The 72,089-nt window shown below is 37.6% G+C and overlaps 4 protein-coding genes across 7 annotated transcripts in view; all 4 read right to left on the bottom strand.

The window, feature by feature from the left end:
• The window catches only part of LOC145160732 (protein CNGC15b-like), a 3,566-nt gene extending 1,057 nt beyond the window's left edge, over nucleotides 1-2,509 (bottom strand). The window contains exons 1-5 of the mRNA XM_079080034.1: nucleotides 1,756-2,509; nucleotides 989-1,532; nucleotides 685-897; nucleotides 270-562; nucleotides 1-195 (exon numbers count right to left, since the gene is read on the bottom strand). The exon at nucleotides 1-195 is cut by the window's left edge and continues 154 nt beyond it. Of these exons, the coding sequence (XP_078936160.1) occupies nucleotides 1-195; nucleotides 270-562; nucleotides 685-897; nucleotides 989-1,532; nucleotides 1,756-1,784 (1,274 nt within the window). The 5' untranslated portion in view covers nucleotides 1,785-2,509. The remainder of the gene's footprint in view (nucleotides 196-269; nucleotides 563-684; nucleotides 898-988; nucleotides 1,533-1,755) is intronic.
• A 33,377-nt stretch (nucleotides 2,510-35,886) lies between these two features.
• RRP41L (3'-5'-exoribonuclease family protein) lies at nucleotides 35,887-38,476 on the bottom strand. 2 transcript variants are annotated; one of them, XM_079080032.1, is made up of 7 exons: nucleotides 38,231-38,476; nucleotides 37,608-37,686; nucleotides 37,021-37,123; nucleotides 36,756-36,879; nucleotides 36,586-36,674; nucleotides 36,363-36,512; nucleotides 35,887-36,263 (listed from the first exon to the last, which is right to left on the bottom strand). In XM_079080032.1, exons 1-7 carry the CDS (start codon nucleotides 38,367-38,369, stop codon nucleotides 36,162-36,164), a joined length of 786 nt encoding a protein of 261 aa, XP_078936158.1. In that variant the 5' UTR covers nucleotides 38,370-38,476; the 3' UTR covers nucleotides 35,887-36,161. The 2 variants fall into 2 exon arrangements, with proteins under 2 accessions (XP_078936158.1, XP_078936159.1); XM_079080033.1 differs by lacking the exon at nucleotides 38,231-38,476 and adding an exon at nucleotides 37,955-37,983.
• Nucleotides 38,477-40,151: 1,675 nt separating this feature from the next.
• Nucleotides 40,152-48,438, bottom strand: LOC145158393 (SH3 domain-containing protein 2-like). The gene is made up of 4 exons (XM_079077298.1): nucleotides 48,394-48,438; nucleotides 48,170-48,271; nucleotides 47,914-48,090; nucleotides 40,152-40,238 (listed from the first exon to the last, which is right to left on the bottom strand). Exons 1-4 carry the CDS (start codon nucleotides 48,436-48,438, stop codon nucleotides 40,152-40,154), a joined length of 411 nt encoding a protein of 136 aa, XP_078933424.1.
• An 18,982-nt stretch (nucleotides 48,439-67,420) lies between these two features.
• Nucleotides 67,421-72,022, bottom strand: NCRK (Protein kinase superfamily protein). 3 transcript variants are annotated; one of them, XM_079080029.1, is made up of 10 exons: nucleotides 71,650-72,022; nucleotides 71,484-71,556; nucleotides 70,081-70,164; nucleotides 69,863-69,979; nucleotides 69,666-69,773; nucleotides 69,061-69,587; nucleotides 68,680-68,982; nucleotides 68,354-68,590; nucleotides 67,990-68,217; nucleotides 67,421-67,913 (listed from the first exon to the last, which is right to left on the bottom strand). In XM_079080029.1, the coding sequence occupies exons 3-10, from the start codon at nucleotides 70,148-70,150 to the stop codon at nucleotides 67,701-67,703; spliced, it is 1,803 nt and encodes a 600-aa protein (XP_078936155.1). In that variant the 5' UTR covers nucleotides 70,151-70,164; nucleotides 71,484-71,556; nucleotides 71,650-72,022; the 3' UTR covers nucleotides 67,421-67,700. The 3 variants fall into 3 exon arrangements, with proteins under 3 accessions (XP_078936155.1, XP_078936157.1, XP_078936154.1); XM_079080031.1 differs by lacking the exons at nucleotides 71,484-71,556; nucleotides 71,650-72,022 and adding an exon at nucleotides 70,798-70,870; XM_079080028.1 differs by lacking the exons at nucleotides 71,484-71,556; nucleotides 71,650-72,022 and adding an exon at nucleotides 70,700-70,849.
• Nucleotides 72,023-72,089: the final 67 nt, after the last annotated feature.

Below are 72,089 nucleotides of genomic sequence, written 5' to 3'. Positions count from 1 at the left end.
TGCCGGTGACGCATCCATTGTTCTGTATCAGTTCGCCGGACCCTCCATTCTTCTAATCTAACTGTCGTCGATTGAAGATATGTCTGCATATTTCCGATCAACAACGCAAACAGAACTAGCCCCACAATCGCTATTATGATCGCAAAAATGATTTCCCCGACGTAAGTACTCGTTAACAAATTCTGCCCTAAAGAACTGCAGACGAAAAATCAGTGACAATTTAACGAATGATGATGTAATTCAGTATTTGTAATTCATATGATTGTTACCTAAGATTCTTTAAACCGAACCAAAGACAGTAGAAGTATTTGTTGAAAAACAACGCAGAAGTAACATTTGATGTTAAAGCTTCACCATAGATACCAAATTCATAAAACCCGCTTGTTGGAACACATTGTGTTGAGACGTTACTTGAATTGAACCAAATCTGTCTCTTAATGTCGCCAAATGTTTCACAGTCAAAGAATTTATCCCGACAATGTGGATCCTCAAGTAGGCATGCGTGTCTCCAACAAGCTTCTTGTCTCTCTATCGATAAAACATACCAAGAAGCCCCTAAAAACTGCAACAAAAAACAACAACAATTTTAGAACAAGATTCTTTCTTTCAAATCAACCTTTGTTACACAGGACATGACTATATGTCACGTAACAAACACAACATGAAGGTTGGTTAGATGATTACATGGCTTGCTAACATGTATAACATAAGATTATATGCAGCTCCAGCCCATGCAGTTTCAGTTATAACACCCGTAGCCCCAACAATTTCTGATGTTAAAGGGAATATAAGATAAAGTCTCGGGAGATATTGAAAGATGATGATGAACCGAAGAACGTTTTTCGTGTTAGCCATGGTTGAGCCACTTAAACTCGGTATAATGAGCCAGATTAACATCTACATTAGCCACAAAAACAAACAATCAAAACACGTTCTTATTTCATATTTCATTGTAAAAACAAGAACACAACCTTAAAATCATGTATACCTGAGGAAGAGGTAAGGCGGCGATGACATCGATCAAAAACCCACCTCGTATGTATTTTTTAGCGATCTTGGAAGAATCTATAACGAGTTCGCCTCTTCCAAAAACACGGGAAGATGGTGCAACATAGGCAGTAGAAAATCTAATGTAAATATGAATCATGTAAAAAACATCGGCTATTGATCGTACTATGGTGAGACTGATCTCCAGGTTTAATCCAATATGGATGCAAACGTTTTTTGTTCGAACAGATGGAAGGTAAAAGAACAAAGGGTCTACAAACAAAGAGATTAAACATGCGAACAAGAAAATATTGTTCCATTTTCGAATTGCTAAGCCTCGAGGATCAAAGATTTTCTTTTTAACTCTCTCGTAATCTTCGGAGAAAACTCTTGAAAGAACTTTTGATTTTAATGAAGACCCCCCACTTTCATTTTCCTCTGCTCTTTGATCAGAAACTTGCTTGCCGTCAAGATTGTATTTGATCTTAAATAAGTTGTCTTTGTTCGTGGATGGAAGTTTTGATAGCCCACCATCATCTTGAAATCTGAAGAATTTCATCAAAGCAAGAATTAAAAAACCCAATTTTTTAAAATTTGATCAACACTCAAAAACTACAAGAACTAGAGCATAATAATTGCCATTACACTAAACTAATTCAAGAGTTTGACCAAGTCAAAACGATTCATAATTGAGCATAAATTGAAGCAATAATTACCAAGTAAACAGCTGAAACCGAAACTGTTAAGAAGATTCGATAGGGAAAATACCTTACAGATCTTGAATTGGCATATGACATGGTGATAATGTCAAAAGACTGAATCTTGGAATTGAGTTTCAGTCTTTTAAGAGGAGGGTTTATGGTTTATGGTTATGGAGAAGAAAACTGAAAAGGGGGATGAATCACCGGAAAATTGACCGGTGATGAGTTGCAGACCACTATTGATGAATACCCATTAATGGGGTTGATTCAGAGATTATCAAGAATCATGTGAAGTAGGTAAAAATAACACAAGTTCAAATTCATTAACTTTAACACGAAACTTAAAGTAGTTCCCTTCCTTTTAAACCATGAAGTCCAGGTCAAACATGTGACCAGTTCTTCGAAAAAGAAAGATTAAAATTTTATGAGAAAAGTTTTCTTGTCAATATCTGAGCTTGACTGAAGTTGAAACAGAGTCATATTTGCTCAGTCAAAACATCAAAATTAATCGAAATTAAAAAGAAATATTCAACGGGAAATGAGATACCATAAAAATCGAGGCTTTCGTAAAGAAAACTTGAAAGCTAAGGTGTAGAAAACATCCGTGATTTTAAAGATGAAAAATCATATTTTATGCACGAGACAGCTTTGATGAATGATGAAGCTCTATGGCCCAAAATAAATTAGTTCATCCACGAGCAATGTTTATGTTGTGTCTTGTCTGTGTCTGTGAGGCTTTTCATCGAACAGATTGTGCGCAGAAAAACAGAGCACCTGATGCCAGTTTGAGTGCGTGTCAATTTAGCTCACAGGGATTCATGGTGATGGGAGAATAATGCTCCTAAACCAATATTAAAAATTTAAAATGTCAAATGTTGAAGAAAACCTATTATGTTATATCTTTTCCTTTTTATTAATGATTTTGGTAATCAATTTTGATAGAAGAAAAGGAGTTTGATAAAGAATGTTTATGATTAAACTTAAAAGTATATATTTAGTATTTACCTGCCGTCAATATTATTCGATAATTTAATAATACATATATTACTTTGAAAATATGAAACAAAAGACGAAGATCTTTGTGACCAAGGTGCGGCATACAATTTGTATATTATTTACAGCCGGTTTTGGCTCGTATGCCGGTGTTTGTCGCCCAAGAAAAGGATCGAAAATCTTTTTAAATGCATAAAAGGGTCGATGGTATAGAAGTAGTTTTAAATGAATAAAAGTAGTTTTTGTTTTATAGAGTTGTATAATATAATATTTTAAAACATAAATTGCTGTGGGTAAAGAAAAATTGTTATGTATGAATAACTTATTATATTTAATCATTAAAAAAATTATATTTGGTTTATCGTTGAATTTTTTATTGTGTTTTATAAAAATACAATTATAACCCAATATTGTATGTTTAGCCGTTTTTTGCTATGAGTTGTACTTTCGGTCATTTCTAAGACCAACATCTCTGATCATCTCCTTATATGTGATTTTTGTAGGCACATTTATGTAAATTGATTTTTGGAAATACAAGCTCATGAAGATAATCAGATCTTCATTGTGTTCTTCGTGAATAGAAGCTCATGAAGACTCCCCAGATCTTCATTGTGTTGATTTTCGGATCTTTTTTGTATTTGATTTTTGGATCTCTTTTTGTATTTGATTTGTGAGTTTCAAGTTTCAACTACATATTGGTTAAAATTTAACTAAGACATGCAGTAAACAAGATCCACTCTAACAATAGTCTCATCTAGTGACAATCCTACATCTAAAAACTTAATATTATTTTAGAGTACATGTTTCATGATTGAAAAACAGAAGTAAACAAAATGTATACAACATACGTTTTATGGTGAAAATAATATTATTAGATCCCTTAAAACTTACAATGGTAACAATTTTTATAGAAGACGGTTTCTATTTTTGGTATTTATACGAATAGAAATAGTTCAAAAGTCGGCATTTAAGATACTAAATGATTGAAAATCTTGACCTAAGATGCCACGTGATCAAGGAAAATCCCAGATTCCACATGATTAGCATAAAAAATGGAATAAAAACCAAAAATTCTTAAAGGTTTGGTGTAAATCGAGTTCGGGGTCACAGGATTTTGGCCCCGATGATTGTTCGTAATCGTAGGCCCATAACCAAAGTTGAACATCTTTTCCACTAGTTTCATGTGTTTCCACTCTATATATATTATCCGATCAGTTAAGTTATTTGTTTATTACCACTTATTGTTGTTAACAAGTTAATTTATATAGTTACTACTTTCAAGTTTCAACTATAAAAACATATTAGTATACATGCAACATGACGTCTTAATTAGCAAGCATATTATGAGAACGATGGAGATACATGCAGCATGCACCAAAAAGTCTCATTTAAACTCTATGTAAACAAATATTCAAGTTACTCGAAAGTCTTTAGACTCCTGAAACTTTGAGATTTTTCAAGTGATGTTAGAAGAAAGGATAATTTATAAACAACTTGCATTACATTGGTTTATGGTAGGTTTAATGTTTACAACAATTTTAAAATATGATTGATTTTATAATGATACGTTTTTAAACATAATAATCAGCTTTTAGCTTATCTTAAGACTCGTTTTAGTTGACAGCCTTGCATCTTTCCAATTTAATTATCAAAAATAAATCATAATTTTGTTTTTGCATTAAAAAAGAATGCATAATATAGAAAAAGTAATTTGACTAAAGGTGAAAAAAATGCAATTGATATGATTATAAGTTAAAGTATTGAAAGGATATATGATAGATATTCTTTTTTTTCTAAATATGGAATTAAAAATCTTAGAATAAATAAAATTTTATCTATTTTATATAATAAATTATTAGTAATAAAATTATCCACCGTCGTTGGGGAAAAGAATGTAGGTGAGATAGAGCTGGCATGACATTAAGGTCGTAATGCCGACTCCGGCAACAAACGTGGAAGATGTTTTTTAATTTATTGCAATATAAATAACTTTAAACGTTTTATCAAGAAATTATAATAACTTATAGAGTAAATTACCCACTGATTCATGTGTTTTTGGGTAATTGTAGGTTTGTCCATAACTTTTTTTTAGTAAATTACATGAATCTTCTCTCATGCAGGTGTTATAAAAAAACGTTTAATTCTTATTTTTAAAAATAAATTCAGACCGTTCCTCGTTTGGTTAAAAATTACACGTTTTATCTCTCATTGATTTAAATCTGTACATTTCATTCTTTATCAGACATAAAATGACTATATTGCCCTTACAATTTATTTTGAATTACTTATAAATTATTTTGTATTTATTGAAAAAGAAAAAATAAATTTACACCCCACCCCACCCACCCAAAAACAGGATATGTAGGTCACACCATGCACACATCCACCACTTATATTCCTCTCCCAATATGCTCTTCACCGCCTAAATCAGATCCTACTTCGGTCATCTTCTCCGACCACCCCGATTTGCACCCTTTTCACATCCGGTCTTAGAAATCAAAATTAAAATCTGAAACCTATGATCCAAATGATTTTAGAAATTGGAAATCATTTCAGAAATCTCAAAAATTGTTTCAAAAATCATACTCAAAATGAAAATCAACCTGAAATCCAAATAGTTCCAAAAATAAAAAATGATGGTTGATCTTTTTGAAAACCTGCAAAATTGGAGCTTTTTGAAAATGGTTCCAGAAAAAAAAACCCTTGAAAAATATGAAATCACTCATATCTTTCCTTCTCTCTTGCCTACTCTCTCAGAGCAAACACATAGAGACCAAAACATCACCACCGCCATTTATTCCCAAAAAAAGTGCATGAAGCAAGCAATCACGTTTTTTCCCCGGTAAGAGGGTAGCAGACTACCAATAACATTACCTATAAGAACAACATATGTCGAAAACCAAACCGTAGTCGCCTCTTGTTTTTCCGCCAAGAAGGCGTTACACCCCGACCATCGGCGGAAACGTCGGGGTTGCGACGCCAAGTTTAATCACAGTTAACAACACATATTTAATAATACAAGGACTTATGATACATTACATTCTTCCAAAAATCCAGTACGAGAAATTACATTGTTATCAAACTAAAAGACGATAATTACTAGAACATATTTTGCAAACGTAAGTCAAAATGAAACAAAAAGCCTAACAGATTAGCCAAACATTTAAACAAGGAAATGCATAATTCCAGGACACACATGGTGTGTCTTCCAGCTCCTAAGTTCCTGATACGTTTGAAAACAATACGTCAACAATAATGTTGGTGATTTTTACATGTTTTTCCTTTGTAAGTTTTAAAATCAAAAGTATGTTTAAACTAATGAGTTATAAAAGTAAAATGCAACATGTTTTACCCTTGTAAACCGATACAAGTATAAGAGATTTGTTTGTGGTTCTGACTTCGTGTATATTTATAATCAAAAGTGTATTTATACTAATGAATTATATAAGTGTAAAGTGCAACATGTTCTATCCTTGTAAACCTATACAAGTAAAAGAGATTTATTTATCGTTTTGACTCTTTATGTTTTTATAATCAAAAGTGTGGTAATGACTAAGAAGATGACTATTATTCCGACCCTGATGGTCATATCAAATTGAGTCCGACTAAGATAAGTATTGTATGTGGTTCAGAGAACCAAGTTCAATGTAGCATCCAACTTAAGCCAGAAGATTGAAGTGAAAGATAATCGAAGCGATCAATAGAAGTATCGTAATCACCGTGAAAGTAAGAAGCTTGTAGCTAGAAGTGTTGTATGCTAGAATGTGATTATACCATATCAAAACATGAAGGAAGGTATCTTCCATTCTGGTTTCTGACTCAAAAAGACCTGAGTCTAAGCGTTGTATCATACGACGAGAGATCATTAGAACATGACCCATCGATTTTGTTACGGTAATTGAAGTAAAGAACTTGTCTTACGTTAAGTCTGTTTAGGAAGGAGCAAGAGCCTGCAATAAAGATCGAGTTTGTAACTCGAAGTTTACGATTGAAAGTCCAACATAGTATGAAGAGCAAATGCAAGATTGAGCACCGTCAGCAGTCAAGAAGTCGAAGAGTTAGATGCTCATTTGAAAGGACATAAGAGTTACGGTTATTACCTAGGATGAAAACATAACGTGTGGATTCATTATACAAGCCCTGTTTTGTTGATGATTTCGGGACGTAATCATCTAAGGGGGAGATAATTGTAACGCCCGCAGATTCGGGCAAGACAATTTAGAGATAATAAGCGTTAAAAATGGCTTTTTGATATAAGATTATTTAGAATATATAATATTAACCAAATTTATAGTATATGTCACAAGGATTCCATACATATAAAGAGCGCTGAAATCCGACTTATAACGAAGAAGTTATGACCCGTCGAAGTTTCGCGATTAAACCGCCACAGCTCCCAGTATCGTAAAAAATAAACTTTTGATAAAATATTTTTTATCCTTAGCAATCTAAACAAAAGTCGTAGTAGACGTTAAACCGAGAACGTGCATATAGAAAACGTCCAAATCTGACTTCGTTAGAGGAAGTTATGATTTTTCTAAGATTTAGCGTAGCAGTATACAGCCCGGAAATTGAATTTTATATCGATCGATTTTTAACCGAGACAACCTAAACGAGAATTGAAGATGTCATTAATAGGATCTCAACGATATAAATAGAGTCAAAAACGGACGTAGGATGACAAAGTTATGAATTTTTAACGGACTTTAACTGTCTAAGCCTGTTAAAATATAACCTTAAAAATAAATTCAAAATTAACCGACGGAGTTTAAAAAAAAGTTGTATATCACGTCGCTACCTACGCGTGGATATAAAGAACGTCAAAAACGGAGCTCGTATTGTAACGACCCAATTTTTACGCCCAAAAATTTCGTTTAAATAAATGGTTTGCAAAACATTTGTAGCAAAACATCATCCGATCATATCATCTCATAAAATATATCTTATGTCTGAAACCAAATCATAAGATAATAATAATAATGTCAGAGTACAATCCCAGAACATCTCATAGTGCGGAAAACCAATGTGTGTGTGTATGATGTGCCGCTACCGCGCCAGCTCCTTCCCCTTCGCTGAAGAGGTACCTGAAACAAAACTGTAAACTGTAAGCACGAAGCTTAGTGAGTTCCCCCATCGTACCACATACCATACAATCACATATCATACAGATACTGTCAGGCATATCTGGGTGCCCGACCTACCCCTTCGGTCCTTTCGACCGGATACTGCCCAGCATATCTGGGTGCTGGCCTCCCCTTCGGTCCTTTCGACCGGATACTGCCTAGCATATCTGGGTGCTGGCCTCCTCTTCGGTCCTTTCGACCGGATACTGGGGACTATTTCACTCCTCTACTACTACCACATAACATATATCACATAACCATAATCTGTCTAACATGACTGGGTATGACTACCCCTTTCGGCCCTATCGACCGGAAATCCTGGGGACTATCTCCCCTACTGCTACTAGCATATAACATCATATCATACTAGCACATAACATATCAGGTAGTAGCAAACCTAGATGATATCACAAAGACAATCATCCAACATACAACTCCTACTGGTGGGCCGGCATTGTGGCCGTAGACCCACCGCTACTGGAAGGTAACTCACCTCGAAAAGTAGCTGCTGGAAGTCTGCTCGCTAGACGTCTGACTGCTGCACCGGTAATCCTCCGGCTATAAATCCGTAAACATCGATTAGTTACTCATAAATACCCTTAGGTCAAATGACTGACCTGCCCCTGGTCCAAGGTCAACTCCTTGGTCAAAGTCAACTTCCAGTTGACTGGACTCGCCGAGTCCTGGCACAGACTCGCCGAGTCCCTCTCCCACTATTCCCGTACTAACTCATCAAGTCCCTTTTTCCTACTCACTGAGTCACCCTAACTCACTACTTGGGACGATTAGACCGGCTCGCGATCCGACTCGCCGAGTCCGAGAACAACTCGCCGAGTCCCTACGAGCAGATCTCCTACTCGCTTCCAAATCCTCACCAGAGCATCCATCTTGAGGATTTGGGTTTCTGGGACTTTTGCTACTCGATAAATTGCTAATTCCGCGAGCAGTTACGAAGGGTTGGACCTTCTACACTTAAACCCCTCTTAACTCAGTAACTGTTCATATGACTCGTCGAGTTGGAAGAACAACTCGTCGAGTCCCAGGCAATCTTCATAGGACTCGCCGAGTGGTTCATCCAACTCGTCGAGTCTAAGACCATCTTCATAGAACTCGCCGAGTGCACTTTGGCACTCGCCGAGTCCCTTCAACCCTCCTTCCAAACAGACCAATTCTTAGGCATGCAACGGTTCCAAACCATAGATCTAAGCTCCTAGGGCATGCTTATCACGTAAAGTTGCAAACTTTACGTGCATGCATGGCCCTATGAGTTCCAAAAGGCAAATCCAAGCTCTTTATGAGGTCAAACACTCAATAGGGACCTCAATCACTTCAACCACAGAGACTTTACACTTCTAAGATGTCCATAAGGTCCAAATCTAAAGTCCTTTCAGAACATGGAGCATAAACACATGGAGTTTGAGGTTTTAGGGCTTGAAAACCACAAATTTGGGACAAAAAGGGAATCTAATGAACTAGTGATCAAGGTAGGAACTTTTCTACCTGAATGGAAGCTTCCCACAGTGTAGATTTCGGATCTACTTCCCCTCCTTGCACTCTTCAACCTTCTCCTTCTTCTTCTAAGCTCCAAACTTCCTTCACAATGCCAAAATCACTCACAAGAACATTATGGGGGCTAGGGTTTCGCTCTACAGCTCTTCTGGAAGTGTTAGGGACAAGGGAGGCCGAGTTAGAGTGTTTAAATAGGGTGCAAGCCCCTGGATTAGGGTTTTTGTCCAGACAGCGGCTACTCGCCGAGTCCGGGACCCGACTCGGCGAGTCCACAACTTAAACCCCGTGCCCCTTCCCGTTTCTACTCGGCGAGTCGAGCCTTTGACTCGCCGAGTCCAAGGCCAGAATGCAAAATACTCAAAGATTTAAATAAAAGAATACGTACCAAGAACCAGGTGCTACAAATCTCCCCCACTTATTTTAGACTTCGTCCTCAAAGTCTGCTGCTTGCTCCTGAAACAGCTCGGGGTAATGCTCCATCATCTCATCCATCGGCTCCCATGTCCATTCCGAACCCTTCCGGTGCTGCCATTGCACCTTTACCAGCTCAACCCTCTTGTTCCTCATATCCTTCGACTTCCGGTCGAGGATCGCCACAGGCCGCTCGATGTAATTTAGGCTGTCATCAACCTGAATGTCCTCCAAGGGTACCACTGCTGAGTCGTCCACCAGGCACTTCCGCAGCTGGGAGACGTGGAAAGTGTTGTGGATCTGACTGAGCTCGGCTGGCAGATCCAACCGGTACGCCACCTTGCCCACCCGGGCTACCACCCTGATGGGTCCAATGTATCTGGGGCCCAACTTGCCTCGCTTCCTGAATCGGATGACGCCCTTCCATGGCGACACCTTCAGGAGGACCATATCCCCGACCTGGAATTCCAGGTCTGACCGACGCTTATCGGCATAACTTTTCTGCCGACTCTGAGCAGTCTGAAGCCTGCTCCGGACCTGCTGAATCTTCTCTGTCGTCTTGAGCACTACTTCGGTGCTCCCCATGACTCTCTGGCCAACCTCACTCCAACATATCGGGGTCCTGCACCTCCTCCCGTATAACATCTCGAAGGGAGGACGGTCAATGCTCGCATGATAACTATTATTATACGAGAACTCCGCCAACGGGAGGTAGGTATCCCAACTACCTCCGAAATCTAAAACACATGCCCGCAGCATATCCTCCAGAGTCCGGATGGTCTGCTCGCTCTGGCCATCCGTCTGCGGGTGAAAAGCGGTTCTAAAATGCAGACGAGTACCCAACTCGTCATGAAACTTCTTCCAAAACCTGGAAGTAAACCGCACATCTCTGTCTGAAATCACCGAAACTGGCACTCCGTGCCGCGCCACCACCTCCCTGATATAGATATCGGCCAATTTCTCGGCCGAGATGCTCTCCTGAATCGGGATAAAGTGGGCGCTCTTGGTCAATCGGTCGACAATGACCCAGATTGAATCCATTCCCCGCGCGGTCCTGGGAAGCTTAGTGATAAAATCCATCGTGATGTCTTCCCATTTCCACAGCGGAATATCCAACGGTTGCATCTTGCCGTGTGGTCTCTGATGCTCGGCCTTGACCTTCCTGCAGGTCAAGCACCGCTCCACGTACCATGCTACATCCCGCTTCATGCAGGGCCACCAATAGTCCAGACGAAGATCCCTATACATCTTCGTCGCCCCGGGATGAATGGAGAACCGGGATGTGTGCGCCTCCTCCATCAGGACCTGGCGCACGCCTCCATGATAAGGGACCCACACCCTATGGTGAAGAGTCAATAACCCTCGGCTATCATAGTCAAAAGAGGAAACCTGTCCCACAATCCGCTCACTCTTCCGATGTTCCTCCTTCATAGCCTCCTGCTGAGCCTCCCGGATCCGTTCCAGAAGCGGAGTCACCACTGTCATCCTCAGACAGATATCCCTGATCGGCGCTGCCTTGCGGCTAAGCGCATCGGCCACGACATTGGCCTTCCCCGGATGGTAAAGGATCTCACAATCATAATCCTTTACCACATCAAGCCACCGACGCTGTCTCATATTCAGATTTGGCTTATCCATGAGATACCTCAAAGTCTTGTGGTCCGTGTAAATCGTACAACGAACCCCATAGAGGTAATGACGCCAAATCTTGAGGGCGAATACAACAGCCCCCAACTCCAAATCATGCGTCGGGTAATTCGCCTCGTGAGGCTTCAGCTGCCTCGACGCATAGGCGATGACATGCCCTCTCTGCATCAATACCGCGGCCAAACCTGCGATGGATGCATCGCAGTACACCACAAAATCCTCCATGCCCTCTGGCAGGGCTAAGATTGGCGCCTCGCACAATCTCTGTCTCAGTGCCTCGAACGCGGCCTGCTGCTCTGGCCCCCAGCAATACACTACCGACTTCTTAGTCAGTCGGGTGAGCGGAACTGCTATCTTGGAGAAGTCCTGAATGAATCTCCGATAGTAGCTTGCCAATCCCAGAAAGCTCCAAATCTCAGATGGAGACCTCGGAACTTCCCAACTCATCACGGCCTCCACTTTGGCCGGATCTACCGAAATCCCGTTCTAGTTGACAAGGTGCCCAAGAAACTGCACCTCGTGCAACTAGAACTCACACTTGGAGAACTTAGCATACAAGTTCTCCCTCCTCAAAGTCTCCAAAACCTCCCGCAGATGCTCCTCATGCTGCTCTCGCGTCTTGGAGTAAACCAAGATATCGTCGATAAACACTATCACAGACCGGTCTAACATCGGTCTACATACGCGGTTCATGAGGTCCATGAACGCGGCAGGAGCATTGGTGAGCCCGAAAGGCATCACCACAAACTCATAGTGGCCGTAACGCGTCCGAAACGCAGTCTTCTGCACATCCTCCTCTCTGACCCTCATCTGGTGATACCCTGAACGCAAATCAATCTTGGAGAACCAAGATGCTCCCTGTAGCTGGTCAAAGAGGTCATCAATCCTCGGGAATGGGTAGCGGTTCTTCACCGTTACCTTGTTCAGCTCCCGATAATCTATACACATCCGATGCGACCCGTCCTTCTTCTTTACGAACAGAATCGGGGCTCCCCAGGGTGAACTGCTCGGTCGAATGAAACCCTTGTCTAACAGCTCCTGCAGCTGCGTAGACAACTCCTGCATCTCGGGAGGAGCCAACCGATATGGTGCCTTGGCTATCGGAGCTGCACCAGGAACTAGGTCGATCCTGAACTCCACCTGTCGCTCCGGAGGTATCCCTGGCAACTCCTCGGGGAATACATCCGCGAACTCTCGTACTACGGGCACATCGCCCACCGTCGCCCTACCCGTCTCCTGGGTATCCATAAGATACGCGACATAACCTGTGCAACCCTGCTGGAGGTAACGCCTAGCTCTCACTGCTGAACATATAGCTGGTCCTCGCTGTGGCCTCTCGCCCTGAATCACCAGCTATCCCCCACTTGCGGTCCTGATCCGCACCAACTGCTGCGCGCAGTCGATCACTGCCCCATTAGGGCTGAGCCAATCCATGCCTATAATCACCTTGTTCCCACGCAATGGAATGGGAACCAAGTCTACCAAGTAGCGCTCCTCAAATAACCTCAGCACACAATCTCGGAAGACCTCAGATGCTCGCACTGACCGGTCGTCCGCAATCTCGACCTCTAGAGGGCAGTCCAACATGCCCGAAGACGCAGGAAACTTCTTGCTAAGCGCAAGAGAGACGAATGATCGAGTAGCGCCCGAATCAAACAACACCTGAACCGGGATGCCGTTCACATGGAACGATCCTATACCGAGCACATATCAATAACATAGACACCATAAAAATAAATCAGAGGGAAAGAATCATACTCGTCACCACATCGGGTGCAGCGCGTGCCTCCTCGGTAGTCAACTGAAATGCCCGACTCCTCACCACTGGAGCCTCTGCCTTGCCCTGCCGGCCATCGGTAATCCGCAGGGTCGCTGGAGCTGGCGCCCTCACTGGCGCTGCTGCTGTCAACTGGGGGCAATTGGCCTTCTTGTGGCCCCCCTGGTTGTAGTGGAAACACAGCAACTCTGACGTCTGTAACACAGGTGCAGGGGCGGTACAATCCCTGCTGAAGTGCCCCATCTTGCCGCACTTGTAGCAGCCCGGCGATCCCACTCTACATGCCCCCTCATGCGCCTTGCCGCATTTCCTACAGCGGCCTCGGCTCTGTTGGCCTTTCGGCCCAGCATCTGATCCCTTGGGCTTCTTCCCCGAAGCCCCCGTAACCTGCCCCTCTTCTGCCTTCCTCTTCCGGATATACTCCAGATCAATCTCCCTCTCCCTTGCCCTGGCAATCATGGAATTCCAGAGTAGGACAAGCTGAAAAGCTAACATGCTCACGAATGTCAGCTCGTAGCATATCATGATAGCGGGTCCTCCTCATGTCCTCGTCGCCTGCATACTGGGGCACCAGTAACGCCCTCTCTCGGAACTTGGGGGTGATCTCCGCCACAGTCTTCGTGGTCTGCCTCATATCCAAGAACTCCCTGGCTAACTGCTGGAGCTCCACTGCAGGTGCGAACTCCGCTCTGAACCGTGTCACAAAGTCTGACCATGTCATAGCCTCAACAGCTGAGGCTCCCAGAGAGTCACCAACCGGCTCCCACCAATCCCTAGCCCGGTCCCTCAGACATCCTGCTGCAAATCGTACCTTCGACCCCTCAGGGCAGAAGCTGGTCAGCTGTGCAGACTCAATGTCTGCAATCCATCGTCTGGCAGCAATGGGGTCTTTCGCCCCATTGTAATCTGGCGCACCACTGCCTCTGAAGTCCTTAAAGGACAGTGTGCGAGATCCTGACTGGCCAGATGCCATGTCACTCCTGAACGCCCTGAGGTGGTCCTCCATCAGCTCAACTATCCCTTCCTTGATCGACCCGAAGATGATGGGGGTCGACTCAAGGATGCCTCTGGTGATCTCTGACGCGATGAACTCGCGTAGCCTCTCATCCACTGGTTCGGAACCTGAACCCGAACCCGATCCCTCTCCCGAACTGCCAACTGCTGGCCTCGAACGTAGTACCACCATTCTGCAATACATAGCGACAACTGTTAGTGGTACTGACACACCTTAGAGGGATTACATCTACTGCAAGGTTCCTGGTCTCGCCTCAACCTTTCTCAATTCAAGTACGGATCCTCTGCTTTCAGTAGTACGGGCCCATACTACCTTCCACATCTATCCGTACTTTCCTCAAGAACAGCCTCGACTCCACCAAGTCCCTTCTACTACTACTGTTGATCTCATGCTACTCTCGTCCTAGGCTTGCCCTAGGTAATCGCCATCCCACTCTCTGCCATCAGCTGCATAAGAAGTCCCTGCTTCCTTCCCCTAACTAGATCACGAATACTATTACATATTACTCAGACTAGATAATTCTTCGAATGAGAGGTCCCACCCTACAACGGTTGGACTCAAACAAGAGCTGCGAAATAGGGCTAGACCCAACCTTCTGAAATTATTTAGTCCTTGCAATAGTAACTTAACATATTCGTTCACTAGTTAGTGAAAGACAACTAGAACTCCTAAAAGCACATAGCAAGCAGCATTCGGGCATTGAGTACACATAATCAAGTATATACTACTATGGTTATCATACTGACTGATCTGTACTAGCATACAATGCTAAGCTCATACTATCGGGCATAACCTAAACAGGCTACCCTACTACTGTCTACTTAGTACTAGCATGCAATTCTCATGAAGCTGGAACACTTAAAGCAGGCACATAAGGCATTATTCCTAGATCCTTAGTCCTATTCTAGCATGTTGTTCTACTGAAACTGAAACTGATAATTATAACATAAACTTGTATGGGTACTTTGGAGAAAACTTACTTGAGCTCGGCCGGTCGCGCACATCACACACTTTGTTCTTTCTCGAAACTCTTTTACTTAGCCTTTAGAAAATCATTTATTTATAAAACTCTTTTAATCCCTCGATTTGAGTCCAGACACCCTGAAGGTGTGTCCGAATCCCTCAAACCAGGGCTCTGATACCAACTTGTAACGACCCAATTTTTACGCCCAAAAATTTCGTTTAAATAAATGGTTTGCAAAACATTTGTAGCAAAACATCATCCGATCATATCATCTCATAAAATATATCTTATGTCTGAAACCAAATCATAAGATAATAATAATAATGTCAGAGTACAATCCCAGAACATCTCATAGTGCGGAAAACCAATGTGTGTGTGTATGATGTGCCGCTACCGCGCCAGCTCCTTCCCCTTCGCTGAAGAGGTACCTGAAACAAAACTGTAAACTGTAAGCACGAAGCTTAGTGAGTTCCCCCATCGTACCACATACCATACAATCACATATCATACAGATACTGTCAGGCATATCTGGGTGCCCGACCTACCCCTTCGGTCCTTTCGACCGGATACTGCCCAGTATATCTGGGTGCTAGCCTCCCCTTCGGTCCTTTCGACCGGATACTGCCTAGCATATCTGGGTGCTGGCCTCCCCTTCGGTCTTTTCGACCGGATACTGGGGACTATTTCACCCCTCTACTACTACCACATAACATATATCACATAACCATAATCTGTCTAACATGACTGGGTATGACTACCCCTTTCGGCCCTATCGACCGGAAATCCTGGGGACTATCTCCCATACTGCTACTAGCATATAACATCATATCATACTAGCACATAACATATCAGGTAGTAGCAAACCTAGATGATATCACAAAGACAATCATCCAACATACAACTCCTACTGGTGGGCCGGCATTATGGCCGTAGACCCACCGCTACTGGAAGGTAACTCACCTCGAAAAGTAGTTGTTGGAAGTCTGCTCGCTAGACGTCTGACTGCTGCACCGGTAATCCTCCGGCTATAAATCCGTAAACATCGATTAGTTACTCATAAATACCCTTAGGTCAAATGACTGACCTGCCCCTGGTCCAAGGTCAACTCCTTGGTCAAAGTCAACTTCCAGTTGACTGGACTCGCCGAGTCCTGGCACAGACTCGCCGAGTCCCTCTCCCACTATTCCCGTACTAACTCATCAAGTCCCTTTTTCCTACTCACTGAGTCACCCTAACTCACTACTTGGGACGATTAGACCGGCTCGCGATCCGACTCGCCGAGTCCGAGAACAACTCGCCGAGTCCCTACGAGCAGATCTCCTACTCGCTTCCAAATCCTCACCAGAGCATCCATCTTGAGGATTTGGGTTTCTGGGACTTTTGTTACTCGATAAATTGCTAATTCCGCGAGCAGTTACGAAGGGTTGGACCTTCTACACTTAAACCCCTCTTAACTCAGTAACTGTTCATATGACTCGTCGAGTTGGAAGAACAACTCGTCGAGTCCCAGGCAATCTTCATAGGACTCGCCGAGTGGTTCATCCAACTCGTCGAGTTTAAGACCATCTTCATAGAACTCGCCGAGTGCACTTTGGCACTCGCCGAGTCCCTTCAACCCTCCTTCCAAACAGACCAATTCTTAGGCATGCAACGGTTCCAAACCATAGATCTAAGCTCCTCGGGCATGCTTATCACGTAAAGTTGCAAACTTTACGTGCATGCATGGCCCTATGAGTTCCAAAAGGCAAATCCAAGCTCTTTATGAGGTCAAACACTCAATAGGGACCTCAATCACTTCAACCACAGAGACTTTACACTTCTAAGATGTCCATAAGGTCCAGATCTGAAGTCCTTTCAGAACATGGAGCATAAACACATGGAGTTTGAGGTTTTAGGGCTTGAAAACCACAAATTTGGGACAAAAAGGGAATCTAATGAACTAGTGATCAAGGTAGGAACTTTTCTACCTGAATGGAAGCTTCCCACAGTGTAGATTTCGGATCTACTTCCCCTCCTTGCACTCTTCAACCTTCTCCTTCTTCTTCTAAGCTCCAAACTTCCTTCACAATGCCAAAATCACTCACAAGAACATTATGGGGGCTAGGGTTTCGCTCTACAGCTCTTCTGGAAGTGTTAGGGACAAGGGAGGCCGAGTTAGAGTGTTTAAATAGGGTGCAAGCCCCTGGATTAGGGTTTTTGTCCAGACAGCGGCTACTCGCTGAGTCCGGGACCCGACTCGGCGAGTCCACAACTTAAACCCCGTGCCCCTTCCCGCTTCTACTCGGCGAGTCGAGCCTTTGACTCGCTGAGTCCAAGGCCAGAATGCAAAATACTCAAAGATTTAAATAAAAGAATACGTACCAAGAACCAAGTGCTACACGTATGCGAAAGTTACGGATTTTAGAAGATAGTTAATTTTTGGATTAAACCTCGAAGTGCCACGTGGCAAGATCTGGGCCACTACTTCTTCCCCACGGATTTGCACGAGATCGCGATACCTGGCACCAGTACTCCCCGCGTAGCTCAGAGTACGCCTCACGTACTGAGTACGGCCAGCGTAGTGTTGAGTCCGCCCAACGTACGCGCACTCCATCAGTCTATAAATAGAAGGCGTTTTCACTCTTTTCTTCACACCTCTTCACCCATTTCTCTCCCAAACACCCCCAAAACCTCTAAGCTTTTCCCTAGCACCTCCTAGGTGTTAGAAGCGAAGCCCAGAGAGCCAGAAGGCCCCGAGAAGAAGAGCTTTCGGCTCAGAAGTTCTGCCCGAGCAAAGCCTAGTTCCTCGTTAAACCCCCTTGTAAGTGAGTTATGCTTACCATACTTTAAGTATAACTTATGTTTAAGTTCATCATCGTTATTATGAACTTATAAACAAGATTTACCAGTGATTCCAAGTCGTTGTACTGATTGATCTACTTACGGGGATGATGTCTAGGCTGTGATTTAGTGAGGTGTTTAAAATGGGATTTCCAAACAGTATACTTCGTATACCAAACGGACCCTACCTCCGATATGATCCTACCTGGTTGTTCCTTACTTGATAGATCTTGAAGTATACTTTGAGTTAATGATGAATCTAGACTAATAATTAGTCGCAATAAATATTAGACTAAAAATTAGTAAGAATGATACTAGGTTTCGTCAAAGGAAAAGACATTTGCTAGAAGCAAAGCGCTGCCCGAATTTCGAGTCGTCACTTTAACAAGTGAGTGCATAGTTACTTTCATTTTACACATTGATATGAAGTATTTAATATTAATACATGTTATATGTGCTTATTATCTTTGTTCCTGATATCTATGCTAGATGAACGATTTATACATGTTTTACGTGATTTAAACTGTATATGTATTTTTATACCTATAAATATATTGGGTAAAGATGGGTAGATGAATGATGAGAGATGAAAGATGATATAGATGATGAGAGGTGAAAGATGATGAGAAGCCTTGATGTTAAAGTTGATACAGTCATCTAGCAGAGTATAGATGACAACCACGAACTATTCTAGACAGTCCAGTGGAACGCTAGCAGGCTCGCAACCTGTAGGTGTTTGTGAACGACGTGTTCACCAGATGTACTCTAAAAACCCTGACAGCTATGAACTTAGTTCCTTATAAATGAACATTGGCAGCTATGGACTTAGTTCCTTACAAATAAACATTTCCAGTTGTGCCTAATAGATAACGTCGACAACTATGGACTTAGTGCTTGTTGGATAAACCTTGCAGCGATGGACTTCATGCCTATTCCTTAGGACAATCCTTAGGAATAAAAAAATGAAGAATATATGATTCTTAGGGTAGATCCTTAAAGAATAAAGAAAATAATGGGGATGGGAAATGGGTTTAATTGTTTGATGATTAAACATAAAAATTATATTATTGTGGGTTGAAAACCGTATGTACTCACCAGGTTTCCCAACCTGACTCACTCGGTTTATTGTATCACCGATGGCTATATGAATGATACATTCTGCTGAGAGATTCAAGGAGTATGAGGCCACTAGTTTAATTACTGTAAGGCTTATAATATTCGTTATGCTTATGTTTCTGTATTGAGGATGACATCCCAATGTTTTAATATAAATAAAATACATTTCTTCGGAAATGCTTTTATAACATCTTTATCATGTTTTCTGAGAAAAAATTCCGCAATACTATTTTTCAAAAAGGATACTCTGATTTTTGAATAAGCATAAACAAATCGGTCTTTTCTGGCCGTGAAATTGAGGATGTCACATAGGGTTTGCACACCATCAGCCTCCCTTTCACCCTTAAGGAAACCCTAGCCTCCACTATTGATTTATGAAGCTCTTGGTGGTGTTTTGGTGCCTTGAAGAAGAAGAAGGTGTCTTTGGTGCATTGTCCAAGCTAGCAAATATCCCCCTCATGATCTTGTGCTAATTCTGGACTTTTGTAAGTCCTCGAGATCTTACCTTTCTCATTATTTCATGCTAGATCTAGTTTTTTTACCCACTTTTCTCCATGTTTAGGTTGAGTTGAGTGCATGGATTCCATAAAGTTAGCAACTTTATGGATCATTGAGGTCCCTTGGTGGACATATGTTCTAGATCTAAAGTTTGTTGGTGTATTGAACACCATGCATGGGATCTTGGTTTTATTTCTCCATTTTTGACCTAGTTTGAAGGCTAGACTTGCATTGGACATGCATGACTGAAAAATATCAATTTTTATGTTGTTTTAGACGTTAGGAAGCTTTCTAGAGTGTTTGAATGGGTGGCTTAATGGATTGAGAGATTAATCCATTAGGTTTTAAAAACCCAATTTCCATGACGTGGCAATCTACTCACCACGACATGGTCACTGGTGGTTACTCGACTTTTTTGTCGAGAAGCTGCGACGGCGTGGCCTATGAGTGGCCACGACGTGGAGTTCTGTTGAGGTTGGCTTTGACCGTTGACCTTGATCATTGACTTTTTTACCATTGTTGACTTTTGGTCAACCTGAGGATTTTAGGATGTAGACTGAGTGGGTACTAGGATTTTAGGATGTAGACTGAGTGGGTACTTCTTTATTATTGTTAGGTGTATCTGTAACATCCATAAAATCAATAAAAATTTAAAACTTTTTCAAACATCCAAAAATCACCATTTATTACAAATTATTTTCAAAATAGTTTGTCATTAGAGTAATCCCAGAAAATCATAACATAAAATGTGAGGAGGTGCACGATCAAGCCTTCGCCTTCCCACGATCATCTGAAGTACCTGAAAACACAATCCAAAACTGTAAGCCCAAAGCTTAGTGAGTTCCCCCAAAATACCAACACCATACAATCAGAACATTGTCATAAACAAACAATATGCATACAGAGTCTTCAGCATGACTGGACCACCTCATCGGGCCTACAGCCTATCTGGCCCACTCTCAGAACCTCCAGCATGTCTGGACCGCCCTACCGGGCCTTCAGCCTGTCTGGACCGTTCTCCAGGCCTTCGGTCTGACTGGTACGCCCCTTTGGGCCTTCAGTCTATCTGGGCCGCCCTGGGTCTTTTGGCCTTGAGCACAAAGCAGGACCGCCTCAACCCACTCGCCATCACATAATATCACATAATATCAAACTCTAGCTAGCACATACAGTTATCAAATAGGCCTAACATATCATCAATCATAGCATCATCCTACACACTAGGATACAGATCTACCCAATCACTAACATAGTATCATGTGATAAACCAGGATACAATCCAAAGGGTCGGCATTGGTGCCTTCGACCCTGTCAGTATAATGAGGACAACTCACCTCACAAGTAGTGTTGAATCGGTAATATCAATCCCAACTCACAACTCCATCTCAACTGCCTACAATATCCTAAAGGTCAAACATGGTCAACCATGGTCAAAGTCAATAGTCAACAGTCAAGGTCAACAGTCTATGTTGACCCGACTCGTCGAGTGCATCTTCCTGACTCGTCGTGTTCCATCAGAACTCAAAAAACCGGTAAAAACCCTTGCCAACTCGCCAAGTTGGCAGAACGACTTGTCGAGTTCCTATAGTATCCAGAAAGCGGGAAAACCCAATTCAACTCGTCGAGTTGGCTAAGCAACTCGTCGAGTCTTCCTAGTCTTAATTCATCCAGTCCCTTTCCAAGCGAGTCTAATGCTTCCAAACTATAGATCTGGTCCCCTAGGGTTGAGATACAACGTAAAGATGCAAGCTTTACGTCCATGCATGATATCAAGGGGCTAAAACACTCATTCATAGCTTAATAAGGGGTTTAGGGCATGAAGGAGGTCCAATAGTTGATAAAGCTTGGAACTTTAGGCTCAAAGAGCCACAAAACATCCAGATCTGAAGTGGCAACTTCAAACAATGCATCATTCCAAGAATGACTCTAATATGGACCAAGAATAACAATATCTTTTCATAGAAGTAGATCTAAGCAATAAAAGGCCAAGGTATCGACTTTATACCTTAAAATGGTTGCCACAACAGAGTAAACACCGGATCTACAGCCTCTCCCTTCAGCCAACTTCTTCAAGCTTCTTGTTCCTTCCAAAAGAGTACCAAAAATCACTCTCTAAGCTCACACACACACACACACACAATGAGGGCAAAAGAATGAACTAGGGTTTTTCTATAGACAAGGAGGCGATGAAGGAGGCCAACAATGAGATTTAATGCCTTTAAATAGGGTGCAAACCCTAAAAATTAGGGTTTTCATGTTCAGCCTTCAACTCGTCGAGTTGGGGCCTTCCAACTCGTCGACTAGACATTGAAAGATACGCGAGCATTATATGCTCTACACGACGAGTTGGAGCCTTCCAAATCGTCGAGTTGCCCTGAAAATATAAATATAAAGCTTGTAAATTCATACATGAAGATTGGGATGTTACAGTCTCGTAGTATCGATCTACACTATATGAGAGTTGTTGTGTCTAGCTGCTATCTACGAGGTAAGTCTTCTCACTATATTACCTATGTCATAGAAGAGTGCATGCTAGACTAGTTGAGTCTTATTTGTTGATTGTTGTTATGTGTGCTTATTGAGTTGGTGATAACTTCAGGACTGTTGATACCACATATTCCACCATACATACAATTCATCAACATAAAGTCCTCGGCTCTAGCGCCGACTTGCCAAATCTCCTATCTACAGGCATACAACATACATTCAAACATATGCATCATCTAGTGGCACTCTATCATTGGCTCTCAGCCACTACTGTTATCGACTCTCGGTCGTCATGCTACCATCGACCTCTCGCCTGAATCATATCGACTCTCATCCGCCCTACTATCATCGGCCTCTCACCGGTACCATATCCATACCAGGGTCAATGCTAGTACTGACAATCGCCTTATGAATACATAGTCTCATGTAGTCGGGAGCCAAATAGACAGTCGAACAGATGATCCCACCCGAAATCGATAAATCGAACAAGAACCATGCAACAAGGCTTTAGACCAAGAGTTCTCAAGCTATTTAACTTAATTCACAGTCAACCCCTAGGGTATCCACTCAACGATAAACCAATACTATCATTACCCTAACCAATAATGACACCAAACAGTATCATACAACCAACAAGCAAGACCCTACCAGTCTATCATACCATGACACCAAGTGTCCTATACTGCACATACATAACAAGGATTTATCCTAGTCAACTAGCATACTCGTACTCTAACAGTACCATTATCCTAACATACAATGGATATACAATGCCATACATGGCATAGTGAGAAGTCTCACCTGAAGCAGCAACACAAAATCAAACCACTGGAGTGGCTAAGATGAACTCCCTCTCTGAACACCTACACCCCATACCAATAACTCTACTTTGATAATTTCCAAATAAAACGCATATTACACTTTATTTATACTGTTGCTTCATAACTTTCTTGTATTATCATGTTATACATACACCTCCTCTTATATGATTATATAGGCGTTAAACCACACATTTTCATACATCTTTGTATACATATATTAGGGTATGAATAATTCAAACATATTTTTTGGTTTACACACATACATACAGGCCCAGCCAGACGATAGGCAACCCGGGCGGTCGCCCAGGGCTCATGTCTCTAAGGGGCCCAAAATTCCTAGATTATATATATATATATATATATATATATATATATATATATATATATATATATATATAGAGAGAGAGAGAGAGAGAGAAATCAACTTATCTAAAAATGCTTGGAAAAATATTTTTCTTTAAATTAGTTGTTTTTGTAAAGTTGTGGCCATATTTTTGCTTTTTAATATTAATAGTGAAATTTGTAACGGTTTGTCTATTTTCGACTTTAGGGGTCCATTTTTTCTTTTCGCCCTAGACCTATTATATCTTTGGACCGGCCCTGCATACATACACGCCAAACACACACCAAACATATACACACACACAAAACCAAATGAGTTAAAGGAACCAAATAATAGTTATAGTAACCTTCGACAATATCTAAAATAGATCCATATGCTTAGAAATGGAACACTATAAAAGATCCTGAATTATGCGTACACATGAAGATTTGATGACATTTAAAGTGATAAACTTATCGGGACCAAAGTGCATCATTAGGAATGCTTAACAAAGCTTACAATTCGCTAAACCCGACAACAAGAAGCTTAAAACAAAAATCCCGCTAAAAAAAGGTGAAAGTGAAGGTTTCAATTGTTTTCTTGATTCAAGACGTAAACACTTGATCTAAAGGGATATGGCAACTAAAAGACATCATTAGGTACGATTAATGAGGTTCAAAACTCGCTAACTCCGACAACAACCATTCAAAACAAGAAATCCCGCAAGAAGAAGAATTTTCGGCGGTTAAAGGTCACCGGAGGCTGCTTCGGCCACCAGAGTGGCGGTCTGCAGGCGGAGGAAGGTAGAGAGAGAGAGAGAGAGAGAGAGAGAGAGGTAGGTTCAAATGTTTCTCACATCTATTGTGTGCTAGAATGCACCAATAAGAATTTAGTAAATGATATCCATAATTATATGTATATCAAATGATATCCATAATTATAATTCTTCTTTTATGTAAACTAATTAAATTCATCATTAATGTCAACAAAAATATTCTTTCAGAATGAATTCGTATCTAGAAGAGTGACATTATATTCTAGCCAAATGAGAGTGTATTTTAGTAAAATACACTATCTTTCTTCATATTCTATGCAACTTTATTGTATTTTAAATGGGTGTGTCCTGAAACAAAACACGAATTCATACATAAAAACCTAGATGCGAATTCATTCTAAAAGAATGTTATAGATGACATTAATGACGAATTTAATTAGTTTCCATAAAATAGGAATAATAGTTATGGATATCATTTAATATACATATAATTATGGAAATCATTTAATATTTATCTTTATTTAATTAAATAATTATTTAATTTTACCAAATTCCTATTGGTGTATTCTAGCACACAATAAATGTAAAAAAAACATTAACCTAACCATATATATATATATATATATATATATATATATATATATATATATATATATATATAGAGAGAGAGAGAGAGGTAGATTCAAATGTTTTCTCACATTTATTGTGTGCTAGAATGCATCAATAATAATTTACTAAAAATTAAATTATTATTTAATCAAATAAATATAGTTATTAAATGATTTCCATAATTATATGTATATTAAATGATATCCATAATTATAATTAATTTTTTATTGAAACTAGTTAAATTCGTCATTAATGTAAGCAATAATATTCTTTCAGAATGAATTCGTATCTAGAATAATGAGAGTGTATTCTAGTAAAATACACTCTCATTCTTCATATTCCATGCAACTTTATTGTATTTCAAGTGAGTGAGTTCTGAAATAAAACACGAACCCATACATAAAACATAGATGTGAATTCATTCTGAAAGAATGTTATTGTTGAAATTAATGACGAATTTAATTAGTTTTCATAAAAAAAAGAATTATAATTATAGATATCATTTAATATACATATAATTATGAAAATCATTTAATATTTATCTTTATTTGATTAAATAGTAATTTAATTTTTACTAAATTTTTATTGGTGCATTGTAGGCTTGTAGCACACAATAATGTGAGAAACATTTAAACATACCTCTCTCTCTCTCTCTCTCTCTCTCTCTCTCTATATATATATATATATATATATATATATATATATATATATATATATATATATATATGGAAAAGTTCAATAGAGAACCATAATTATTGGTTCTTCAAGGAACCAAATCTTTTTTTCAATTTCTAGAGCTTATTCTTTATCGAAAAAAAAAAAAAATATCTAAATTCATATATTAACATTGTGAATGTGAAAAATATTTTTCGGATTCACCGTGTGAATCCGGATTCACGTTGTGAATTTTCAAAGATTCACATTGTGAATTTGACGTAAATTAAAAAAAAATCGAATTTGATATCATTGGAAAAATGATAAAAAGTTATGAATTTCTGTATTTTTAGTTTTTTTTTTTTTTTTGATAAAAAATAAGTTGAAAAAGTTGAAAAAAAGATTGGTTCCTTGGTTCCTTGGTTAATTATGGTTCTCTATTGAACTCCACCATATATATATATATATATATATATATATATATATATATATATATATATATATATATATATATATATATATATATATATATATATATATATATATATATATATCCGGTAAGAAGGAAATTTTTGGTAGGAAGGTAAGAAGTTTTTTTTTCTATATATTTTTTTGACGAACAAAATAAATGAATCACTAGATGATTCATTTGTAAGATGATTCACAAGAAAAAATTCCCAAAAAAACATCTTTATGATTCATTTTTAATGAAATTAAGAAAAAAATCACTTTTATGACAATTTTAGTAAATAACAACAAAATCATTGTATAAATGAATCATCGAGATGTTTTTTTGAGAATTTTTTCTTGTGAATCATCTTACAAATAAATCATCTAATGATTTATTTTGTTTGTTCACGAAAAAAAATGTAGAAAAAAAACTTCATACCTTTCTACCAAAAATTTACTTCTTATTTGATCTTGACTATATATATATATATATATATATATATATATATATATATATATATATATATATAATATGTAGAAAAAAAACTTCTTACCTTCCTACCAAAAATTTCCTTCTTATTTGATCTTGACTCTCTCTCTCTCTCTCTCTCTCTCTCTCTCTCTCTCTCTCTCTCTATATATATATATATATATATATATATATATATATATATATATATATATATATACTCTTTCAAACACAATTTTAGAATGTTTAGCCGTAATTTTACATTAATAATAGAGAACTTCTTTTCGAAAAAACTCTTAGTTCCTTTTTAGAAACATTCTCATATTAGACATAAGTTTTTATTTGGACCAATTTTTCTGTTTTAATCCATAATTTCATGCTCTTTTTGTTGCTATATGGTGTTTTTTAATGATTTTTCAACATTAAAAACCTAAGGAAAACATTAGGTTGTTTTCAAAACAAAGAGTAAGGTTGTTGTATCAAATATTTGTTAGCAAAATACAAATCAAAATCTATTTGTAGGATGCTTAGATATTGTAATTCTCTGGTTAGAAACACGGTTTCAAAACTCCAATTTATGTCTAATTTTAGCAAAATACAAATCAAAATCTATTTGTAGGATGCTCAGATATTGTAATCCTAAAAGTGATTTGATCCATAAAAATCTCAATTGAAGGAAAAAAAAAGTTATTTATTTATTTATTTATTTGAAATAATTGGAAAAGCATCTTCGATATTAATGGTAACATATAATATAAAAGTTAAAAGGTTTATCTTTCCTAAACATGTGTTTTTCTTCTTTTTAATTTCTTTTCTTTTAACTTCTTACGTATTATTTTCTCTCTCTTTTACCAGGTATTTCATTAAAGAGTACCAATTGTCTGAATTTCTTTCATATGAATGTTCATTAAAAGAGTTTACCCCACTAATTAATCTAATTATGTTATTTTGACATTAACTTCTATTTTGTATTAGTTTATTTTTTTAATAAGTACGTCATTTGTACATGTGGAAACATGCCCCTTACTTTAATGCCCTCTTATCTCTTTATCCCGTGAAGTGCAAGTTAAGAAAAGTTGACTTTCAAACAACAAGAATAAACAACCCAATGAAATAATGAAAATCTTTTACAAAAAAATAAAGAATATAATTTCCAACTGTACCACAAATATCATACACACAGACGGCACGTATCAATTAATTAGCCGGCAGTGCTTTGCTTTTATTTATTTCTTAAAAAAAAAATAAGAAACTAAAAAGTTTTGTTTATATACAAGAGTACAAGACGTAAGCACCGTTGAAGAAAAATGTCCATATGTCATTTACATCAAATAGAAAAACGCACAAATTATAATGTGTTATATGTATGATAATTGCAACTCCACTTGCAAGTCGATAGAATAACTGTGACACCCACTTTTTTGTTAAGCTTGTGGTTTTGAATATGGTTGATAGGTATAGAATTCTATGTGTAACATTTATATACAAATGTGAGAAAATCTTAGATACATGGGACAAATGAGGATACAATGCCATAATTGGATAATGGGGACACGGTTAGGTTATAAGTTAGGATGTTTATGCAAATAGAAGTTCAAATTCTAACAAAATGATAACTCTAAAATGATGAGAAGTGAATTTGAACACTTGTGCAAATAGAGGAAAGTATGATGTTTTATTAGGCAAAATGACAGAAGATAAATTGATGGGAAATTAAGTAATCTAACCTATATAAATTAGTTTTTTTTTTAAATAGCTATTTTTTTCAGTTTTTGAAAAATAACAATTTTTTTCCAAATGCACATTTCAAACTACTGTTCATATTCCGTAGTTTTATTTTTCTTTTCAATTTTTTAAAGAATGTGCCATTCTGAATGCCATATTCCGGTTTGATCTTCAAAATCCGGAGTTTTTTTTGGTTTTTTTTTAAGAAATATTCTCATTTATGTCTGAAACATCAATTTCGAAATGTTTAATGTCATCGTTTTCAATAAAATGTCCGATTTTATATACTAATATCGTATACAGTTCACAATTACTATGTTTGTTTAACCTTTTGTTAGAGAAAATTTCTTACGAATACAAACATAATATGGTGTATATAAAACACCTTATGTGAATCAAGTCAAGTACTATAGTGATTCATACGGTTCTCGCAAAGACCAAGTATATTGGGTGAAAATTCAAATTCAAATTTTGTTTTTACTTTATTTAAGATTTAAGAGAATAAAAATTCTTCTTCTTCATTTTTTTCATTAGTCAACCAACTCTTAAAAAGCATAAGAGTTTTTTATTTAAGAAAACTATCTATAAAAATAATTAGATAAAATACCTTCAACCTTATCAACTCATAGTGAAAGAACAAAATTCGGATACATACCAGTAAAAAAAACAATTTTTTTTCTCGAAATTCTAGAAATGTTCATCGGATTTCAGAGTTGTTCTTAAAATTCCGAAGTTTTTTATTTTTCGAAATCCGAAATTTCAGTACGGAATCCAGAATGTCATTCTGAATTTTTTTTCCAAGAAAAAGTGTTTCTTTTTGTTTGGAATGCCCATTACAGACCAAATGGTTATTTTTACTAAAAACCTAAATTTTGGGTTTTTTTTTAAATAAATATTTAATTATGATTAGATTATTTAGTTTCCCAAATTTATTGATGACATAAATTTGTGGTTTGAGGCAAGGTTAAGTAACCTAAAATGGTGTATGAAATATGTCTAAGTAGGACTGTAAACGCACCGAACATTCAACGAACTGTTCGTGAATCATTCGACGGAAAGTTTGTTTATGTTCGTTTATTTAAAAAATGAACTAACATGAACACAAATTCTTGTTCGTTTAGTTAAATTAAAGAACATGAACAATGGTCTTGTTCATTTAATTATGTTTGTGAACATTCATTTATGTTATTCGTTTATGTTCGTTCATTTAAGTTCCTTTTATGTCCATATACGTTCAATTGTGTTTAATTACATTACTATATTATATGTTTGCTTACGTCTATATATGTTCAATTATGTTTGTTTTATCTCCGTTTGTGTATGGTTGTTTGTTTATGTTCATTTAGCATGTTTACGAACTTAAACGAACGAAAATGAACAAGCAAACTCGCTCATTTATTTGTTCATGTTTGTTCGTTTGTTCGGCTAACTTAAACGAAAGAACACGAACAATCATCGTCCATGTTCGTTCGGTTCGTTTACAACCTATCTCTAAGAGATAAAGTGTACTTTAATGTTGATAGATTGCTTAATGAGCATTTTGATTGTTATAACGAGGAAGTTATACATAATGAAGTTTATGGCATGTGAGGTGTATTAGATAACTATTAGATAAATATATTGTATATATTGTTAAATATGTTATGTATATCTGTATTTTATAGATCCTACATTATAGGATCTCATTATTATAATTCATTAGTATATATACAATATCATACACACGTTTTGGTGTGTGGTTCAATTTATCTCAGTCTTACATGGTATCAGCCTAAACCATCCGATCCTTCCCTCCTTCTCTTTTCCGCTTCTTTTCTCAAAACCCTAGAAGATGTCGACTTCTCAGGATGGCACCTTTTCAATGAACACTTTGCTTCATATGATTCCCATCAAGTTATGTTCCACCAATTATCTTCTCTGGAAGAATCAAATGCTTCCCTTACTCTCTTATCAGAAGCTTTTGCCCCACGTTGGCACCTCTGTTCAACCTGCTGCAACAGTCGAAGTTGACAACAAATCAGTTCCCAATCCAGCTTTTACCTCCTGGTTTGATCTTGATCAGAAGGCTGTGATTCTTCTCAATTCGTCATTAACTGAAGAGGCTGCTGCTGAAGTACTTGGGCTCTCCACAGCTCGTTTGATATGGACCTCACTGGAATCCACCTATAGCAGTTCTTCGGTAGAAAGAATTCATTCCTTACGCGACTCTTTGCGCCAAATGACAAAAGGTACCTCTACTATCTCTGAATATGGTAGAAAGTTTAAGTCTGCTTGTGATAAATTGGCTGCCATAGGCCAACCAATTGAAGATATGGATAAAATCCATTGGTTCTTATGCGGATTAGGGCCTTCATTTGAAACATTCTCTATTGCCATACGCACCAGTAAACCCTCTCCAACCTTTCGTGATCTTATATCTCAGGCAGAGAGCCATGAGTTGTTTTTAAAATCCATCCATGGCACCACTACTCCACCTGCAGCTTTTATTTCTCAATCTCGTTCCACCAATAACAGGGGTCGGTCAACAAATTATCCACGTGGTGGCTCTCGTGGATCTGCTGGTGGTGGTAGAGGCTGTGGGGGGCGTCGTCCTCCCCATTGCCAGCTTTGTCGCACAAATGGACATTATGCGTCCTCTTGTCCAAGTCTGTCTACATATGCTTCCAACTCTCTTCATCAAGACTCAAACTTGGCACAAGCGTTTCATTCCCAGTGTCATGTAACTCAGGGAAATCCCGATTGGTATGTGGACTCGGGAGCAACTGCACATATGACTTCCTCAACAGATAATGTCACCTCACCTGCTCCATATTCTGGTAATTCACATGTTATTTTTGGTAATGGAAACAATCTGCCAGTTTCACATATTGGTGACACCATGGTTCACAAAAATATTACTTTACGAAATGTCTTGGTTGTTCCTCATTTAACCAAGAATCTGTTATCAATTAGTAAACTTACCATGGATAATCCAGTTGATGTTCTTTTTTCTCAACCATTCTTTCATATTCAGGACAGGTCAACCAAACAAGTGATAGCAAGAGGTCGGTGTGAGGATGGATTGTATGTGCTTAAAGATGATCATACAACCTTGATCGCTTCTTCTGGAGTTTCTAATAAAGCTTCTTTTGAACTATGGCATAATCGTTTAGGACACACCTCTTTTGATGTTATCTCTAATTTACAAAAACTTGGTTTGTTGAATGTTACTTCTATTTTGCCTAAACCAGTTTTTTGTGAACCTTGTCATCTTTCTAAGGGACAAAAATTACCCTTTGATTTAAATCCTAAACGATCATTAAATCCGTTAGATTTGATACACTGTGATTTATGGGGACCAGCTCCGGTTGAATCAAATGGTTATTTATATTATGTTGTGTTTATTGATGATCACTCACGTTTCACATGGTTTTATCCTTTGCAAAATAAGAAAGGGTTTTATGCTGTTTTAAAGAATTTTATAAAGCTTGTTCAAACACAACTATCACGGAAAATTAAGGTTTTTCAAAGTGATGGGGGCGGTGAATTTGTCAATCACATTGTTCGTGAAATTTTTGAAGAAAATGGTATTGTTCATCAGCTTTCGTGCCCGCATACTCCCCAACAAAATGGCAGAGCTGAACGGAAGCATAGGCATATCGTTGAAACTGGTCTGTCTATGCTTTTTCATGCACATGTCCCGACCTCCTATTGGGTTGATTCTTTCAGCTCAGCTACATATATCATCAACCGGCTTCCTACCAAGATTCTCAATAATCATTCTCCATTTCAGTTGCTTTTCTCACGCATACCTTCTTATGGAAATTTTCGCACTTTTGGTTGTCAAGTGTACCCATATCTTCGTGACTATTCAGCACACAAGCTTACACCACGGAGCATTTCTTGCATCTTCATTGGTTATCATCCTCAATATAAAGGGTACAAATGTCTTGATCCAACAACATCACGGATTTATATCACTCGACATGCGCGTTTTAATGAAACCTCTTTCCCCTTTGCTGATCAACATGTGTCCTCTTATTTTTCCAAGCTGGACCTATCTGTTTTCTTGGATGACGGGCCTCTTCATACTTCATTTTTTGATCAGCCTACTAAAACCGATACCATTCAACGGACCCATTCGCCTCCAGTTACCAGACCATGCTCTTTATGTGAACCTGTCTCTCGCAACAATATCCCTGCTGGCCCGTTATCCGACGATGGCCCTGCTACACCTCCTACACCTGACAACGACCCAATTAACGATTCATCTTATGGCAGTCCACCTTCTGATAATGACAACTCAGATCCCAGACCATGTCCGGACCCTCCAAATCGAGCTTCCTCACTCCATCCTATGACTACACGCTCCAAGTCTGGTATTTTTAAGCCCAAACATCTCTTTGACATTTCTTCCTTCGCTCAACATGCATTGCATGCTGCCCTATTTTCTGAATCTCAACCAAAAGGATATAAATCAGCTGCAAAAAATCCACGATGGTTGGCTGCCATGAATGAGGAGATGGAGGCTCTACGTCATAATAATACTTGGGTGTTAGTCCCACGCCCATCTTCCTCAAATATTGTTGGTTCTAAATGGGTTTATCGTATTAAATTCAATGCCGACGGATCTGTTGAACGGTATAAAGCACGTCTGGTCGCTCAAGGTTTCACACAAATTCCAGGGATAGATTATTCACATACGTTCAGTCCTGTAATTAAAGCCTCTACTGTCCGCATTGTTCTATCTCTTGCAGTATTGAACAAATGGCGTCTTCATCAGTTGGATGTTAAAAATGCTTTTCTTCATGGTCAACTCACAGAGACTGTGTTCATGGAGCAACCACCTGGTTTCACCGATCCCCAATTTCCAAATCATGTATGCAAGTTATCCAAAGCTCTCTATGGTTTGAAGCAAGCACCTAGAGCCTGGTTTCAACGTCTCAGCACCTTTTTACTATCCAACGGTTTTGTCTGCAGTCGTGCTGACACTTCCCTGTTCATTTTTTCTCGAGACTCTTGCATCATGTATCTTCTCGTTTATGTTGATGACTTGATTCTTACCGGCAGTCATGAGTCTGTCATCACTACATTTACTGCTCGTTTAAATCGTGAATTTGCCATTAAAGATCTTGGCGACTTGAGTTACTTTCTTGGACTTGAAGTTAGTTACACTGACAATGGTTTATTTCTAAGTCAGTCTAAATACGCTAAAGATGTTCTTACCCGGGCGGATTTGCTTGATTCCAAACCGGTCCACACGCCTCTTGCTACACATGAGACTTTCACCTCTGATGGCTCTCCTTTTTCCGATCCCACTCTTTATCGATCGCTTGTCGGGGCCTTACAGTACTTAACTATTACCAGACCAGACTTATCTTATGCTGTTAATCAAGCCAGTCAATATCTTCATGCACCTACGGATGCTCACTTTCAATCTGTCAAACGCATTCTGCGTTATGTTAAGGGTACTGCTTCATTTGGGCTTCTTTTCTGTCATCCGCAGACCAACACCATATTGGGCTATTCTGATGCTGACTGGGCTCGTTGTCTTGAAACTCGTCGCTCTACTTATGGCTATTCCATATTTCTTGGCGGCAATCTTGTCTCCTGGAGTGCAAAGAAGCAACCAACTGTCTCACGATCTAGTTGTGAATCTGAATACCGGGCCATGGCGAACACAGCTGCAGAAATTGTCTGGATCACTCATCTTCTACGTGAACTTCATGCCTTGCCACCGGATCGACCAACTCTGCTCTGTGATAACAAAAGCGCCTTATTTTTGACTCAAAATCCTGTTGCTCACAAGCGCGCTAAGCACATTGACCTTGATTATCATTTCATCCGGGAACTTGTCACTTCCGGCAAACTTCACACCAAGTTTATTTCTACCAAGCTTCAAGTGGCGGATATCTTCACCAAAAGCCTTCCACGTCCTCAGTTTGAGCATTTTCGTACTTTGTTACGCGTTGGTCCACCGCCTATTCGCTTGAGGGGGGATATTAGATAACTATTAGATAAATATATTGTATATATTGTTAAATATGTTATGTATATATGTATTCTATAGATCCTACATTATAGGATCTCATTATTATAATTCATTAGTATATATACAATATCATACACACGTTTTGGTGTGTGGTTCAATTTATCTCAGTCTTACAAGGTGTAGGGTATATTCCCAACCTTGATCAAAACATTACCTAAAGAATTTTTTTTCCTTAAATAAAACCTTGAATACCCATAGACGAGTCATTTTCAAATTGAAAATTTTGAGTCTCAACCTTACACATTTAATATTTGTGTCGTGTTGTGAGGTTTCAGTTTTTGCCAACTCTAATTATATGGAGTAGAACTTTGTTGGGTGAGATTTCAAATGTGGCTATAAAAAAACTCGTTGTAAGAGGCATAGAAAACAGAAAATTGAGGTAAGGACGATTGAGGTGGTATGAACATATCCTAAGGAGGCTACAATCAGAAATGATAAAAGAGGGTAGAGTCGATTATAATTGATGGTAAGAGAAGAAGAGGATCTCTTAGAAGAAAGTAGGATGATAGTGTTAGGCTAAGGAGATCATGTTGTTATACTTTCATATGTTTACCTCGTTTATAGATTATGGTTGCACATGTCGAAACTCGAAAATCATTAATAAGAAGCAGTCATTCTATCTGTATGAAGACATAATTATCGACATCTAACTCCCTCTACCGTGTTATAATCTGATTATCTTGGTCTGTTGTTGATATAAATCAAAATACTTAGATAAATTGATTTTAAATTTAGTGGCATTGCAAGTAGTGTTGTAACATTTATATGCTTTGACCCCATAAACAGGACCACTACCCAATCACATGTTACCGCCTAGAGAATCTCATAATTGTTTCAAAGCAACTAGAAAGATGTTCTTTAACCAGAAAGAATTCAGTTCAGATGTAGGATGTACCCAAAAGTTTTTACAACTCAATCATAGATGATGTAATCATCAAAGATTTAACATTTTCGAACTTTGTCTGTAACTCATTAGAGGTCCCGAAAACAAAGAGAAGACGTGTACAAGCGAGATATGTAGCAATAGGGATGAGCAAAGGAACCGGCTCGAGAACCGAACTTGGTGGAAAATAGGAACCAAACCGGACTGCCGGTTCTACCAGTTTCGGTTCCTACCGGTTCTGGTCGTGTCATCAATGTTGGAACCGGTCCTCGAAAAATAGCAACATACGGTTCCGGTTTTTGCCGGTTCTACCGGTTCCGGTTCCCGGTTCCAAAAATCCAGAAAAATATCGTCCCGGTCCTGGCTTGACCCGACCGGTTCCATCGGGTTTCGGTTCCAGTACTGGTTCTGGCCGGTTCCCGGTTCATATGCTCGTCCCTATGCAGCAACAAGAAAAAATGAAAAGAATTGCCGATAAGAACTCAAAAAAAAAAAAAAATCCATTCTGACGAGCCTTTTGTACACCTCTACCTAATACCTAATAGTACCCTTTACTATCAAAGTCAAATATATTCTGTAACTAATGGCCATGCCCACGCGTTTATTAGGCCAAAATAATTTAAAAATCAAAGATTGTAAGGGATCTATTTCTCTAATCTCACTACTACACAGATGCAATCTTTGTAAGTTCGCTATTACACATGGACTATTTTGGTAATATCGCTCAGGGATAATTTCTTTAAAATTACTATTAAATAGGGATTATTTCTGTAATTTTACTATTTTACAAGGATCATTTCTGTAACTTTGAAAAAAAAAATTGATTCGACTATGTGAACAGTAAACACAACTTGATAAATGTTGGTTATAGAAGAAAGTGGCATGTTTGATAACTACATCATATCCAAGATCTACCACTCAAAGATTCCTAAGAAACAGTAAGTCCACTCAAGTAACAACAAATGTTGATCCAGTTGAACGTATCAACCCATAACAAGAAGTCAAGAAAGTCAGTGCTTCTAATTTGGTTCAAAAAGTCCTTTTAATTTGACTTTTTTAACTGAAAAGGCCCACTCAAATCTTCGAAACCCAGTCAAGGTGAGCTAAGAAGTTTCCATAATTAGAAAAGATCAAATAACATAAATATTTCTTACAATCTATAACAATCTCATACCTCCGAAAACAAGACATTCAAAACTAAAGAAGCAAAATTTAGGCCAACAACAAAAGACCATGTTTTTTTTTTGTTTTTCACAGGTTCAAAATTTGGACATGCTAAAAAAAAACAAGATATTCAAAACTAAAGTGCCTATTATGTATCTTTAATTGAGAAAAATGGAATCCAAACATACATGTTATGTTTTAAACAAGCAGCTACTCTTGTGAGGTGGAGGTGGAGGTGGAGGCCGATTCTTTCAAACATGATCTCATGATCTTCCCAAGCTTTGAACACGCATCAAGACATAGTTCCATTGCCTGTTAATTTATATTTAACAAATTTTCTATCAGTTAAACGATGCAAGTAAAGTAACACTTTAAAACATTAATTACAAAATTGCCATTTTGATGGCATACCTCATGAATCTTTGGGGAAGACCATTCTCCAGTTATTGTCAACTGAGTTACCTCATTACGTGAGGGTAAACAAGTAATCATAAGACTACCATCTTGATAATTTTCTTCTTCTGAAACAGGGTCAATCACAAGATTCTTCCCCAAGCAAGACTTTATAAATAAAAAAGAAGTGTCAAAAAGCTTACACAATCAATCAAAAAATAACATTCATGTGCATACATACCACAGAAACTGCAGCAACCAGATCAAACATCATAATCCCTGCATCTGCTAAAGCAAGACTGGCGCATGAGATTACTACAGGAAGATCACCTGCAATTATTATACATAAATTTTTAAAAAGAGATGAAAAATTAGAAACATATGTTTTGAATAAAAGAGATAGGAACTTACAGCCACCAGACTCCAATACTAATGCAAAAACATCAACAGTTGTTTTGGGAAATGTATCAAGCATTATGGCACCCTCCAAAGACTTGTGCAGTTGTGATGAAATCTCTTTGTTGTCTGATGATGCCTAGCATATATAAAACATTGACTACAAATAAAAGATATGACAAATGAAATATTTTACTCTAAAAAGAAGTAGATTATTATTATTATTATTATTATTATTATTATTATTATTATTATTATTCTAATAACTCCATAAACATACCTGTCCTCGAACTGGAGTGGCAAAAGTTGTATAAGTAACATTACAGTTTAGGCGACCAGTATCACTGTACATCATTGCTTTCTTACTTTCCCTGGGCCCAAATCTGAAATAAAATTATAATGGAAAATGATGTTTATTAGTAAGGATAACATTTAAAAGAATTGTGTCCCCGTGTTATAGAGAAGTGCAGCTTTTGTATGGAAACTGTGTTTTATAAAAGAAGCTTTTTGGGTAAAAAATTAGGGTGTTAAATATTTCATTGATGAAAGATAAGAATAATATTCACTGCCATAGAACTTAAAGAACACTTCTAATCCTTATAACAATGACAGATGTGGGCTGATAATCTATTAGCAACATTAGGTCATTATTGATCTGAAACAAGAGCGTTCATTTGTAAAAAAGATATAGGAGCTGCATAAATCAGTTTCAATTTCTCAAGGATGTATGTCAGCTTGTATGAATACACATGCTTGTTTAGTCAACATTCAACGAGTACTATGAACTGAAAGAATCAACAGAATATATCTTTGAGAAACATCAAACATGTATCAGTAAAATATCTATTACATAAGAGGTGAACTTACATGGACACAATGACCTTAGTATTACCAAACTCTGCATAAGCAGATCCTGATGCTGCATTTACAGCTCCCGTTCGTAAAACTGAAAAGCAGATAATGCAGCACACAAGTTATGCATAATCCACTATGTAAACCCCTAAAAAGTGGTAAATTATGAGCAAAAAGAACAGAACTAGGAAAAAATCAAGTCACTTGGAAATATATCACAGCATAAGCTAAAATATGAAGGAACCTCAAATGCATATGAGATTTTCATGTTTAAGCCAAAATAATTGTTCATATGTCTAAATTAGGGCGTTAGAAATTGATTCTTATAGAAAATGTGCAAGCTTGATATAGAAAAAACTCACACAAGTACGTTATCTGGCCCTTAATGCTGAAGATAAAACGTATCGACAAGAAATCATCTTGAAAAGCCGATAAAATTAGGGTTTTATTCTTCTTATATTGTTTCTCCCACTCTTCCTTGAGTGTAGGGGCAGGAAATACAGCATGATTAATCAAAAGGTAATAGAAAATCTACTTACAAAATATCATACTAATTTTCATATCAAAACATCAACAAAACAAACGAGTTGAGCAGGTGATTATGCAGAGGAAGAGCGATATAGGATACTAGGACATACATGCAGGTCTGCACTGGTGAAAATCGCGACCGTCGGGGCGTACCCAATCAACATCGGTGAAAATGGGAGGTCTCTTCTTCTTAAAGGTTGTCGGGGACGGTGAGTACGTCGCCGGAGCTGCTCCTCCTTTGGCGGCCATGAATCGTGTGTCAGACTGGGACCCTTCCGCTTTCTCTCTTGTCTCCCCTCTCCGTCGGCTTCAGGGACGCACTTTGATAGTCTTATGTAACCCCTCCGTGGTTTGAGTTTGAGCCTTGAGGAGTTGAGGTGTTGTATACTCGTAAATGGCCCTATGTTCAGTCCATAGATTGGGCTAAGCAGCGTAATGTTATTCAGTTGATATCCAATAAGGGCCCAGCATCGTTCTTAAAATCCAGATCAATAGTTATTATTGCTATTTTGAATCCAAAATTTTACACAATTACATCCCAAAAAATGTAATTAATGATGATCTTTTCTTCGATAACTTTTAGGACATGTGTTGTTACAAAAGACACGATAGAGTATGTCGATCATATAATGCAAATGGTTTCAAAGGAACAATTAATAAATATCCTAATATTTTTTTCCACACAAAAGATGGAGTGAAGTGGATATACACCCCATCTCGATCTCTTGTTTGCCTAGGATATGTGTATTGCATCTACGGATGAGATTTAAAACCGGAAAATCGGACCGGAACCAGAATCGGACGGAACCGGAACAGTTAGAACCGGAATATATAGAACCGGTTCCGGTTCCGGGTTTAAAAATTGGCTTTATTCGGGTTCCGGGTAATCCGGGTTTGGGTCCATCGAGTCCGGGTAAACCGGGTCTGAAAATCGGAACCGGTGTTAGGAACCGGAACCACTTTTAGGGTCGGAACCGGTTTTTGTGAAACGTTTAAAAGATGCATATCTCATTCGTTTTAACTCCGATTGACATGCAGTTTTTTCCAACATGTAGTTTAGAGCATGTACATGATTTTAGACTATAAATTTGCTATTTTTAGTTTTATTTTCATTGACTTATAGTCCCCCAAATTCGAGATATCAAAGCTGAAAGTTTTTAGTTTTTCAGTTTTTTGTATTCTGTGAAAGTTTTAAAACATGCATATCTAATTCGTTTGAAGTCGGATGGACATGTGGTTTTTTCCAACTTGTAGTTTAGAGTTTTTACATGAGTTTAGACTATAATTTTTTCATTTTTGGTTTAATATTCAATGATTTACAGTCCCCCGAAGTCAGGATATCAAAACTGAAAATTTTCAACTTTTCAACTATTTGTTTTTGTACTTTGTATTCTGTGAAAATGTTAACACATGCATATCTCATTCGTTTAAAGTTGGATTGACATGCGGTTTTTTCTAGAGTATAGTTTAGAGTGTGTATATGATTTTAGACTATAATTTTATCAATTTTGGTTTCATATTCAATGAGTTACAGTCCCTCAAAGTCGGGATATCAATATGAAAATTTTCAAAGTTCAACCCACTAAGTAGTAAGTAATTACCAAAATATTTCGGTTTTCCGGTTCTAAACTCACTTTATCCGGTTCCAACCTACCCACTTTGATGTTTCCGGGTTTTCCGGTTCTAAACCCACTTTACCCGATACCGTACCCGGAACCGGTTCCTATATACCGGTCCGGTTTCCGGTTCTATAAAATCCCGTTAACCGGTTCCGGGTTTTCCGGGCTCGGATCCATCCGGTCCGGGTTTGGACCCACTTTCATCCCTAGTTGCATCCCCGCCATCAAAAATAATATTAAAAACATACAGTCTTTTTGTGTGTTGCTCATAATAACAAACGGAGACGATGTCAATTCATATATAACTTTTGAAATCAATAGGCTATTTTCTAAAATAATCTTTTTTCATCATATACTTTTACATATCTAGTCAATTATGTTTCTTTAAGCAACATTTTTAGTTTCTAATTTGTCATCTATCATCAAAGTCCTCCAACAAATATGTCATTGTCATGCGTTTTGTCTTTTCTTTCACAATCAATTTATCTTGTACGATCATCTGGAGAATATTTATGTTTCATTTTCATAATTAAAATTGTAAAATGCTTGCTAAATAATACGGTTTACTATATAAATGATGTGAGTATTTGGATCATCTGGAGAATATTTATGTTTTATTTTCATAATTAACATTGTAAAATGCTTGCTAAATAATATGGTTGAGTAACATATACTATATAAATATGAATATTTGTCGTATGTTTACTTGAAAGTTGGATGTTTACTTTAAACGGATAAAAATTCATAAGTGGTGTATGAGATTAAACATGACTATCACGTTTTTTTTTGCTCTAAAGACATTTTATTTAAACATCATTCATCATTCATGTTGGTTGTAAGATTGGATGCACCCATCATGTTTACCTTCTTTCACAAATGTGGATATCTAGTTTAACCAAACATACCAAATATACCATTTTAAAGATTTAAAGTCTATTGTATTTTTTTTCTTTTTGGATAAACTTCTTTTAGGTTATCCAACCAAGAGTTCAAGACCATTCTCGGGTGATGGTTTTTTTTTTATGTATTTATTGTATTTTTCAGAAAAAAAAAATTATATTGTTATGTTTTTTAAGTAAAAAAATTTTGATTTATAAGTTACCTAGATTAATATTTCAACGAGTTTATGGACTTTTTTTAAATTCTTCTAAATATATTATCTATTAATTATAAAAAAACTTATTCCTTGCATGATTTTTTATACACTTTTATATTTCCAGCTAGTCTATCATTTATTTTTATCAAACGTCATTTTTATTAATTATAAACTATCTTTAATTAGTCCTCCAAATATAACACATATCTATTTCATGATTTTATTGCTCTAGTTTATTATATTAATAAATTTTTTCATGTGTAACAAATTATTGCCAAAATTGACAATACTATTCTCTTTCGGTTTTAAAGACAAGATAGGATGAAACATAGCAAAAATAATTTTGATTTTTATCGTTTCCCAACTTTTCAAACTTTTCATCTTACATACATACATATGTATGTATATACTATATAACATCAATACATCATTTTCCTTTGATCGTGGTCTAGCCTTAGGATTGCCAAAAAAAAAAAGTTGATCAATTGAAAACTGTGTCTTGAAAACCAACCAATAGCAATATTCTTAACTAGAAACCAACGATTTAAATTCGATTTTTTTTTTTAATGTTCATCAATACAAGAAAGCATGACAATCTTTCAACAATTCAATTGGTCAAACCTTCATCTACCGACTACCATCAAATACAGTACCTACCATTAATGAAATCTTTAGTAGCACCAGCATTGAACTATTTCCATTCAAATTTATTCAAATACAATAAAATCCAAAGTCAAACATGTAAATAAGTTATTTAAATTTCTGAAAACCTGAGTGACTAGTATACATTTTCAATGGTATTCTGACATCCAAACTTATTTCTTATATTATATATAATGAATAAAGTTGTGGGGCATATACAAAACACTCGATTCACGTGAATTCGAAAATCCATTAATGGCACAACACAAGACCCAAACAATGATCGAAATCTAACTCAGTCTTCACAGAAGAGATTTTTGTGTTAGTAGTTACTTGAATAAAAAAGTATGAGTAATCAGTTCCTTATAATTTACTTATAATTGTTATTTATTAGTTGTTATGTATTGATCAATGTCAAACAAATTACTATGAACATATATAAATTTTGGGTGAAACAATTATTATATCAAACCATATGACATACGCTACAAATACAAGAACAGTAAATGTTAAAAGTACAAAAAATTAAAGAGTATTAATTAAAACTAGACAAATTTCCGCACGTTTCGCAGAAATTGTTGATTAAAATTATAACAAATATATTGCATATAATACAATAATATAATTAAATTATTGAAATGTATATTGTATTAAAAGATAACTATATCGTTGTTATCAATTTAGAAATTTGTTATTGCAATATTTAACTATTAATAACTAATCAATTTAGTTTGATAGTTTATGTGATCAATTTAGATTGCATGTGAATTTGACATCTCGATATTTAACATTATATTTAAAATTTTATTATTTTTAAATAATTAAAATTATTATAAATAATAGTTTTTTGTTGAATTTTTTTGTTATTTTGACAGTTAAATTTAAGTTTTTTATTTAAAAATTAATCAATGTAATCATTATATTAATGAATCAATTAATCATTAATAGTTAAAAAGTCTTATGAGTTGTAATAATAAGATGAAGAGTCGTGAAAATTCAAATGCAAAAGGTGTAAGAAAAATATCATTATAATTACCAAAATTTTAATGAATCAATTAATTATCATTAATTAAAAAGTATTTTGAGTTGTAGTGGTAAGGTGAAGAGCCATACAAGTTTTAAGAAAAAATACATCGTTTATACCCCAAACATCATTATTGAGAATCTTAAGAAATTAAGAATGAAGTTCATTTGAGGAGGTGGGGCAGATAAATCCAAAATCCATTGGGTCGCTTGGGAGAAAGTCATTGCTTCTAAGAGACGGTGGTTTTGGAGTTGGCTCCCTTATAGTCCAAAATCTCGCTTTGCTAACTAAATGGCGGTTGCATCTTAGATCGGAAAAGAACTTGCTATAGGGAGGTTGTGTGACATCCGCCTAAAATGGATTCGGGTGAACCCAACCCAATTAGAAATTTAATAAACCCTACTCAAGATTACTTGACGCTAATAGGATCAAAACTCATACAATACGATATAACTTGACGTTAATAGCAACATAATATTGTACAACGTTATAACTATAATCAAAATAAATTATGATACCATATTAAAATCAAATCAAAGTATAATGCTCTAATTAAATTAAAAGAATCAAACTTGAATTCTCTAATTAAACTTCAAATCAAAGTAGATTGTTATAATCAAATAATAACCTATCTTTTATAAAACTTCATTTTTATAAACTTTACATTAAATTTTATAAAACTCTATTTTTTATAAACTTTACTTTAAATTTTATAAAACTCTTATATTAATTATGTAAAAGATGCTTGTGTTAGTGGGAAATTATGAAGACCACCAAAAGCAAAAAGATTATTCCCATGGTCTCCCACTCACACCTCCCATCCACTTTCCTTTCCTTTTTCTCCCAACACATTATTCTCTTCACCACTTAAATCTTCTCTATTCTTTCTCTCACTCTCAATCTCGAAATTTCCTCCAAGAATACTCATATTCCATCCAAGAACAATCTATTATACTCAAATCTTCATCCCTCGTGAAGCATTCATCAAGGTATGTTATTAAAAGTTTCAAATTCATACAAGAAACAAATTAAATCCACCAAAATATCTAAAACTCATTTTTTGCATAAACCTGATTTTTCTCAGAATACCATCAATAAAATAAGAAGTTCTGGAAATTTTCAGAAAATATCTTATTTTTATTGAATTATCATAATTATTGCAATAAAGTAGGGCAATAATTCACATAAAATACTTGTTGCATTCAATAAATTCTGCGAAAATTCTGGGATGACCTGTATACTGATTAAACATGATATATGAAGTTTCATGCATTTATATTACTGTTTACTATTATTTATGATTTTATTGATTAATTAATAATGAAATATATAAAAAATACTTCCCATAGTCACAAATATCTGAAACTTATACACTGGGCTCTACATCATGTTATAAAACTATGGTTAATTTTACAGATTTTTTGAGAATCATTTACTATTTTTCCCGAATTTTGTGTTGTTTAATCATTAAAATATTAAATAAATACTAAAACAGTTCAGAAAAATATACAAATTTTACAGTAATTAATATTGTATGAAATAATGATTTCCTAATAATTTCATAATTTTTCAATACTGTTTACTATTTAAAACTATTTTCCTAAGTATTTAAGCATGTAAAAATGCATTTTAATGATTATTTCATATAAATAATTGTTAAAATCTGTAAATAATTATAATTGGGCAAGTTATTATTTTAATAAGAAATTATTAAAAATCTGGCCTAAATTGAAAATATAAATTAATTATGCAAAGTAAGTAATTCAATTTAAAATTCATTTAACAAATAAATACCTTAATATTATAATCAAAATGAATTATTGTTAATTCATCAAATATAAGAATATGTGTCTAATTATTTATTAATACTTCATTCTCGTTTAGCAGTTCCTAAACCAAAACTATTAATTATATTAGGTTCTACGCCATTTTGACCCGAATCGTCTATCGTACGACACACACATTTCGTTTTGGGACTAATGTGAGTAATCTACCCCATACTTTATAATTTTCAATACTTTTGGGGTGTATCATGTGGTTCTAATATATTCCAGCTTCATTTTATTGTTTTATCACAATTGAGACATTGTTGGGACATTTATACGTGAGTCATTAATTGTATAACTATTGTTTGTTTACGCTACATGTACTTGTAGTGCATTACCATTTTTAGTCTAATCTCCATGACTATGCCCGTATTCTTGAGGTACGTTATGGACAATAATAGCGCTATTGGGTTGACCACCCCGCCTTGGGACGCTAAGGTGATTGATCGCACGTGGTTGAGTGTGTATGATGATTAGATGCTCCATCCTATTTTTATTTTTATATATATACATATGTATATATAGGGTGAGGACTTATTGTTGTTGTTATCATTTGTTAATCAATTTTTGATTTATAAACCGTTATCTTAAATACAATTGTTTGCCGACTTTAAAAGAAAACAAATTTCCAATTATAAAGGTTTCAACTTCACAATTTTCTCTACTAAAATTAGATTACTCACCAACTCTCGTAGTTGACCTGTTTTTACCCATGATGCAGATTTGAAGAATGAAGTTGATGAAAAATAGGTTGTGCCTTAGAAATCCACAAGACTATTTAAATTTGATGTAATAAATGTTGTTCATATTTGGATTTGTATTTGTATGTTGTGGATCTTGTTTGCATACTTAGTACTTAATTGAATCTAATCATATTATAACATAGTTGTCATGAGACTTTAAACAATATATCACGCCTCGATCGATTCCGACAAGGATCGGGGTGTGACAGGTTGTGGTTTACAGTATTCATAATCTTAAAAAGAAACTGTTCGACTACATTGCTAAGAAAACACTTCCCGAAGTGTGGTGTGATATCTCCAAAGCAATGAAAAGTCTTGACAATATAAATATTAGCCCAAATGTAATTTTTTTTTGTTCTAGGTACTGATGACGATATTTTATTCTGTAGGGATGCGTGGCTGGGACCTAACAAGTTGCAAGATCTATTCCCCTTCCTTTATGTCCTTGAATCAACTAAGAGGTGTTACCTAATTGACACTTTCATGAATGCATGTTGCTTATGGAATTGAAAAAGCTCCCTCGGGAGCCCTGAAGCCATTTTGTGAATTAAATGTCTTGGAGTCCTTACTTGGCTCCTTCAATTTGAGGCAATCCTACATTGGTTTCCGTTTTAACATAGCCTCCGATCGGCGGTTTTCAGTTGACATCGTGTGAAAGTTTATTGATTCCAAGATCTGCTCATACACTGGGCCTACGATCTCTTGGTAAAAAATAATCTCGTTAAAGGTGTGATGGTTTGTTTGGAGGGCTATGTTAGGAAGAATCCCTATGGCTGAAACCCTTGCTCATAAACGTCCAATCAACCTCCTTTATATGCTCTTTGTGGTGAGGTTAATGACACAATAGATCATACTCTCATTAGATGTAGCTCTGCTAAGGCGGCCAGGGAGTGGGTTCTTAAATGGTGTGATATCCTTGATCGGCAATTTTCTGGTATGACTGATTTCATTGGTTTTGCAACATCTTGGGGTAACTGCCCTCGAAAACGCAAGATTATCATTTCAATATTTTATGTAATACTCTGGATCATCTGGAAAGCGAGAAACAATAAGTTCTTGAACAAAATGTGCTCATCCCCATCTAGGATTGTTGAATATATTATTTCTCTGTCTTTTGTTTCGTGCAAGTTTAAAAGTAATATAGAAGTTGGAAGTTGATCAGAGTGTTGTTGTGCTCCCACCTCTCACTATATATATATATATATATATATATATATATATATATATATATATATATATATATATATATATAGGTTATAATGTGGATGGACAATAATTATGCGGACGTGTGGACAGTGTTATTCTATGAGAATACTAAGAGAATAAGGTGTTTAGTAATGCGAATAATAAATACGTTCAACCTTACAAAAATATCGTCATTCTCACTAATTCTTATTTATTTTTGTTCTCACATATTGTTTTTCACTCATTTTTATTCTGACAGAATACGACTCAATAAACATTCTGACAACATTCAGGCAGAATGAGAATAATAATAAAAAGCCTATAATAACCTTATAGACGATTTAATTAGTGAGAATGTGTGATAATGACAATAGTTATGTAAGATTGAACGTATTCATATTATCAAACAACATATTTTCTTTGTCATTCTCACATAATAGCATTGTCCACACGTCCGCACAATAGATGTCAATCCACATTTGAACCTAGCTCTCTCTCTCTCTCTCTCTCTATATATATATATATATATATATATATATATATATATATATATATATATATATATATATAGAGAGAGAGAGAGAGAGAGAGGAATGATCATTTGACAACTCATAGTTTCCCGAGAACTTGAGAACTAAAAGTGGAGCGTTGGATAAAAAAAAGGATGGCCAAGATGCATTGTGGCATTTTTGTAAATACATAGACAAAATAAGACAGGGGGTATGTTTTTAAAATGAATCAGGGGCATTTTAGGAATTAAATATCTCTTTTAATTCCCCAGATTAAATATCTCATTTGCGTCTTTCTCTCTCTCACACACACACACTCACGTCGTCTTCTTCACCGATTCACCCATTTGCCCTAAATCGACCTCAATCACCATCGGTTTCAATCATCGAGTCTGCCGATCTTCCCTCAAAATCACCATCATCTCCACCACATTGGTCTTAGTTCTGTTCATACACAAAATCGTAACCCTAAAATCATCAGGTTACATGATCCGCCATTAATGAAATCAAGAATGTAGTAAAGGTGCCTTTCCAGATCCAAATTGGATCAACAAAATGTGCGTTGTGCATATCCGAGCTAGGCATCCGCGGATCACTGAAACGACAATCATCACCCCATCAGTTGATCGCCTTCCTCATCGCCTCCGTTCCGTCTCCATCGATCGACCTTGTTTCCGATCAGATCTGGAAGAGGAGATTAACAAAATGAACTCTAGTGGTTAACAATGGAATTCGTTCCAATGTACGGATATTCGCACAGCACAGGTTCTAATTTTTCATTTTATTTTAATTCCGCCATTAGTATATATACGATTTTACACTTCAAAATTACTTATTCTGATTATGTTCTTGTTTGAATTGAAATTTTTGTTTTGTCTTAGAGTTATGACGCAAAAACATGCTTTGATTGATGTAAAATCTAAAATCATTGAACAATCCAGGCTTCATTGTGGCAATTATCAACAATATGAAGGTGCGATTTAGCATTCAAGGATTCAGTTATTCTTGAAACATTCATCGGTCAGAGGTAACTAATATTATTCCATCTCAATTTTGTGGTTAAGCTTGTTTTTATTCAGTGTCATATTAGTTGCGAATTTGGGAATTATAGTGTTATTACTAGTTAATAGTTAATAGTAATAATAATACCATGGAAATTAATCTCTGAAGTGTAATTTTTTGCTGTTGACCTTCAACAACAGCCATTGCCGATGCAACTTCTCTTCCCGAAATTCCCATGTTGGATTTCAGATCAAGTTTCATAAGGATGTCTGGATTCCATGTTCCTTCTTTTACTCTTGCTTGTCTTTTAGAAACTTCAACAGCCTACAAATTAAGATATAAATAATTTACTTTTTTACCCATTAAGGAAAAAAATCATTTATTAAAAAGAAAAATGGAACACCTGTACTTCAGCCTCTTGTCTCATTCTATCATATCTTTGAGCAAGACGACGAGCATCTTCTAGTGGATCTCCCATTACCATTGCTCTTACTGGCTCTGCCACCTGTTCAAGTTTTGAAAAAACTTTCTATTTTTAGCTTTGTACTTTAACTCTTTCTATTTTTATAACACTAATTTGAAATATCTACACAGTTACATTTGTATAATAATGGTTTGTATTAGAACCTGAGTCCCAAATGATTTAAGTAGGTTTCCTCTTTCCTTCTCCATTATAGCACGAGCTCTTGAAATGTTTTTTGCAGCTCTGGATAGTGTGCTACCACTAGTGCATGTGTTCTCAACACCATATTTCTTGCTATCTTCGGACAATTTTGTCCATGTTCAATAAACTCTTCACGTGAATTTACAAATTACAACACAATGTCCATCAAATGGACTTGAAAAGAAAGTTGGAAAAAGAAGGTGCTTTTGAATCTAGTAGTTTGCCTAATAATGTCATATTAGTTGGCCACTCTATGGGTAGTTTTGTTGCTAGAGCTACAGTTGTGCACCCTAATTTGATAAAGTCATCAGTTAAAATTGTTCTCACTTTATCAACTCCACATCAATGAGTTTCTTTGGACTTTCTGATTATCATTGTATCCATAATTGTGACATAATTTTCTTTACTCTTGCTTCAGGTCACCCCTCATTGCATTTCATCCTTCATTGATCCAAAAAGAGTTGAATGGTACAATTTCCATATCATAATTTACTGTTGGATTAGTGTCTAAGTCCATAACTATTTTGGTATGTACTTGACCCGATTATGAGCATGGTCCTTTTGGGTTGCCTTCACCATAGCAATATGTAGGATAAATTAAGGAGGGAAAGGTTTAATTATGATTTATTAATATATTATAAGAATAATATATTAAAGGAGAAATCATATTGTTTAATTAATATTAGTCAAGAATTAATTAAGAGTTAATTTTGTGACTAAAAGAGATTAATTAAATTAAGGGGACTGATATTGTAATTCTAAGATAGTTACAAAGTTGGGCTTAGGATCCATTAGATGGCAATGGACGAATTCTATATGGAGGACCATAAAGAAATCGTCCAAGGGCCTTCTGGAATGGTCCATGGGCTGCTTAGGGCTTAAGCAGTCAGATTAGGGTTTCCTGGTTGTAAACCCTAATAGCCTACATGTATATAAAGGACCCTTAAGCCCTAAAAACGTGGACAAGGAATCCTTTAGGGTTTCCAGCCATTTTTGGTGCCTCCTCTCTCCTCCCTCTTCATCCAAGTTGCTTAGTGGTGTTTGTGACTCCATTAGAGGTGCAACACTTGAGGCACTAAGCTTTCTGAAGCCAATCAAAGCAATGATTGATTGTTATTGCTATATAACAATCAAAGGTAATTACTAAACCCTTATTTCAGTTCTTATTTGATAGATCTGGGGTTTGTAAGTCTTGGATTCATTGCATGTACAATAGAGAAACCTAGATCCAAGCATTAGGGTTTGTATGAGCAGATAGGATTGTTCTTATGCTTAAAACTCATCAGTGGTATCAGAGACTTGATTGGTTTCTGTTGTATGTGATGCAATTGTCGTTTTTCTTCTGAATATCGTTTTTCTTGCCTCTGCCCGACTCAACTCGGCGAGTCAGTATCTGGACTCGGCGAGTTGGCCCTACTCGGCGAGTTCAGGACTGACTCGGCGAGTCCGGGAGTCTGACAGAGTATATTTCGGGATTTACTTGCTGTTTTGTTGTAGGATTGATGCCAAAATCGTTTTTGATAATAAAATCCGAATTTTATTGTATGTTAATGATTATCCTTACCAAAACAAAAGATAATTTCAAATCTTTTGAATAATAGTTTCTTTATATGATAAATATAGATTATTCAAATTATTTGGTAATTATCTTGTGACTAAAATTGGATTAGGTCAAATATAGATAATCACAAAATTAATTGTTTGATTTATATTATTTGTTATTTGATCCCTAGTAAGTTTGAATAGTTTCAAATTACTCCCTTTAGGTTTTATAGTTTAAATTTGAACTTAAAAGTTTTGTTTTTGAAATTTAAATAGTTAAACCCTAATGTTTTGAAAAGTTTCAAAACTTGCCCTCAAGTTTTGGAATTTAAAATTTTGATTAAAAGTTTAATGTTGAAATATTTAAATTCTAAAACCTAATGTTTTGAAATGTTTCAAAACTTGCCCTCAAGTTTTGGAATTTAAAATTTTGATTAATAGTTTAATTATGTAATATTTAAATTCTAAAACTCTAGTATTTTGAAAAGTTCAAATTACACCCTCATGGTTTTGTTAAGTTAATTAAAAGTTTAATTAAAAGAGAAAGTTAATAAAACCACCTAGTATTTTAGAAGTGTAAAATACACCCTATACTATATATATGTAACATTAAAAGTCTAATATTATATATATGAGTAAAGAGTCAGTCTTACCGTTAGTAGGCCTCATTCACGAAGCTGGTCTATAAGGGGTGTTTAAGGAAATTGCCTATAAAATGGCGATTGAATGGGTATCCACTCTTACCCACCGCACTCTTGACTAGTGGAGGGTCGTTAGCCGAACGGGTAGGATAGGACGAAACCTTCCATTATAAGTATAATGAAGTACAAAGTAACTAAATGCTTTTACAAATTCCCAATCTTAGTTACTTTAGGGCAAAATGTGAATTTGTATGCTAATCCATGGAATTACACTTCGTACCATTGTCAAACGTTAGTGGAGCGTGTGTGGCTAACCGGCACACTAATTTGGGATTGACATTGGTGGCGAAGGGTGGCTCGATGTTTATCATAGATCAATGGAGCGTGTGTGGCTAACCGACACATTGATTAGGTGATAGTAGCAATTAGGTGCACCACGTGATTCGTATGGTTATTCACACCTTGTTTGTGATCCTCGGCATCCCAGTCTCAAACTTGAAGGGCCTAATCGAGATTAAACATGCCATTGAAAAGTTCAATGAATCTCAAAAGATCTAGGAGTTTCAATTCATTTAAAACTTAAATTTCTTTTTCGTTTTTCATGGTGGGAATTGGTAAATCGTCATTTACCTACCTTTCTGCAACTAGATTACGGCATCCCTCTTCTAGGTTGTAGAGTGTTGTGTTGGATCCTAGCCTTGATGTTTCATTTGGGTGTTACATCAAGGATTCTTATCAACTAACTTGAATTTTCTCCCGTTTTGTAGATGTCTAAATCTTACAATGGTCTTCCCAAGTCCCTTGGAACAAGCTTTCCAAATGAAGATGAAGTTCCACGATACGATCAAGGAAATGAGAGTCATGCTTCACTTCCTCCACCTCCTCCAGTTATTCTCCCTAACCCACAAGTTCAAAGGCTTGAAAAGTTCAAGCTCACTCAATCCCTTTTGGCAAGTAAACACGAAGATGGGAAACCTGTGTGTGCACACATCTTAGAGATGAAGTCACACATTGATAGGTTAAGGATGATGGGTGTCGATATCTCAGAAATGTTGGCTGTTGACTGGGTTCTTCAGTCCCTTCCTGAATCATATAGTGAGTTCGTTAGAGAGTACTATATGATGGACCATGACGTGACCCTCATTGATTTGACCTATTTGCTTATAGCTGCTGAATCAGAAATGATTTGGCGTGTTGATCAAGCAAATTTGTTTGGCAAATCAAACTCCCAAACTTCAATGGACATTGAAAATGGTGACATTGGAAATCCGGAAAAAGTAAATTCTGAGATAGTTCCTTGTACCATTCCAAAAGAGTCCATCTGCTTCTACTGCCAAGAGAAGGGGCATTGGAGACGAAGCTGCCCTGTTTACCTGAGAGATCTAAGAGATGGGAGAGTCAAGACGTATGGCTCTACTTCAGGTAAAATCCAATAACTAACTCTATAAGTTCCTATTCTTTGATTTTCAATACATGATGTGATAAGATTACATTTTGATGTTTTGTAGGATCGAAGAAAAGAGAGGAAGCTTAAGGGAAGAAGTAAGCTGAATCTGATCATGAAGAAATGGATTTCGATCGCATAGCTTGAAGATCGGATTTTTGAGCTACTACTTTAGAGTTAGAATAGATTGCTTAGAAATTGAAATAGCATAGTTTTCATTTGAATTGCATTGTAAGGACAAGTTTTTCCGCAATAAAATGAATTTTGATTTCGTCCTATTTATTTATCCTTGCAATGGCATATGTGAAAATGGATGTTTATGTATTTCTAATTTTAGCAATGTTGAATTGGATGAGATTCTTGATTATGTAATTTGTGAAATGTCGAGGATTTGCCAAATAAAGGAAGATTCTCATCGCCCAAGTTTCAATTGGACAGAAACTTAGAATCATACAACTTGGTTGCGTGATGAATGAGAAACTTCATATTTTGGAAATTAGACTAATTTTTTTGGAAAAGTGTCAAGAGAAGGACCAGGAGATTGAGTACAATAGGTTGTGTGTTGATCAAGTCCACCACAAGAGTGATAAAGATATTCGTCATGATTTACTAAAGTTTAGTAAATATGATTATACTTATAAGATTAAGTATAATTCTGAGTTGATTGAAAGAGTTTCAATCAATAGCAGAACGAATAAGAAGAATCAAGTAGGTAGAAAGATAAAAGTTTCTCTATTCTAAGAAGAAGGGATAGTACCTTTTATTGTGTTTTATGATAAGTCTTAATGATTAAGAACCATATCTCAATTGATCCTCTAAGTGAGTCTTAGTGCAATTGCATGTCTAAGAAGAGGAATCGAGAATTGTAGAAATGGTTAAATCAAGAAGTCAATCATACTTCGTTCCAATATCAAGTCTTAGAGTCAAGATTCTGACATGAGTGACAAGTCTTAAGTAGGTTTATAACACTCGATAAATGTGGAATTTGGAAAAATTTTCTTATTCTTGCACATTTGAAATTGGTAAGTTGTGATGTCTTGGATAAGACAAAGACCAACCAGGACCAATTGTGTGAAGTGTTAAACTTGACAAAAAGGCTACACTAACTCTTGAATATTTGTTTGTCAAGAAATGTTTCTTGACAAGAGAATTTTATATGTCAAGGAGTCAGTGGGAGTCTTAATGGTCTTGAAAAGTTTCAAGAACAAATCAAGAGTAAACCTAGTTGATCATCACTAGCACACGACTTGAGGTTTAAAGCCTATCGTGGATGACATACTCTTTTTCTGTGTCATTCCAGTTGAGTTAATTATGCATGTGAGTTCTATGAGTTCTCATTTGAATGCATAAAGACAAAGCACCTTGATCAATGGAAAGTACATTGATATGAAAGGGTGAGTTGCTTGGAAGACATGGTGGGCATTCATGTTACCATGAGGCAAGAAATCAAGATTGAACAAGTTCAGTCCATATGGTTTTGGATTTGTCGCAAACTTTCGTTTTGACAAATTCACATGGATAGGAACACATACATCATAAAATCTAAGTGTCATAAGGTTTTCCTCCTTCATGAAAATGATTGTGAGGAAATGCTTTCACTAAGAGAGATTTTAAGAAGATAGCAATTATGAAAATTGTATTATCAAATTCGATTATGATTACGGCATCCCTTTTCATAGTTCGAATTGTGAGATTTGACAATTGATCTGAACATTTGGGACTTAGTAACATAAATTCTGAATTGTTTAGACACACATGTGAGCTATCTAAGGCAAAGGTGTATGAGCTTAAAAAGGTTAGATAAAGGCTTATTAAAGCATTAGGTATTAGAAATATGAACTTAAGGAATTCAATAAGCATTGTTTTCTAGAAGGTCAATTGTTTTCTGAATACATGTCAAAGCTAGTGGGAGCATAAGTGTTATGCTGGTAAGAAAATAATCATCATGTTAGTGGGAGCATGATTATTATGGTAAGTATTGCAAGTTAGCAATATTAATTATAGAAAACAATATTCATTTTGCAAAGTTGCAAGGGTTGAAAAGTTGTTTTGCTATAATTAAGGGAGAGAATATTATACTTCGTTTCAAAATTCTAAAGCTTAGATCGAGAAATGTTAATAAATTTAGTCAAGGATACATAGTGCATTCTCAAAATTCGATTATGATTACGGCATCCCTCTTCATAGTTCGAATTGTGGGAACAGGGCACATAAAATATTATGGCAGAAGGATGATGAAGTATCATGTCTTTATGTGAGACATTATGCATCGTGTCCAATACGCTTCGGGTATAGGATCGATTGCATATGCTATAATATTAGACCATTCTATAATTTTCCAAATGCCTAGGGCATTAAGAGGGAAAAAGGAACTAGAATCGGTTTTTACTAAAATAATTAAACAACTATCAAAGGACGATCTGAGGTTCACTGAGGACTTGTCACTTGTGAGTAGTTGGAAGTATAGTATTGGATGGACTATATTGACATTATTATGAATAGATAGGATTCTATTAAGAATGAGTTGTCATATGGCAAATATGGAAATGTTTCCATTAATGGGAGTTGGATATTAAGAATCTATGTAGATTAGAAACTTTTATGCAAAAGGATGTTCAAAGGAATGTACTTTGAGTGAGAGACATCACATCTATAAAATTGTTTTGTAACAATTTCTGATAGAGAACTTAGTAATTTCATTAGCCAAGTCCTAGTGACTTTTGTGCTATGACTTTACGAAAGGGTCGTTGCATAAAATGTTAGAATCTAACATATTCTAATAGTGGCAAGAACCTTGTATTCTTACACTAATGATAAGGATTAGGGATTGTGAAATGAGTTTCATTGGAAAAGTTTTTCAATTGATCTAATTTTACAAAGTATGGACCATAGGAAACCAAAGTGTGCATGCTTGGAGCATGGGACAATTGTGGTTATAATTCGAGTAATAAGTTGATTTTCTGAAACAGTAAGCAATGAATAATGAGTAATCAATATGGTGTTTAAATAAAAGTGTTTTTTATTTACGCTCAAAAAGTTTTGGGACCATATAGGATTAATATTATTATTGCGTTTCACTTTGCATGTTTTGACTTCCAGAATAACTAGGTTATTCGAACCTCCACGGTCGGTCATACGTTGGAAGTAGGTATGAAGGAAGATTGTCATGAATCTGTCTGTAGATTGTCTAAAGTGTTTAGACATAGCACAAGTTTGCTGCAGAGTTCATGAGTGCTTTGATAAGATTAAAGTATTGGATTAAACCCACGCTCACTTGAATCACTTCATGGTTTTATCACGAGTGATTGGTGAGACGATAACATTGTATATTCTTGAAACCGAGACGTGTGAGTTGTTATTTGCTGGTCGGTTGCACATTGATGATAAGTAAACGCACCAGTAACTTGGTGTTATAAAACTTATTGTTGTGTGTAATTCGATTAGTAGGTGCAAGCAAGCATTTGAGTCAAAGTTTATCCATTCCTTTTACCCAAGGTGGGATAAAAGCGATATATGTGGGCCCCTCGATGATTTAGTGATGACAAAGGAAAGTGCTCGGCCGGGCCAGGACTGATTTGATTTGTTCAATTAGTCAGTCGTCATAAATCGGAAATCGGGAAACGAGACATAGACTGAGAGAATGATTTCAATCCATGTCTCATGTCTATACGATATCTTGTAGAATGGAGGAATATATAATCCCTTATCTAAAGGACACGCGTATCTGATAAGATCAGAGTTGACAACGGCTTTTGAAAGCTACGATTGCTGATCAGGTTTTGAAGTCATACGCAGAATAGTTATTAGACTTATCCAAGTGGGAGACTGTTGGATTAGTGTCTAAGTCCATAACTATTTTGGTATGTACTTGACCCGATTATGAGCATGGTCCTTTTGGGTTGCCTTCACCATAGCAATATGTAGGATAAATTAAGGAGAGAAAGGTTTAATTATGATTTATTAATATATTATAAGAATAATATATTAAAGGAGAAATCATATTGTTTAATTAATATTAGTCAAGAATTAATTAAGAGTTAATTTTGTGACTAAAAGAGATTAATTAAATTAAGGGGACTGATATTGTAATTCTAAGATAGTTACAAAGTTGGGCTTAGGATCCATTAGATGGCAATGGACGAATTCTATATGGAGGACCATAAAGAAATCGTCCAAGGGCCTTCTGGAATGGTCCATGGGCTGCTTAGGGCTTAAGCAGTCAGATTAGGGTTTCCTGGTTGTAAACCCTAATAGCCTACATGTATATAAAGGACCCTTAAGCCCCAAAAACGTGGACAAGGAATCCTTTAGGGTTTCCAGCCATTTTTGGTGCCTCCTCTCTCCTCCCTCTTCATCCAAGTTGCTTAGTGGTGTTTGTGACTCCATTAGAGGTGCAACACTTGAGGCACTAAGCTTTCTGAAGCCAATCAAAGCAAGGATTGATTGTTATTGCTATATAACAATCAAAGGTAATTACTAAACCCTTATTTCAGTTCTTATTTGATAGATCTAGGGTTTGTAAGTCTTGGATTCATTGCATGTACAATAGAGAAACCTAGATCCAAGCATTAGGGTTTGTATGAGCACATAGGATTGTTCTTATGCTTAAAACCCATCATGTACAACCTCTGCACATCCACGATTTTGTCTAGATTTGAACTAATATATTGTTCCTTCATCGATCTAATCGAGGTGAATACAGTGCACAAAATGTGGGCATTCACTCAGCTTTGATGGACCTTATAAGCTCGTCTGATGACATTGCCAGGCCTTGGGATACTCGCTCTTACCAACAGGTTTATTCCTTCATGTGTCTCTAACAATTTGATTCCTAATTTTGATGTTTTGAAATACAATTTTACTGTTTGATATATTCTTTTTTGTTTATATGCTAGTGATATTGGTTCTTATTTTATTTTGAAGGTGGTTTATTGTATATATCTAGGTTTGATTTGGATCTTTTACCTTGATTTTGTCCTGTATTTGTTAAGGCTTCTTTTAGAACCATTTAATATTATTTGATTTGATACTAATCCTAGAAATCTGTTACAAATGACATTTCAGCATTTGAACTTTTATCAACAGAGGCAATGTAACGACATGATTTTTTCAAAACAAAATTTTCAATTTTAAAACTCATAAAACATATGTCCCATCCTTCATTCTCAAAATCAACCAACAAGTTTTCAATACAATTATTCAAATCCAGGATCCACAATCATAGCTTCATATCAAGAGTGTGTGTGTACAATCACGCCGGTGCCTTCCCGCGATCCTCGGAAGTACCTGAAACACATAACACATAACACGGTAAGCACGAATGCTTAGTGAGTTCCCCAAAATACCACATACAACAATTCCCCACTCGAGGCTATACTCTGTAAGATCCTCTGGTCTATGTGTCTCAGCGGGACCCTCCAGTCCCGTAGCTCGTTGGACCCTCTGGTCCGGTCTAGCTCGTTGGACCCTCCATTCCGGTCTGATTGAGAACCCTCTGGCCTCATAGTTCGTTGGACCCTCCAGTCCGGTCTAAGCAACAAATAATATAGCATACAATACATATCACACAATCATGCATATCTCAAGCAAGCACATAAGACCCTCTGGTCACATATAACTACCACTCTAGGTAAAGTATAGTGAGAAGACTCACCTTGAAGTGAGCAAGCTAATACACCTCGTACACGAATCACCGATCTAGCCTCCGCCTAATACATGCGATGATTATCTCTAATTAGACCATAATACTAATAAACTCATTCTAACCCCTCTCTAACTCTTGGTAAGGGCAGAAGACCCTTCTACCTCTCCATGGTCCCCATTGCTCATATTTGGTCAAAGCTCCAAAAGTCAACAAAAGTTAGACTTGAGTCAACAGTCCATGTTGACTCAACTCGTCGAGTGCACCGGGAACACTCGTCGAGTTCCCTGGTTCCCTCAGGGACCTTGTGAAGACCAAATCTACACGTCGAGTAGGCCCGCCTACTCGTTGAGTCACAGCGTGCTCAGACTTATCGGGACAAACCCCAAGCGACTCGTCGAGTCAGCTCATGGACTCGGCGAGTGCATCCAGTCTATATTCCCATTCAGACGTTTTAGGGCAGATCTATCACTCCAAACTCTAGATCTAGGCTCCCTAGGCTCGAATGTCACATAAAGCTTCGATCTTTACGTTCATGCATGACATATTTGCTCCAATATGCCATTACAAGCTCCAAAGAAGGTTGAAAGCACATGAGCTTGCCTCTAGCTCAATAAAGCTTGACTCTTTGGGCTCTCAAGGCCTCCTATAGTCCAGATCTGTGGTCCTAACCTCAAACCATCCTCAAATAACTCAAGGACACAAGATGATTGGAAGAAAACCCTAAAAGCTCCCAAAATGGGATCTAACAAACAAAAGGTCAATATGAGAGCTTTATACCTCTGAATAGCAGCAGATGACAGAAGAATGCAAGATCCACAGCCTCCTCTTGATTAGATTCACCAACTCTTCCAATCTTTCCTCCAAAAAGCTCAAGAAGGCTCAAGATGGCCTCTCTCTCTCTCTCTCTATGCACGAAAAGGGCAGGTTAGGGTTTCTCTCTAGGGAAGGTGGCCACAAGGGAGGCTATAAGTGCCTTTAAATAGGTCTCAAACCCGGGGATCTAGGGTTTTCACTCCCAGCGTCTACTCGGCGAGTCTACTCCCAGACTCGTCGAGTAAATCATTAAATCCACGTGGCCATCCCGACTCTACTCGGCGAGTTATAGCGCCAACTCGTCGAGTAGGTCAATGATCCTTTAAAAAAAATATTTAAAATGACATACCTGGAAATCCGGATGTTACAATTCTCCCCCACTAGAATCAGACTTCGCCCTCGAAGTCATGCTCTGCAAATAACTCTGGATGCTTCTCCCGCATCTCTGACTCCGGCTCCCAAGTCAAATCGGACCCTCTTCGATGTTGCCACTGGACCTGAACCAGGGGCACTTCCTTGTTCCTCAGAACCTTCACCTTTCGATCCAAGATCGTGATCGGCCTCTCGATGTAGTTCAGGCTCGCATCCACCTGAATGTCCTCTAATGGTACCACTGCCGTCTCATCAGCCACACACTTCCGCAACTGGGACACGTGGAAGGTGTTATGGATCTGACTCAACTCCGCAGGTAGCTCCAACTGGTACGCTACCTTACCCACTCTGGCGGTCACTCTGAACGGACCGATATATATAGGCCCCAACTTGCCCCGCTTCCTGAACCGGATCACTCCTTTCCATGGCGAAACTTTCAGGAGCACAAAATCTCCGACCTGAAACTCAAGCTCAGATCGTCGTCTATCCGCGTAACTCTTCTGACGACTCTGTGCCATCAGTAACCTTTGTCTAACCTGCTGAATCTGCTCGGTCGTCTTCAACACTATCTCAGTGCTGCCCATAACTCTCTGTCCCACCTCTCCCCAACAGATAGGAGTCCGACACCTCCTCCCATAAAGGAGCTCGAATAGAGGCATACCAATGCTGTAATGGTGACTGTTGTTGTAAGAAAACTCAGCCAAGGGTAGGTATGTGCCCCAACTCCCACCGAAGTCCATAACACATGCCCAAAGCCAAGGGTAGGAATCGTTCAATCGCTCTGTCAGTCTGTCTGTGGGTGGTAGGCGGTACTAAAATGCAATCGCGTTCCCAACTCCTCATGGAACTTCTTCCAAAATCTGGAAGTAAAATGCACATCCCGATCCGACACTATGGACGTCGGCACTCCATGCCGAGCTACCAACTCTCGCACATAAACCTCTGCCAGCCTCTCAGCAGAAGAGCTCTCACTAATAGCAAGGAAATGAGCACTCTTCGTCAACCGATCCACAATCACCCAGATCACATCCTCTCCACGTGCCATTCTCGGTAATTTAGTGATAAAGTCCATCGAGATCTGCTCCCACCTCCACTGGGGAATCTCCAAAGGCTGCAATGGACCATGTGGTCGCTGGTGCTCTGCCTTGACTCGACGGCAGGTCAGTTACCTCTCGACCACCTCTCGACCACCCAAGCAACATCCCTCTTCATGTAGGGCCACCAATAGTCTCTTTTCAGATTCAAATACATCTTAGTGGCTCCGGGATGGATCGAAAATCTCGACCTATGCGCCTCCTCCATCAGAGTGCTATAAGCTCCGCCCGTATAAGGTACCCAAATCCGACCTCGAAAGGTCATAAGTCCCCGGCTATCCGTCACAACCTCGGATACTTGCCCAATCACCCGCTCCTTCTTGCGGTTCTCCGGTCTCACGGCCTCCGCCTGGGCCTCTCGAATGATATCCAGTACCGAAGTCATCACTGTCATCCTCATGCATATATCCCAAATCGGGGCACTCTCCGCCTTGCGACTCAGGGCATCGGCTACCACGTTAGCCTTGCCCGGGTGATACAGAATCTCACATTCATAATCTTTTACCACGTCCAACCACCTCCTCTGGCGCATATTCAGGTTGGGCTGATCCATTAGATACTTCAAGCTCTTGTGGTCCGTGTATATGTTACACCGAACCCCGTACAAGTAATGGCGCCAGATCTTGAGGGCGAACACCACTGCCCCCAACTCTAAATCGTGGGTGGGATACCTCGTCTCATGAGGCTTCAGCTGCCTCGATGCATATGCTATCACGTGCCCTCTCTGCATAAGCACTGCATCTAACCCCGATATAGATGCATCGCAGTAAACTACAAAGTCCTCCATTCCCTCAGGAAGAGCTAACACTGGAGCTTCACACAATCTTTGGCGAAGAGTCTCAAACGAGGTCTGCTGCTCGGGACCCCAAGTAAAAGCAACGCCCTTCCGGGTCAACTTGGTGAGAGAAACAACAATCTTGGAGAAATCTCTGATAAACCTTCGGTAGTAGCCGGCCAACCCCAGAAAACTCCTGATCTCGGTGGGGGATCTCGGCACCTCCCAACTCATAACCGCCTCAATCTTGGCCGGGTCGACCAAAATCCCATTCTGATTAACGAGGTGTCCCAGAAACTGGACCTCTCGTAACCAGAAATCACACTTGGAGAATTTGGCATAAAGCCTCTCCGATCTCAATACTCCGAGAACCTCTCTCAAATGCTCCTCATGCTGCTCTCTAGACCTCGAATACACCAAAATATCGTCGATGAACACGATCACCGAAAGATCTAATATAGGCCTGCATACCCGGTTCATGAGATCCACGAACGCTGCTGGTGCATTGGTGAGCCCGAAAGGCATCACCACGAACCCGTAATGCCCATAACGAGTCCTAAATGATGTCTTCTGAATATCCTCCTCACGAACCTTCATCTGGTGATAACCAGACCTCGAATCGATCTTGGAAAACCAAGATGCAACCTGCAACTGATCGAACAGATCGTCGATCCTCGGGAGTGGATAACGGTTCTTGACCGTCAGCTTGTTCAACTCCCGGTAATCAATGCACATCCGGTGCGAACCATCCTTTTTCTTGACAAAAAGGATTGGTGCTCCCCACGACAAACTACTCGGCCGGATAAATCCCTTTCCCAACAGCTCCTGAAGCTGCGAGAATAACTCTTGCATCTCTGGCGGCGCAAGGCGATAGGGCGCCTTGGCGATCGGTGCCGCCCCCGGAAGTAAATCAATACGAAACTCCACCTGCCTCTCGGGAGGCACACCTGGTAACTCCTTGGGGAAAACGTCCGAAAACTCGCTAACTACCGGAACCTCAGTGACAACACTCGGTCTCTCCGTAACATCCCGCGTATCCGACACATACGCCAGAAAGCCCATACAACCCTGCTGCAAGCTCTGCCTCGCTCGAGCAGCCGAACAAAATGCTGACCCAGATCGGGTACCCTCGCCGAATACTGTAAGTACTCCCCCACTAGGGTTTCGGATGGTCACCGGCTGACGCTCACAGTCGATCATGGCTCCGAATCGCCTCAACCAGTCCATGCCTACGATGACACAGACATCCCCCATCGCGATAGGTACCAAATCTATCGGAAATTCGACTCCAAAAATCTCAAGCACACATCACCGGATCACATCAGTCGCAAAAACAGCATGCTCATCAGCTATGGAAACTCTCAAAGGTCGACTCAACGCCTCACGTCGGATACTGATGTGACGACTAAATGCTAGTGATACGAAGGATCGACTCGCACCCGAGTCAAACAACACCAAAACAGGTACATAACTCACAAGAAAAGTACCTAAACATATCACAAATAAGCACCATATATAAACAAAAGAATAAGCAAAAGATCACATACCAACCACAACATCGGGTGCTGCTCGGACCTCCTCCGCTGTCAACTGGAAGGCTCTACCGCGAGCCTTTGGCGCCTCGGCCTTCATGGGCTGACTCTCTGTAGCTTGAGTAGAAGAAGGCGCAGATCCCTGCGCTGATCCCTGAAGCAACTGCGGGCACTCGACCTTCCTATGGCCAGTCTGGTTGCAATGGAAGCAAACCGAAAATCGCATGGGGCAATCCCTCACGATATGCCCCTCCTTCCCGCACTTGTAACACACCTGCTCTGCACACCCCATCATGGCTCTTGCCGCACTTCCCACAAGTGCGGCCCTTCTGACCTCCCGGTCTCGAATCAGCGGGCTTTTCCCGCTTGGCCGCCGGCTGAGACTGTGTCGGCCGCCTATCCCTCCTCTGAGACTCCGCCTCCTCCCTGGCCTGAGTCTCTAGCTCAATCTCCCTCTTCCGAGCATTTGCCTGGAGCTCGGCAAACGTTCGGTATGTCGAGTTCTCCACGAACTCGCGAATGCCTCTCCTCAGAATGCTCAGATCGCGGCTCATACGTGCCTGCTCAGTAGACACGTGCTCAGGGCAAAACAACGCCCTCTCATGAAACATCTGTGTGATCACAGTCACAGACTCAGTTCCCTGCTTGAGGGACAGGAACTCCTGGGCCAACCGTTCCCACTCTATCGGGGGAACGTACTCGTCTCGAAACATAGCGGTGAACCTCTCCCAAGTCACCGCGGTAAGCTCTGCAGTAGTAAAGTCAGCTGTCACAAACTTCCACCAGTCCTTCGCTCCCAAGCGAAGCTGGTTCAGCGCGAACCGTACCCTCAGATGCTCCGGACAAGAACATGTGTAGAAGCATCCCTCAATGTCAGAGATCTATCTCATCGCGGCTATCGGATCCTGAGTCCCATCAAACTCTGGTGGCTTCGTGTTGCTGAACTCCCGGTACAGCAACGAGTCACCCCCCTGTGGCCTAGCAGAGGCAACAGCTGCGGTGGCCGTAGCAACAACATCATCGGTAAGAGCAGCGTACCACTCGTCAAATGTATCAATCAGCGTGGTATTGATAGACCCAAACATCTCTGGTATCTCAGCTCAAATGGCTGCAACCACCTCATCATGAATCATCATGCGAATCTCATCATCGCTAACACCGCTGCTCTCTGGAGTGTGGCGCGTACCCACCATGATGTCTCTAAAACACAACACAAAAGAAATCAGAGACTCGCTCGAGCATTCTCGCACTCAACTACTCAACCCTACTTGCTCCTTAGTACCCTAAGGATTCTTACTTGGGCTGCTCACTGATCCAGTGTTTCCAGTAGTATGGGCCCTATACTACCTTCCACACCACATCAGTTTGCACCCCAAGTCCTCCTCCTAGGATTCTAGTTCACAAGTACCCTATATCTCGCTGAGCGCAGGCTACCACCCAGTAGACCTCTCATAAGCTCCTCTCTGCTACCTACTCACACTCGAAGAAATTCATAGCAGCAGTAACTCCTAGGCTAAGGCATCACAAATCAGGCCCACTCTAGTCCTAAATATGAATACCTAGCCTACTCTAGCATGCATAACACATCTCATAACACATAATGTAAGGGTATTTTGGGAAATCACCGTTCGGGGGCTGGCTGATTGTACACACTGCTCTTTTCCGCTTTTCCTGGAAATCTTTTACTCTTTTAGAAAAATTGTTTCTTTTTGAAAACTTTTCTCAAATCCTCAGTTTGAGTCCAGATATGCCCGAAGGTGTATCCGAATCCCTCAAACCAAGGCTCTGATACCAACTTGTAACGACATGATTTTTTCAAAACAAAATTTTCAATTTTAAAACTCATAAAACATATGTCCCATCCTTCATTCTCAAAATCAACCAACAAGTTTTCAAAACAATTATTCAAATCCAGGATCCACAATCATAGCTTCATATCAAGAGTGTGTGTGTACAATCACGTCGGTGCCTTCCCGCGATCCTCAGAAGTACCTGAAACACATAATACATAACACGGTAAGCACGGGTGCTTAATGAGTTCCCCAAAATACCACATACAATAATTCGCCACTCGAGGCTATACTCCGTAAGACCCTCCGGTCTATGTGTCTCAGCAGGACCCTCCAGTCCCGTAGCTCGTTGGACCCTCCAGTCCAGTCTGATTGAGAACCCTCATGCCTCATAGTTCGTTGGACCCTCCAGTCCGGTCTAAGCAACAAATAATATAGCATACAATACATATCACACAATCATGCATAACTCAAGCAAGCACATAAGACCCTCTGGTCACATATAACTACCACTCTAGGTAAAGTATAGTGAGAAGACTCACCTTGAAGTGAGCAAGCTAATACACCTCGTACACGAATCACCGATCTAGCCTCCGCCTAATACATGCGATGATTATCTCTAATTAGACCATAATACTAATAAACTCATTCTAACCCCTCTCGAACTCTTGGTAAGGGCAGAAGACCCTTCTACCCCTCCATGGTCCCCATTGCTCATATTTGGTTAAAGCTCCAAAAGTCAACAAAAGTCAGACTTGAGTCAACAGTTCATGTTGACTCAACTCGTCGAGTGCACCTGGAAGACTCGTCGAGTTCCCTGGTTCCCTCAGGGACCTTGTGAAGACCAACTCTACACGTCGAGTAGGCCCGCCTACTCGTCGAATCACAGCGTGCTCAGACTTATCGGGACAAACCCCAAGCGACTCGTCGAGTCAGATCATGGACTCGGCGAGTGCATCCAGTCTATATTCCCATTCAGACGTTTTAAGGCAGATCTATCACTCCAAACTCTAGATCTAGGCTCCCTAGGCTCGAATGTCACGTAAAGCTTCGATCTTTACGTTCATGCATGACATATTTGCTCCAATATGCCATTACAAGCTCCAAAGAAGGTTGAAAGCACATGAGCTTGCCTCTAGCTCAATAAAGCTTGACTCTTTGGGCTCTCAAGGCCTCCTATAGTCCAGATCTGAGGTCCTAACCTCAAACCATGCTCAAATAACTCAAGGACACAAGATGATTGGAAGAAAACCCTAAAAGCTCCCAAAATGGGATCTAACAAACAAGAGGTCAAGATGAGAGCTTTATACCTCTGAATAGCAGCAGATGACAGAAGAATGTAAGATCCACAGCCTCCTCTTGATTAGATTCACCAACTCTTCCAATCTTTCCTCCAAAAAGCTCAAGAAGGCTCAAGATGGCCTCTCTCTCTCTCTCTCTCTCTATGCACGAAAAGGGCAGGTTAGGGTTTTTCTCTGGGGAAGGTGGCTGCAAGGGAGGCTATAAGTGCCTTTAAATAGGTCTCAAACCCGGGGATCTAGGGTTTTTACTCCCAGCGCCTACTCGACGAGTCTACTCCCGGACTCGTCGAGTAGATCATTAAATCCACGTGGCCATCCCGACTCTACTCGGCGAGTTATAGCGCCAACTCGTCGAGTAGGTCAATGATCCTTTAAAAAAATAAATACTTAAAATGACATACCTGGAAATCTGGATGTTACAGGCAACATGCAGGTATATAGTATTATTCAATTTGTTTTTGATTATTTGTTTGAAAAATATTTTTTCAAAATAACATTGTTTTATGGTAGGCTCCAGAAATAGAAATCACCCCAGCTCCAAATGAAATACTATCTCCAGAACCAATAAACAACCTGGAATGTGCAGGTATATCGGTACTAACTTGGTATCTATACATGTACATATTTTTTTTCACATAGTTGTTTACTAACTTGGTATCTATAAATGTACATATTTTTTCACATACTAACTTGGTGATTCACATATGAATTACATGTGATTCACATGTAATTCACATGTAATTCACATATGAATTACATGTGATTCACATGTAATTCACATATGAATCACATGTGACACACATGTAAATCACATATAAATCACATATGAATTACATGTGATTCACATGTAAATCACATATGAATTACATGAAATTCACATATGAATTACATGTGATTCACATATGAATTACATGTGATTCACATGTAAATCACATATGTATTTTTGTGAGTGTTTTTCCATCAATCATATTCTTTTTAATTTTCATGTAGATTTGAAAGAAATTGTTGTGAATATTGAAGAAATGAAAAATGATAAATTAAAGAAAATATGGAACTATTGACACGAAGACATGAAAATGCTTTGAAATTTTGTAACATATTTTTGTTTTTTATATTTTATATTGTATCGAATAAAATAATTATTGTATTGTGTTTATAGATTAGTAAATAAAATGAGTTTTCTTATGATTTTCTTACAAATATTATAGTATATGAAATATGCCTTTGTAAAAATATGCATAAATGTACCAAAAATGTTGATTTTTTTGGTTAAAAAGATATAGTATTTTTTAAATATTCCAGTTTTTTTTATTGATTTTTAAATGTTTTTAAAAAATGCAGTTTTTTTTAAAAAAATATTTTTTTCAATTTTTTTTCAAAAATTCATGTTTTCTATAAAAAACTAAAAAATCTGCACTTTTTTTTAAAAAAAACTGAAAAATACTATTTTTAAAGAAAACTAAAAAATACTATTTTTTTTAAAAATCTGCAAAACACTGAATTTTTTTTTCAAAAATTCATGTTATCTTTAAAAAATTAAAAAATCTGCACTTTAAAAAAAACTGAAAAAAATACTTTTTTTAAAAAAATCCGAAAATTTGATTTATTATGTAATTTTTTAGACATTTCTATTAAGATGTAGAATAACACAAAAAATTAAACATTAAATGAAATCGATAATATTACGATCATGCCCTTGATGAATTAGTTTTGATCTAACGCTCCACTTTTAGTTCTCAGGTTTTCGGGAAACTATGAGTTCTCAACCGATCTCAACCCTATATATATATATATATATATATATATATATATATATATATATATATATATATATATATATATATATATATATATATATAATTGCACTCAGAAGAATTTACTGATTTGCAGTGTTCTTTAAAATCAATGACTAATTACTAAACCAAAGATTAAAAGCTTGAAACTCCAATAAAATAATGCCAATATACCCTCAAAAGGAGGATCGCCATGTAAGAACTAGGTTTTTGTAGTGCAAATATATGTTTCTAGAATGATAACTAAGAAAAGTATAATATCATCTCTATGAAAGTTAAGCAACCATATTGTAATGTTATAACTATAACGTGACATAAAATACATGTGTACAAACACGACTACACTAATCATACATGATCTCTACACATTCTCTACAAAGCGGTACTAGAAAAATGAAATGAATGGTGAATGTTCCATTTTAAAATATGAAACACATAAAAGAGAAAAGGAGAGAGAGATTTAAACTCTGAGTTTCAAGATTTGGTTATAAACCAACTATTGAAATAAATTATGAAAATTGATTGCAAGTTATGAAGCAGATGAAATATTGGACACACAAAAGGATTCAAAGCGTGGTTCAGTTAAATCAACAGTGACTTCATCATCTCCACCATGTGAACGGGGACCTGTAACTGGTTCTTCATTTTCATGAGGGGTATGCACAAGCAATGAAGATTCAGACGAAAATGATCTACTGGATGACATTTGTTGAAGCTCGCGTTCCATTCTAATGGTGTAATCCTATTTAAGAAATTAAGATTTGTTTCAGAACGCAGACTTAACAGAGACAAATTCAAATTCAAAGTCAAAGTGAAACCTGAAAGCGGTCAACGGAAAAATTCCTCCTTTTAGATTTTTCTGGTGCTATAGTTAGAAGTATCTGAACAACTTCACTCATTGTTGGGCGAGCATCAGGATCCAACAACAAACACTCTTTTGCTAAATAAGCCATCACTTGCATCTCTTCTTCTTCAAACTTCCCTTTCAGACGTGGGTCCGGCAGTTCCTTACTCACTCTCCTGCTATCTTGTAAAAGTGGTGTCGCCTGAAAATTATCATTTCTTTTACTAAATTACATTTTTGATCCCCAATAATTCTTATTATTGCAATCTTCGTCCTTATTTAGTAAAAGAAAATATAAGATTAAGAAAAGAGTAAAAAATAATACAGTAATGACTAACCCAAATCACAAGGCTCTCTTCCCCTTTGTCTTGTGACTTGTATATTGGATGCCGACCACTAATAAGTTCAAGAAGCACAACACCAAAACTAAAAACATCTGACATCAGCGATGCCCTTCCAACAATCGCATACTCAGGGGCAAAATAGCCAAATGTCCCCTGCATTCTAGCAGGTGAGCTAGAACAGCTTGGAACACCATCACTCACCAAACTCTTAGCCATTCCCAGATCAGTAATCTACCAACAAAATCATCACATATTTAAAAATCAAAACTTTATTAATATTCAGAAATGTGATATTAAAAATTATTAATCCCAATTCCCACCTTTGCTCTCCAGTTGTCATCCAAGAGAATATTAGTGGATTTAACATCTCTATGCAGGATTCTTGGTGCAGCTGCTTCATGAAGATATTCCAACCCTCTAGCAGCTCCAATGGCTACTGCAATGCGGGCCCCCCAGTCTAGACATTTTTCTGAAACCCCATCTAGACACTCTCTCAGGTTGCCATTTGGCATGTATTCAAACACCAAAAGCATCTCAGGTTGTTTTGTGTGGTATTGATATTCCAAACAGTACCCAAGTAATGGCACCACATGACAGTGATGGAGTCTTGACAGCAGTTCAATCTGAACAGAAATTGAAATATTTTGCATTTATATCATAAAACCAGATATATATTTAACTAATTGTTAATTAGTCATTACCTCTGTTAAAAATGTTACTTCAGCATCTGGGCCTCCTCCTTGAGATTTAAGACGTTTGACCGCAACAAGTTTACCATCTTTGAGTTGACCATAGTAAACATGGCTACTTACCCCAACCCCAATTAAATTAGTTTCAGAGAATCGATTGGTTGCGGTTTCTAATTCAGAATATGGAAAGCTTGTGATTGTTCCTTGAACAGTTCTTGTTTGTTTTCTAAACAAGACTGAAGCCTTGTATATAAACCCTGTGATTGGATTTTTAGGAGAATGGATGTATATTTTGGAGTTTTGGAGTGAAGATGTCTTGTAGCTGATTAAGTTTGTACTACTGTTGTAACTTGTATCTTTATCAGATGATGATGATAAAGGAGGTTGTTTTTTAGGGCATGTATGCTTTCGATATATGTAGAGGCACATTACTGAAGTGAAAATTGCAAGAGTTGTGATCACCATGCATAGCAATAAGATGATTAATACAGCTTTGCTGGAAAATTGTTTCTTTAAAGATTGTGCCTCACTCAAAGATCCTGTGAACAACAACATGATGTGTAAGATTTTTGTATTTATTAATTCTAGGAATAATGGAACATCAAGATTTAATTTACCAGAATTGCAGTTGCAGGACATGAAGCAATTACTTTCATGACTTGTAGCCACTTCAGGGAGTTTGTCACTGGGACATGTGCATTTCCATTTGTTTTGACTTGTATTTTCTGTGTTTTTAACATTTTGTTCGTAAATGTATATATATGTATTAATTATTAAATATGTATATACTTTAATCTAAATAGTCAAATCATACCAGAGATGCAGTTACAGGAAGAAGAGCAGTTTGGTGGAATGATAACATGATGGTTTAGTTCGTTTGCATAGCATGTACATGTCCACTTGTTTATATCTGGGGTCTCTGCAACTTCATCTGTTCAAATTAAAGCAACAATTTAAGCTAATTTGATTATTAGATAAAATGATGATCAAGAGTTAATTTAGAATTATAACAATGCTAGAGTTGATATTAACTGCAAATGATGTGCTGAATCAAGATCAAGCTGATAAAGCAAGCCAAAGCAACTTCCAGTTGGATCTTCATCTATTTGGATGAATCTGAAGACATCAAGACTAATCATGAGTAGCAGAAACAAACCCGGAAATTAAAAAAACATATAAACTGATAAAAGACTGTGTAGAACATAGAAAAAAAAAAGAGATCAACTAATTTAAGAAACAATGGACATGCTAAAAAAAGTAAAGAGTAGCCATAACCAAATAACCAAACACAAGGTAGACCAACAACCTCTTTTACTTAAAATTTCTCATTAACAATGTGTTAGGTGAAATAGTAACATATATAATGAAAAGAAGCTCTTTCTCACTGAAGAAAATACATAATGGGTTATATTATAGCTTAATTACATTGCTAAAAAGGGAAAGTTTGTAGTTTGCGACTTTATGCATGGACACCCACCTTAATTAGAAGCTTAAATTAAATGAAGATTCACATGGAAATGCCAGATTAACAATATGAGTATTATGACTAATATTGCTACAATATTATGTTATAAGTTCCATAAAGTAGTAAATCAATAGCATAAAGGAGGAAGAGAAGCTAAACAAAATGCAGTCAATATATTATACTTACAAAAACACTTCATTGTTTCTGCATATATGTTTGCTAATTTGCTATTATCTCCAAGTGGGATACAGATGAAGGATATAAAAAGGAGGTGAAAGCTATACCAGAGAGCATTGATCAAAGACCGACAATTAATCTCAGGCAATATCCATCACATATTAAAACAAAAATGTCAAATTTGATTGAAATTGACATATATTAGTGAGTTGATGAGAGATTTGTATTAAAAATAGAAAGATTAAAATAAATCACCCTCACCCACTTATCTCAGGCTACGAGAGTCGCCTCTTAGCTAATTGGAAAGCGACTCCTCAACCAATTTCAAACGAATACATATTTAATAATCCACCCCCACACAATTATCAAACTTATTTAATTGATCAGTAGTGCTTGATGCCATCATTTTGCATACTTTTTAGAGTTTTGAAACAGGAATGATTTCATTGCAACAGTTTTATAACGGATAAAACAAAATATCCGATTATCCTTGCCTTCAAAGAAAAGAAGGTTGTTTGTATCTAATTCTTGAGCAATGCTTGAAAAAGCTTAAAGTATTGTAAATCCGACCCCACATATATCGTGTCGGCTGCCCGGACATGAACATACAGTCCATTTTTATCATCATGAACCCTAACTTGTACTTCGTGCTTGTATTGTTGTATATCTCGTTGAAACATCCTTTTCGTTTCAAATCAACAAGTATTAAGAAGCTTGAATTCAGCGTAGATTTTTCAACAACAGTATCGTTGAAACATAAGATCAAGTAAAATGGCGAATCGTAAATTCGTACCTAATAATAACAAGAAAGAGATTGACAAATATGTACGCGCTTCCACCAACGACACTCTGCTTTACTCCGACACCTGTCCAATAAACAGAGTACCTAGGTGTCAAAATCTTCAGGAATGAAATTTTGACAATTATATGTGGTTCAGATGAAATTAGATTGAACTCACAAATGAAGAGAATGCAAGCTGTAAATCTGCTAACGAGCTGAAATTAGTCTCGAAAAAATTCGTAACAACGCCAGAGACTTGTTGAATTGGACTCAAAAACCGGTTCTCGTGTAACGATCAATCGAACTCCCGAAGCTACAAACAGCAGCTTACTGAGTGGGAAAAAAAGCTTGAAAAAGTATCTAATGGCGGAGAGCTACAGTGATCGCCATTGGTGATACTCGACTGTTTTCGTGTAGAGAGAGATGCAACGGTCGGCTGTTGTGTGAGCTCCGAACACGCAGTTCGAGAAGTTGCAGAGGAGGAGGATGAGAGAAGGTGGTGGTGGTGGAGCTTTTGGAGTTCAGACTATCTTCTAGTTCTCGTCATTTTTTACACATCATCGGCCATGGTCCCTACTCTCCACATGCCTTTATTGCTTTTGTGAATTACGCATTTAA

Source organism: Lactuca virosa, chromosome 2, assembly GCF_052849685.1.
Source record: "Lactuca virosa cultivar CGN04683 chromosome 2, Lactuca_virosa_CGN04683_v6, whole genome shotgun sequence".
Taxonomy (NCBI): domain Eukaryota; kingdom Viridiplantae; phylum Streptophyta; class Magnoliopsida; order Asterales; family Asteraceae; genus Lactuca; species Lactuca virosa.
Note: the sequence above shows the minus strand (reverse complement) of the source record. Positions and strands in the feature narration are given on the sequence as shown.

What these genes read in the sequence shown, in the direction of transcription:
- RRP41L (XM_079080032.1), bottom strand. Translation starts at nt 38,369, where the DNA reads ATGGCCGCCAAAGGAGGAGCAGCTCCGGCGACGTACTCACCGTCCCCG. An exon ending in CCACTCCAGTTCGAGGACAG is followed by an intron (nt 36,880 to 37,020) that starts GTATGTTTATGG and finishes TATATATGCTAG; the next exon opens with GCATCATCAGACAACAAAGA. An exon ending in CTTCCCCAAAGATTCATGAG is followed by an intron (nt 36,264 to 36,362) that starts GTATGCCATCAA and finishes ATAAATTAACAG; the next exon opens with GCAATGGAACTATGTCTTGA.
- LOC145158393 (XM_079077298.1), bottom strand. Translation starts at nt 48,438, where the DNA reads ATGGAGAAGGAAAGAGGAAACCTACTTAAATCATTTGGGACTCAG. An exon ending in TTAAATCATTTGGGACTCAG is followed by an intron (nt 48,272 to 48,393) that starts GTTCTAATACAA and finishes AAACTTGAACAG; the next exon opens with GTGGCAGAGCCAGTAAGAGC. An exon ending in GACAAGAGGCTGAAGTACAG is followed by an intron (nt 48,091 to 48,169) that starts GTGTTCCATTTT and finishes CTTAATTTGTAG; the next exon opens with GCTGTTGAAGTTTCTAAAAG.
- NCRK (XM_079080029.1), bottom strand. Translation starts at nt 70,150, where the DNA reads ATGAAGATCCAACTGGAAGTTGCTTTGGCTTGCTTTATCAGCTTGATC. An exon ending in GTCCTGCAACTGCAATTCTG is followed by an intron (nt 69,588 to 69,665) that starts GTAAATTAAATC and finishes TGTTGTTCACAG; the next exon opens with GATCTTTGAGTGAGGCACAA. An exon ending in AAGTAACATTTTTAACAGAG is followed by an intron (nt 68,983 to 69,060) that starts GTAATGACTAAT and finishes ATTTCTGTTCAG; the next exon opens with ATTGAACTGCTGTCAAGACT.